Source organism: Sander vitreus, chromosome 2 (genome assembly GCF_031162955.1).
Source record: "Sander vitreus isolate 19-12246 chromosome 2, sanVit1, whole genome shotgun sequence".
Taxonomy (NCBI): Eukaryota; Metazoa; Chordata; class Actinopteri; order Perciformes; family Percidae; genus Sander; species Sander vitreus.
Window position 1 is genome coordinate 18,657,928 of NC_135856.1, and position 72,089 is coordinate 18,730,016.

The following is a 72,089-nucleotide window of genomic DNA, read 5'->3' on the forward strand; positions in this document are numbered from 1 at the left end:
CACTTACTGCAATGAATATGATATTTACCCATAAGAATAATCCTATTGACTAAATCTGATACAGATGAATCTATATTATCCATATAAAAGAGGATGTGTGGCAAGGTGAGATACGGATATTATCAATCTTAAGTGACAGCCAATTATGTAGCTCGGACCAGAAGTTTCATCAGCCACCTCAAAAAATACATCTACATCAAATTTGAATCTTTTTCCTCAAAAGTCAGTGACTGGATATATCTTTTTATATCTTTATTTTAAAGTGAGTCTCTTTGACTTTTGGGGAAATGGGCCATTTAATTAATTTAAAATGTGTTTTTTCTATGGACAATGCAACTATATTTAGAACCTGTACACACAATCCTCTGTTATAATTAAAAAACAATTTAGATTTCAAAGCATCATTAATATATGTATTATTACATTTATTGTCAACTAAAGTACAATCCTTAATAACTAACTTTGGTAAAGTTGGTAAAGGTCTTATTCTTGCATATAACAATGTGCTTTGAATTAACTGTAATAGTGGTAGGTATTGCTTTACAGACAACCTGATCTCTATATGTACAGTTTAAATTATATTTGTCTAAGAAAGCATCATATTCCAAAAAGTTACCATTATCATCTACAACATCATTCACAAACACAATGTCCTTTTCATACCAATCATACCTAAACAATGATTTCCCATTGATTACAATGACCCTATTGTTCCATAATGTGGATCCATGGGGAGAAAAGTTATGGGTGAATATCATTTTCCAATATTGGACAATTTGTTTAACAGGAATTTTGGTCACTTCAAAATCACATTGCAAAAGAAAATCAAGCCCTCCTACTTTTTTAAATACATGTCTAGGTATGTGAAACCACATAGAATCTGGTTGTGATAGATATGTTTTCAACCAGTTGATCTTAAAGGTCCCAAACATTGATTCAAAGTCCAAGGCTTTGATACCACCCATATCATACTCTTTAACCAGCTGTGATTTCTTAATAAAATGGGTTTTATTTTTCCACAGGAATTGGAAAATAATTGAGTTGGCTTTCTTAATATTACCGGAAGAAACATACAGGGAGTGACATGGATACATTACTTTAGAAATACCTTCTGTTTTAGATAGAGTAACTCTACCAAAGATAGTAAGGTCTCTGGTAAGCCAGCAATCTTCTTCATATCTATTAAACGGTTAGAAAAATTAACATCTTCCCTTCTGGTAGCATTTTTAGATAAAACTATTCCTAGAAATTTCACTTCAGATTTAACCTTGATTGAAGAGATGATGGAATCCGTTGAGTGAATGGGAAGTAGCTCACATTTTTTAATATTAAGGGTTAATCCTGAAGCTTTAGAGAAAATTGAGACTGAATCAAGGGCAACATCAACCATGAATTTATTCCTTAAAAGGATTGCTGTGTCATCTGCAAATTGACTAATTTTAAATTCTTCCTTATCAAAAATTGAGATCCCATTCAAATCGGTGTTGTGAATAGTGAGCATGATAAGTGATTGGGTGGCCATGATGATTATCCATGAGATGTGATTATTTAAAGATGGAAAGAGTATAGCTCATTTGAGAAAATTCCCTATAAAAAATGGTCACTTTTAAACACATATATGCCAGCTAGTTCATTTATGGGTTGAAATAATGTTACCATACACAGTAGTAGTAGTAGTAGTAATAATAATAATAATAATAATAATAATAATAATAATAATAGATAAAAAGAGACGACATCACATAAACCAAGTCTATAAAATGGGCTTTAGCATAGACTAAAAATAAAGATTTAAGAGGTCATTGGGGCCAAATTTACCATAGCAACAGAGTGTACAATGGTTTCCAAGATCTTATTATGTAGGATAAGTGCCTCAGTCAAAATAAACTGTCAATTTACAGCAAATGCAATCATTTGCTAAATGATATGATCACACACCAGCCTGTTATAGTAGCATAGTAGCTATAACGTTAAGGTATTTAGCAGCAAGTTGAGGTAGTGATCCATTGAGGGCGACAAACAGGTAACGTTAATGTACTTTGACCCTCATCGCTCCCACTACAATGTCAAAACAAGAAAGGGTCGGAAGTGGCATCAGCTATGGCAAAAAGGAAACTGAAGAAGTCAAAAGACACAGCTTCAGTTTTAGGGGTAAAACCGGCAAGCCAGAAAGACATGGCACAACGAGAGAAATATATGTTTTCCCTTGCTGCCCTTGCTTTGGTTGTAGCCGTTTGCGCAGTACCACTGACAGCTGAAACATCTTCCTGTAAGTATCCAGGACTGTTGACCAGTGAAAACCTAGTTTATATAGTTACAATGTATATGCTGAAACTAATAGCAGTATAGTGCTTTATAGCTAGGTGAGCTAAGCTAATAACTTAATGCCCAGTAAACTTTTACAACACGTTCTCCCTTTTATGTGTTTAAATCACCTTGCAGCAATGACGGTGGCTTTCACCAACCACTTGGAGATTTACTACGTTATGTTGTTTAGCTAAGTCATGCCATTAGCTCGGGGCTAACTGTCGATAAACTCAAAACAGCACCAACTCAATGAACAGTTGACTGGCCAATAATGAGCTCCAGTCGTTTAAACTTCCCTCCTGGAGGTAGTTTACAGCTTAATACAGCATGTGACCACGGGGCTCTGCAGCCAGAACTTCAGCCCTCTCACATGCTTTTCTCTACCAGGCAGCAACTAAACTGACTGGCTGTAGTTTGCAGTTCGATTTTTTTGTTCACTGTGGCTAACTAACCCCTTTGGTATGGAATAGGATTTTCTCGTCCATAACGATAGCAGTGAACCATAGGTTTGAGGTAAGTAACAGAAGGCAAGATTCGCCGCTGTTGCATTTACAAAGGCATTGCAAAGCAACGCCTGCACTGTATGATTTCTCTGACTTACAACATGTCGGTCAACATGGAGTCAGGAAAGCTCGGATTATTCGGCATGTGTGCCCTTGGTTCTATCCAGTGCAGTAGCAAACATAGGGCTTCTGATTATATGAATGTTGATCATAACGTCGCTTTAGTGAGCAGTGGCTTTCCAGTTGGGTGTGGCCAGCTACATTGTAGGCTGTAGCATCTTTTCTGCATGTGGAAATGATTTGCTAATCGGTTTCGACTGATCTGCACAATGTGCACTGCTATGTCTCAATCCAGCTGGCCTATCTCATCATAAGCATACAATCTTGAGGATGGATGAGGCCATTCTGACTGTCAACAATGAGCTGGACACTGAGGTGGTGGTGTCCTGGATGTCAGAGCGATGCTTTCAGGTACACACACACACACACACACACACACACACACACACACACACACACACACACACACACACACACAACAAATATTCTCCTCTAGTTGATTCTGTAGCTATATGACTTGTTTCAGAAGAAGATAATGATTGTGTTCAGATCTGGAACCTTGTTTCCTTGTGTGCTAGTGTTTGTACCAGCAGCTTGGGGTGGTACCCGCAGGGCCCAGTCCTGGTCAGCCCAGTTCAGTAGATTTTGTTGTGAGCACACAGCATGGAATTACACTACAGCTCAACAGCACCCCTGTCCAGCTGGAGCTCTGCACGTAAGTTAGAGAACACAGACATGTTTTAGCTATCTTGTTGATTTGCAATCTACATATATAAAATGAAAGATCCATAGAGTGACTATGAACACATATAGCGTGTTATTTTTAATACCAGGGTCCCATTCCACTTTGGGGAGCACGGGAACTACTCTCTGTGGGTAAAAAATCTGAATGACTCCGCAGTGGTCAACTGCTCCGTAGTGACTGATGCAGACCCTGTCAACAGCTACATACGTGAGTCTCATACACATACTGTAAATGCATTCATAAGCATGTATGACTTGGACATGTGTCAAGTGTTTTGACGCTATATTCCTCCCTGTTAAAAAATGTTCTGCTCTCTCAACACACAGCGATCTTAGTAGCTTTTCTTATCTTTGCTGGACTGGCCTTGGCGTCCGCCATTGGAACAATAATATTAGGGTAATGTTATTTATTATTTTGTTCTTCTCTTGTTACTCAGTAAATCAGAAAATCTACAAAGGCATGTGTGCATGTACAAACAAAATCAAATCTACATGTGATGTGTAAAATTATTATTTCATTAGATTTAAATCACTTTGTTGAGATATTTGTCGCAGTGCTGTGGCATAAACATATCTTGCTGAGATTACTGCCAAGTACAGAGAGCCCCTGCTGCTGTATTCTTGTGTCTCAAATGAATTATAGAATTCCTCCTAAACTGACTGACTGCTTCTTGTCTAGGCTTGATGTAGTGAAGGGTATCCTCTTCCGACTTGGCGGCTCCATGGAGACGGAGAGGCTCATCAACTCAGTGAGTGTTTGTGTAGAGGATATTCTTCCAACTACAAACTGTAGGACTTTATTTAGCCAGATGGTACTATAACTAAAATACAAACCAAATACCTTTTTATTTAATAAGGTTTGTATTTTAATTTTGCATTTTAAAAGCTATTTGGAAGTTTGTTATGAAAAATGTGACATAACTAAAAAGTATTTGTTATGATATGTCTTTCAGGCCCTGTTAACATGAACTTAGTGCAGAGTTTTACACGCTTTTTGAATGTATCTTATAATTAAAAAATATTGAATAGTAGCACAAAGTCCATTACAGGCTGCATGTGTCTAGAAATGTTTTCCAAAAGCGTGTAATGGTCAAATCTTCAAGGGAATTGTATTATTCATAACTTGTAACTGTGTGCAGAAGTGTGTATGATTCCAACGTTGTTGATATCTAACTTTCATCATTCAGGAACTGGGCTCCCCTGGCAGGACAGCGTCACTAGTTGCTGACAACATCCTCCCTCCCCCCCCCAGCCCCAGCAAGAGGCTGCGATCTCTGGACACATTCAGAGGGTAGACCCCTGCTGCTCAGCTTTCTCAAAGAATAATCTTAACTGAGTTTACCACTTGGCCTGATCTGTCATTCTACTGTGTCATGTGATTCTCACTGCAGTGTGACATTTGGCCAGATGACTCAGGAATTGTGACTCATTAATGAGCCACTACGTATAATATTAACATGGATCCTGTGACTTGAAGATGTAGCATTTGTTTCACAGGGGTTTTCTTCCGAAAGTCAACCATTTAGCTGTGTGTCTGGGATATTTTAACTTTGATGCATAATTTGAAACAAATGTATCCATGTTTCTTAGCTTGTCTTGTTTGGTATAATTTCAATGTCTGCTGCATTTCCTCTGTTTTCTGTCAGTATCGCCTTAGTCATTATGATCTTTGTGAACTATGGAGGGGGACGATACTGGTTCTTTAGACACGAAAGCTGGAATGGTAAGCCCCACCTGGTTCTACTTTTTATTTTATTTATTTTTAACCAAGTTACAAACTGTTCACAGATCTTTGTAACGTGCCGTGGTATTGTATTTGATTTTAAAGCCTGTGTTTTCAATTTGTCTCCTTACAGGCCTTACTGTTGCAGATCTGGTCTTTCCTTGGTAAGCTCAATTTAAATGTCCTTCCCTTCCATATATTTGTACTGCAGATTAGTTGACCCCACTCTTGAATTGGACAGTTAATAAAATAATAATTTCCATTTACACATTTAAGTAAATATAAAAAATGTTTTGTCATAATAATGTCTCCAGTCCAAATACATGTACTGAAAGAGCACCAGAATCATCAGTACCATTGTGGAATTTGTAGGTGTTCAAAAGGAGTTGATGGATTGGATCCATTACCTACCTTATTGCTTTAATCATTTAGTGTTTGACCATGTTGCCTTTTGTGCTGGTATCATGTATTTCGGAGTGTTTTTTTGTATTTTTATTATTAGCTAATTCTGTCTACCAAAACAAAATGTTGTTAAATACAGGTTTGAATTTTCTTCATGGCAGCTGGATTCGAAAAACGGGCTCAACACTAAAACTTCAACTATCTCTAAAGAGAAGATTATACTTGACTAAATGAACCAAATGTCATTTTCACCTTCCTCCTCTTGAGTGTCTCAATTTCTCACACTTAGTGTGTCCCTGCTTCACCAGGTTCGTGTTCATAATGGGGACATCCATCGCCTTGTCAATCAACTCCATGCTCCGCGCGGGCTCCACCCGCTGCTCTCTGCTGAGGAAAGTTGTGTGGAGGAGCCTGCAGCTCTTCATCATCGGTGTCTTCATCATCAACCCAAACTACTGCCAGGGACCATGTGAGTATATAAACACGCTTATTTGATGTTGATCATAATATTGCAAACCATTTAGATGATTAATGCCCCATCTTGTTTGATACCGCTCCAAACTTTGACTTATTTCTTCTTTTCTTTCTTTGTTTGCTTGTGTGTTTCTCCCTGCATGTGTGCTGCTCGCACTCAATCCTCATCCACTCCACAGTTTCTTGGGACAACATGCGGATCCCTGGTGTGTTGCAGCGCCTGGCCTGCTCATACTTAGTTGTAGCCTGCCTGGATCTGTTGGTGGCGAGAGGTCATCTTGACATCCTTACAACGGTCAGCCAACAGCCCCATTTTACCCTAATTTTTTAACTTTCTATTAACCTTTGTGTTGTCTTCCCATCAACCATGCAACTTTGTGTTTTTCTGGGTTGAAATTTCAACATTTTGTTGTTCTTTTTTCCACACTCTTCTCTACGTTTTTGTCGATTTTATTCCAATCTTTTTTTGTCACTTTTTTTCCAATATTTTTTTTCTTCACTTTTTTGGTGTCAATTTTTTGAGTTTTTTGTCGTTTTTTTTTCCATTTCTTTACAATTTTTTGTCACTTTTTTTAACAAGTTTTTTGTCGCCTTTGGCAATGTTTTTCCGATTATCAGCGTTTAAATGTTTTTGTCGATTTTTTTTATTTTTATACATTTTTTTGATTTTTTAATTTAATTTTTCCTGCGTTTATGTAGCTTATTCCAACATTTGTCACATTTTTCAACTTTTCGTTGTCATAGTACTGATATATAAAGTTTTTTTGTAAACGGGTCAAATTTGACCTGAGGACAACAGGAGGGTTTAAGTGTTTAACTGGCGCAAGAGTTACATAACATACAATTGCCATATCTACTGTCGACACACAGCATTCATATATTCTGAGGTGCTGGATGTGTTCCCTTGTTTACCTTTCTATGATGTATTTTGAAGAAGAGCAAGACATTGTTTGATTGAGGAGTATCTGTCTATGTTCTCCAGGATGCTTTGTGGGCCCCTGGCCTTGACATCTTACTGTACTGGCCAGCCTGGCTCTGTGTGCTTTTCTTAGAAATCATCTGGCTATGCCTAACTTTCCTGCTTCCTGTGCCAGATTGCCCAACGTGAGTAAAACGGGGCATCTTTGTCTTTTTGTATCCATGTAAAAAAAAAAAAGAAAAAAAAAGAGAGAAATGCTCAGCAAGCAACAAGGTTTTGTCCACTTCTTAAAAAAAAGTATTTGTGTATTTGGTCTTTTGTATGTGTTTGTATGTCTGAAATGCAACAGCAGTTCAGTCTGATTATCAGGCAATGCTTTACTAGTGTCTATATCACTATATTTTGTATTCAGACCCAAGTTTAAGATTTCTAAACATTTTCTGTCTTTATTTATATTTAGAGAATTGGATTAACAATGCATCATAAAGGAAATTATAAAATAATTAACAATTAGGAGAAAAAAGTAGAATCAAGATTTAAATCACAATATGCGCCTGGGTAGCTCACCTGGTAGCGCATGTGGCCCTTTGCTGTATGTAATTCCGCCTATCTCTCCCCTTTCATGTCTAAGCTGTCATGTCATAAAATAAAGGCCATAAATGCAACTTTTTTTTTATTTTTTTTTTTTTTTAAATCAATCACAATTGATAATATCCCTTAAAATGTCATCCTTAGTTTTGTGTTTGTTTTGAAACCTTAACCTTCCTCTCGATACCCTTTATCCTACATTGATAACACTGACTTCCCCCGACTCTTCTGAACAGAGGATATCTGGGTCCCGGTGGGATCGGGGACATGGGCCTGTATGCTAACTGCACCGGTGGCGCGGCTGGTTTCATTGACCGATGGCTGCTTGGAGAAAGCCACATCTACCAGACTCCCTCGTCACGGGTTAGTGCCCAGCAAGACAACCCAAACATACAGAGAGTAGTCACATTTAGTCTTTTTATGACTTGGGATTTTAAGCTTGAGCTTACATATCAGGTTTCTCTCTGAGAGGTCCGTGCACAGTTGCTAACCCCGAACATGCCGAAATTACAGGTGATGCAAGGGTAAACTGTATTGTATTTACATAAATCCACTTGTGTTTCCATGTTAATGAAGGTGATTTATGCAACTCGTATGCCATACGATCCAGAAGGTGTTCTTGGCAGCATCAACTCGATCCTCATGGCTTTTCTTGGATTACAGGTATGTAATGCATATTTTTCTGGTTCTCTCTTCCTTTTTGTCTCTTGCTTTTATTCATATTTTTTTTGCGGATGTCAAGATTCATACTAATATAGCTTTTAATTGTATTTTAATTGTCGCCCAGGCAGGAAAAATAATCTTACACTACAGAGATCTCCACACACGCATAATGTCAAGATTTCTTATATGGGGTCTCTTGTTGGTAAGTACAATAACTTGTTGTATCACATCTTATGCTTCTATAGCATGTGCACATTTGTATCAGTTTATTGGTACTTTCAAGTATATTAAATGAGTCTTTTTTTTTTTATTTCTTTTTTAAATAGGATCTCAGTGTCAATGTTTGAGTTCTACGCTACACATTTAATTCATTTTGCTTTTCCCTTGTAACATACAGGGAGTCATATCAGCAGCTCTGACCAAGTGTTCTACAGACCAGGGTTTCATTCCTGTTAACAAGAACCTGTGGTAAAATTGCTTTTAAATGCACTTTGTGAAAGTTTTGGTCAGCAATTTAGTTTGCTGACTGAATGTTTGAGGAAGTTGCTGCAAGGGTAAGCAGTGAAACAAATTATAGGAGACATCCCCAGCTTTTATTATAGTTGTGTACCACCTTATCTCTATCCTATCACTCTATCTGTGGTTCATAGGTCTTGTTTTTTTAATGCATTTCTTAGTACTTTAATGCTGTAGGACTTTATTGTAGTTCTGATACTATTACTTGTTCTGCTGTATGGTATGTTTTTTTTGTGCTTACGATTATTTATGTTTTGGTGGGCCAGTGACAATTTTCCAGCTTGGTGGATAATAAATGTTGTAGTCCCCGCTATGTGAGCGAGATCCCTCCCCAACCTCACACTTGTGTGTGTATAATTCACAAAATTCAAAAACTTTCCGGGTTTCCACATTTTTGTTTCATTCCCAGCCAGCTACCTCCCCCACCCTAAATATCAAACACACGCATATTCATCAGAAAATGGAGTCCAAGAGTGTGACTAGCTTTAATTCTGAACTTTAGGCCAAAGTGGTCACCCATCCATGCCAGTGCTTGGGAGCATCGGCACAGTCAGAAGTTGTTAACCTTCAGCACAAGCCAGTGCAAATTATTGCAGGGATTTTTTGTGGAGGCATTGTGTCTTGTATGAAAGTTAGACGAGAGAAATAATAGAATGTCTGCAAACAATTGAAATCTCCCCACAACTACAGGGATATCTTTGATACATATTTCCAGTAGACTGCCTTCAACAATGCTGTATGTGTCTGTTCATTTCTAGGTCTCTGTCCTATGTGACAACACTGGCCTGTTTTGCATATGTGCTGCTAGTGCTGGTCTACTACACAGTGGATGTGAAGAAGTGGTGGTCTGGAGCACCTTTCTACTACCCTGGTGAGCATTGCACTGTATTGTCAGATTTACACTCTCCGGGTTTTCCCTGCCGTTATAAGGTTTAGGTGCAGCACCCGAACCGTTTTAGGCAGCACCTAAGCTGAATGAACGAATGTAACTAAAAGACTTTCCACAGACGTATAGATTGTATTTGGTTCCCAGTGGACTTCTTTAGCTTTAAGTTTTGTCTTTACATTTTTTTTAGTGTTATTCATTTATTATCTGCTCTAGCTTTTCCAACGTTTTAGACACATACGGTGATGATAATGCTCCAAAATAATTATAATAAAATGTAAAGACGCAGAACTAACACAAAGGGACACAAACCGACTACAAAAAGACGCCAACTGACCACAGAGACCCAAAACGACCCGAAAGAAAACAAAAATGATTAAAAAGATACATTACACGACTACAAAGAGACCAAAACCCACAAAGAGACAAAATGTATGGGGAAATTGCATTTTTGTATTCAAAACGTCACATTTTCTTGAGGAATGTTGCCTAGCCCCCCCGCCACCGATGCCATATGCGCACCTAAGTCTTCCACAAAGCTAGGGAAAACACTGCACTCAGGATCAGTAGACAATTTTATATAGAAGTCAAGTGTTTGTGGAGATGTAGTTTAATATTAGAGCTTGTATGATTTATTAAGTCTACACAATCGCTGATATGTCTAACTTCTGTCTGTAAGGGAACAGAGAACTTAGATTTACCAAATTTACCACTTTTAAATTCACTCTTCACTCTTACTTTTGTGATTCCAGGTATGAACTCCATCCTGGTGTACGTGGGCCATGAAGTGTTTGAGGAGTACTTTCCCTTTCGTTGGCGAATGACCAACAGCCAATCCCACACCGAGCACCTCACCCAGAATCTCGTGGCTACTTCCTGTTGGGTCTTCATCTCCTACATGCTCTACAGAAAGAAGATTTTCTGGAAAATTTAGAAGTGGAACTCCTGAATGATGGCACATTCAGACAACAATACCAAAGGACATTGTTTACATCAGAATTGCTGGAGTTAAAATCTGAAAAAATTTGGAAAGCGGGAAACAGGAGACTGATTTATTTTGTCAAAACTATGGTGGTTCTCTGTTTCTGAACATATGTTGGTTTCTTCTTTTAAACGGCACATCTTTTTGTTTTATTTATTTCTTTTTCATTTTCAGTCACTACTTTATAGGACCATACACTTTTCTCAAAGATCACATACGAAGCAGCTCACCTATGCCAAATATCTTAACTGACTCAGGAACTACTTGTCCAAGAATAGTTTGAGAATTTGAGAACTATGAACACTGACATTGTTAATCTGTTTTTTGACACTGTATAGAAGTTGGTTTTCATTCCTCATCTTGTACCACAGACTACAGCAGCAGGGTGTTGAAGTAGATGTTTAACAAGCCCTTGTTAACTTCCCCTTGATAGAATCCCTGCTGCCAGCCGCCTTGTATAAGTACTGTTGCATTACTTTGAAAACTGAAGTGTTTTTTTGTTTTTTTAGATTGACTATCCAAGAGCAAAGGAAGACATTAAATGATGTAACCATCAAGCGAAAAGGCTACCAAGAATGCACTGTGGTCTTTTGCAATTTCCACTGCACACTGTAAGATGAAGGTGATATTTCAACAAGGAGGAAACACTATGTCGCTGTTGTTTTAAAATATGACAGTTAAACATCTGCAATATATCATTCCTTACTCAGTTCTCTGTTTTTCATTTGCAATCCTCTGCTCCCTCGCTCAGCGAGTCAAGTGATGTGTCATATGATGCAGCATGTCATCAAGTGCTGGTTGGGAAGTGAAGGAGAGCTTGTTGGATGAGAGGTTGCCTGATTTGCATTTTGGTCAATGCAGAAGCATGCATGTGTATGACTTTATCTTAAAAAACAGAAGTCACAGAACTGAACTTTTTTATTTTGTTACACATACCCCTTCTTACGTTAGAAATAGAAATAGTTTCCTTTCTCTTGCCAAAAGTTTGCTCTTTGTGATTGACTTTATTTTTTCCCCTCCATTTTGTTCAATGTTTCACGAGTTTATAGAAAGCAATTGGATTGTTGCCCATGTACAGTAGTTTAATTATGAGATTTATAAATACATATTTGATGACGTCTTATCTCATCATCAGACTGTGTTGTCATTACTCCCACACTGCTATATAAATATGCTCCCTTCTACAATTGGCAGTTGTAATAAATATTACTTTTATTACCACATTATTATTATTAACAACACATTTTGCTAAATCATGTTAAATATGTAGAACATCCGAAAGCTGTAAGAGATTTTGGAACACTTGTTTATCTAGTACTGTTTAAATTTATGAAATTAATTTTGCCAAACTTTTATACATTTATTTTTTATATTCACCATTTGAAAATATGTTAATGTAATAAAACATATTTTTAAAATATTATTGCTGTTTGAGGGTGAGTTTTGTTGTAATTGTTCTAATAACTTATTTCTGATCAGGCCTTTAAAGCAGGGGGACATTTTATTGATTTTCTAAGAAGAATAATAGTTATATAAAGACCATAAAAAGACTTTATATAAGAATATATTTCCGGTGTTACAGTTCATGGAAAACGTATATTCAAGCTCTGTTACCAGCTCTTCAACGTAGAGAGGTGTATGTCAGTTTGCTTTATTGCTCAATAAGGCGTGGGAATCGAGTTACAGTGTGGGTGACTTGTAAAAAAAAAAAAAGCAAGTTGTGATAGTGCCTCTTCATCTCGCGATAAAATTGGTCGATTGTTATTCATGTCTATTGTGAGAGTTTTTGCGTTCTCGCGCGGCTTTGTAACTTTCCCACGCCTGCTGTTTTGGCGTCTGCCCTCTGTCCGTCGCCACTCCCTCCCCCCTCTTCTCACCCCTCTGCACCTCCCCCTTTTCTCTCCCTGCTTTTCCTTCCAGTCTGGTTCTTCTGTTGGCTTTGGAGAGGGCTGGGGGAGGGATCTCGCGATTGTTGGACTTTTTTTTCGGGGGATGGTGGGCTGGGGGGGGGAGTTATTTGGAAGATGGCGCCCGTTGTTACGAGGTAAGTGCTAAAATTCAAAGCATAATGAAATTAAAAAAAGTTTTTCTTGTGGTGAACCGTTGCCAGTTTGTAGTGTTTTTGGGTGATGTATTTGGATGTTAGGAGTGTTGCTTGGTCTCAGTAAGCTTACCCCACACAGCGCTACTTTGTGGCTAGATGTGGGGTCAGTTGTGCTAAACTATTCTTCGTAGTTTCTCTGCAATTTGTCGAGTTTTCGTACGATATTGACTCTGTTTCAGACTATTTTAGAAACTTTTTGTCAGTCAAGTGAACTGTTGTGCTTTTTGACTGAAGTACGTTACTTATTCTGTTTCTATTTAATTTGTGTTTCAACTAGTTGAGCTCAGCAACAATGTCATATATTTACAAACTACTCCGACTGCAACATTGTTAACGTAACATTTCATTAAAGTCAGTGCTGCTAGATTATTTAAGCAGCATCCTCAGTACTAAGTTATTGGCTCAATTTAATTTTCGTCATTAAAATGTAGCTCAAAAATAAAATGGTCAGTTCATAGTGTTACCATTGTACTGTTAAACTTCCCATCTACATTATTACATTATGTACATTAGCAACATACCAAGTCTAAAAACAGCCTAGAAACAAGAGGCAAAACCTTACCATGTGTGGGTCTTACACCTTTTATCTGAGTTGTTAAACACAGTGTGACAGTATAAGTGCCCCTGCATTACAGATGTCACTGACATTCTGCACTCTCAGTTTTTCACCCACTTTCAGTCAAGCTTGTTTTTATCTCTGCTACATTACCCCAGCACCAATACCATGAGTAAGCACCTGACTTTGCACCCTAACGTTTTTTGTTTTTCAGGAAGTTTGGTGAGCGACCTCAGCGTTTGACAAGGTAGAGAGAAACATAGGCACCTCTGCACAGTGCAAACAACTCATAACATTTTAATCCGTGCAGAAAACTAAGTGAAAACATGTTTGATTAAAGTAGATGTTAGAACAATTTGTTCCGTCAGTGTTAACATGTTTTCCTGCTTTTCAGGGAAGCTATGAGGAATTACTTGAAGCACAAAGATGATCAAACAGTGCTCATACTACATGCAAAAGTTGCACAAAAGTCATATGGCAATGAAAAAAGGTTTGTGTGGGACTGTTAAATGCTGCGTAATTTGAGTTTGTGTCTGTCTGATGGAGAAGTCTCCACTGTTCAAAACAGAATTGTATGTTTTTTTAACCTCTGTTTGTGTCGATTAGGTTTTTCTGCCCTCCACCGTGTGTGTACCTGATGGGCAGTGGCTGGAAGAAGAAGTTAGAGAATATGGAGAAGGAGGGTTGTACAGAGCAGGAGGCCCAGCCATGTGCATTCATCGGGATAGGCAACAGTGAGCAGGAGATGCAGCAACTCAATCTGGAAGGGAAGGTGAGTAAGCATTTATAGTGACACGGTACTGCAGGGTTTTAATTAGAGATGTTCCTATACCAGTATCAGTATCGGCTCCAATACTGCCTAAACCGCTGATATCGGTATCAGGAAGTACTGGAGTTTATGCACCGATCCGATACCACGTAATAAAGCCCTAAAGAAAATCTAATTTTAAAGTAGTTTATGTATGTTCTTTTTCTGTTATAACTGACTGTCAAACTGGAGAATAAAAGAAAGTTCTGGGGCGTTCATTGTTTGTGTTTGTTCATGTTTCACAAAGAGTTTAACCTGAGCCAGACTGACAACAAAGAAAGAAATCATATCACATCCATACAGGGATAGTAGTATACACTTGTTAAAACATAATAAAATATATGACACACTGGTATCGGATCGGTACTCGGTATCGGCCGATATGCAAGTTCAGGTATCGGAATCTGTATTGGGAAGCAAAAAATGGTATCGGGCCATCTCTAGTTTTAATTATGTTTCACTGTGATGGTAATCTCATTCTAGCAATGAACAAGGTACTTCTTATTTGATCTGCTTCATTACTGATAAACCACATCATGAAAAGTGTAGCTGCTTTGCAGTTTGATCATATCCTCTGTTGTGTCCCTGCAACTATGCTATAACTATGTTATGTTCTTGCTTGTCTTTGTGTTTTCTTATTACACCAATTCCACTAATGAACCTTTTCTTAGAAGGTAACAAAGGGGACAAAGAACCCCCCCCCCCTAACCTGTACCTTGTCCTTGCATTAGCACTTCTGCACAGCTAAGACACTGTATATCAGTGACTCAGATAAAAGGAAACACTTCATGCTGACTGTGAAGATGTTGTATGGGAACAGCGCCAACATAGGAGTCTTCCTCAGCAAGAGGATCAAGGTCATCTCCAAGCCATCCAAGAAGAAACAGTCCTTGAAAAATGCAGATTGTGAGTTGCAGGATGTGTCTACACACACATACACAGTAACGCATGGAAAGGCAGCTGTATGGTTTCAGACACGCACTGACACTTATCTTTCTTCTTTTAACCTTTTTTCTTTCTCCCCAGTGTGCATCGCTTCAGGGACTAAGGTGGCATTGTTTAACCGTCTGCGTTCCCAGACGGTCAGTACCAGGTATCTTCATGTGGAGGGGGGGAACTTTCTTGCCAGCTCCCAACAGTGGGGAGCCTTCTACATCCACCTCTGTAAGTCTTTATCTGTGTTTCATTTTTTTTTCCTAATCTTTTGTTCCCATTTTTATTTCATCCTCTGTGGTCATTTCCATGGTTTCCATTTTTATTGATATTTATCTTGATTGTTATCTTTTTACATGACTCCCTTGACTATTCAGAGCCTATTTAAAGGTAGAGAGGAAGTTATAGACATTGACATTGTTTTTGTGCTCTGTGTCATTTTGTTTAGTGGATGATGAGGAGTCTGAAGGAGAAGAGTTTGCTGTGAGAGATGGCTATATTCACTATGGCCAGACGGTCAAATTGGTCTGTTCTGTTACTGGCATGGCCCTGCCCAGACTGGTATGCATTGGTCTACATCAAGTCATGTCAGTTGTCTATTGTTTGTGAGAAAGTGAGCAGTTATACCACTGGTGTACTAAACTGTACAAATGTGTTTGTGTTAGTTTGCACATATGTACGTTATTTGTTCCTGGGTATTTATGAATGGTGTGTTTGCCTCAACTCCTCAGGTCATTCGCAAAGTGGACAAGCAGGCTGCATCAATGGATGCAGATGACCCAGTGTCCCAGCTTCACAAGTGTGCCTTCTACCTGAAAGATACAGACAGAATGTATCTCTGTCTGTCACAGGAGAGGATCATCCAGTTCCAGGTTCGCACACACACACACACGTAACTAGTAACAAAGTGTCATGTTTTTATTCCAGCAATTCAGCTCCCAGTATAAAAATAGTGCGGCGGCTTTGAACTCTACCCTGAGGAGCTTTTTTTAGTTTTAAGGACAAAAAAATCACCTAATTTGCATATTTATTTGTTTTGGATCAAAATATTGAAATTGTGGATGACCTTTTGACCAACTCCCATAGGTTAACATGTAGCAAAACATTTGTTCAGAGCGAATGGGGTGAGGTCAGAAAGTGATTGATTTTTGACAGAATGACCCTCTTCCCACCGTGCAGCTCTATTAATCAAACTCTGTGTAAAGTCAGATGTTATGATCTAAAATGTGGCTCACTTTTCTTTTCTTTTTTTTTTAAATGTAGCTTATTTAGTTAAATAACAAAAAAGGTAAAATGTTAATATTACTGGTAAGTAAGAATGTATACCCTAGTGGTATGTTACTAGTGTTATTATGTTTCTGCCTGTAGACAGCGGAATATTAACTTATGTAGGTATGTCGTGTAAGGTATGTTTGGTCAAATTAGTACCCACATGAAAGGTCTACCCATTCATTTTAATGGGCAAGAGAAGAGAGTCTAAACTTTGCCTTTGTCATTGGAAAGCTCCTGCCGGACATTATGATAGCTTGCTCAAGCGTGTTTTTCCCCTTAATATAAAATTAGGAAGTGAAATGTATTTCTATGTCTGTTTTTCTTACTCCAGGCCACACAGTGCTCCAAAGAGTCTAACAAGGAGATTGTTAACGATGGCGCTTCCTGGACTATCATTAGCACTGACAAGGCGGAGTACACCTTTTATGAGGGTATGGGCCCCGTCCCCACACCGGTCACACCTGTCCCTGTGGTGGAGACTCTTCAGGTATGCATGCAACCTTTCCTGTTGAATATTAGCTTGTTATGCGTTTGATCAGTAAACAGTGTGCAATTCTGGTTCCTCCAACTACTTCCTCTTTTAGTTTTTACTCAGAATGTAGGCGCCTTTTTTTTTTTTAAAGCTATAAAACCTTTTTTTGTATGTCTGTGTCAAGTTAAACGGTGGAGGAGATGTGGCAATGTTGGAGCTTACAGGACAGAACTTCACCCCTACCCTCCGAGTGTGGTTCGGAGATGTAGAGGCTGATACCATGTACAGGTGAGTGTTTACATCTGTGTGTGACCACTAGTGTGTGTGATTGCTCAAATACTCGAACCTCGTCTAATCCGTCTGTCCCCTTTAGATGTGGAGAGAGCGTCCTGTGTGTGGTGCCGGACATTTCCGCCTTCAGGGAGGGCTGGCGTTGGGTGAGACAGCCGGTTCAGGTCCCTGTCACGCTGGTCCGCAATGATGGGGTCATCTACGCCACCGCTCTCACCTTCACCTACACCCCTGAACCAGGGCCCCGGCCCCACTGCAGTGCTGCTGGGGCCATTCTGCGGACACATAGCATCTCTTCGTCATCACCAGCATCTTCATCCTCGCCATCATCGTCGTTGGGCGGGCTCGGGGATGGCCATGGGGCTTACAACAGTAGTGACTCAGGCTTGTCGGTGCTGTCATAGTAACACTTATTCTCTTATTGATGTTTTTGTATGTGTGCATCGAATGACTGAGTGTAAAAAAGTGTGCATGTACTTGTGAGCCAAAGAGGCTCATGGACCTGTGAAGAATTGCACACAGACTCGGAAACTCTTCATCAAAGAGAAACTGTGATCGTCAAAGCTAAAGAGAGTTGGGAAAAAAGAGAATGCTTGGGATATCTGAATACTCTCTGTAGCTCCCTCTCCTGGTTTGTCGTGGACATGTCAAAAGCCCCACTCAAAAGACCTTGATATTCAAGATCTTCACCTAAGAAGACGAATCTGCCATGTAACTCTCACAACAATCTGATTTGTACAAGAACCATTTAGTTTTTTATATGCCTGTGGGTTTGGAAGCTATTTTCACTACGCTCTCTTTTTACCGAGCTCATGTTTTTACTGAAAAGCTTGTTGATGGTTATGTGCAAGGGGGGGAAAAAAAACAAAAAACATATATAGATAGTTTTTACGGACCAAGGAATATTATATTATTTTATTCATATTATATTTTATATGCTTTTGCCGAGGTACATTTTGACATTTTTTGTATGATACTGCATAGTAAGTTCTCTTTTTGTTACCAAATTGAATTGCTCATGAGTTTTCTAAGGTTTTCTTTTAGGTCACTGGGCTCAACCGATCAGTCCCAAAACTTTCCCCAACTTTCGACGTTTTTAATGAGTGTAGTGATTGTGTGTGGTAACTTGTGATACACTATCAATGTATTCATGGAGACCAAGGCCTGTGTTTTCTAATCAGTGTGCTGTTTTTGTATGAGAGTGATTTAACTCGAATCTAAACATAATCAGTGGCTCTTTTACCATGGCTACGTGCACAGCAGGGCTTCTTATTACACAGTGGTGAAGCTGAATTGCAGTACTCTTATAAGTTGATGTAAATTACTACTATGTCAAGGAACAAAGAAGGAAGGTTAGAACTAATGTCTGTCTAATCATGTTAAATAATTCATTCTGTGCACATGACAGCCATTTTTTTGGGGGGGGCCTTAAATTTCCTTTTTAGTGTGTGCTTATTAGTTGGAAGAATAGCTTTAACATTGTCACCTTGTAGCTCGTATCGCTGTCCTCACAGTCCACCTATGTCACGTTGGGATTAAGCCTTGTTGAATCTGGTTTTGTCAAATATGGCATATGACTGCAAATGCAGTAGTCAAACTCATTTTAATGCAATCAGCTGTGGTTGTGCTTTGGGGCTTATGCGATGACGTGATGCCTTGTATAAATTCAAACTCCTCGTTTGTTCCGCCTCTCTCTACCTACCTTGTTCAGCAGGTTTAACATAAAAATGTAACTTTGAACTGAATTACTAAACTAGTCAGGAATGATGACATGTCGTCGCCTTAAAATCCAGTACCCACAGTATTTCTTACTTAAAATACCTTACAAATGATTCTGATTTCCATCAGGCTTTTTGTATCATACTGTATATCATGTTCAAAAATTGAGTTTCAAGTAAATGTGGTAGGTTGGCCAGCTTACTGCCTGTTTTCATGACAATGATATGAATCACTTCATTTCTTGCATATGTGTTTTAAGCGTGCCTGCAAGCAAGACGTAAATTTTAGTTTGTGCCGCTTAGTATTGACACCATAACAATCCAGAGACAGCTCTTTGTGCCACCGTCGATTCCCATCAAAACAACATTCTCCATCATTTTCTTTTCATTCTCTCCATATACAATAGTCAGATTGATAGATTATCTGATTCAGGGTTTTATACCAATTTAGTTTCTGCAGCTTGCTAAAGAAGTATTTCAACAACATTGGAAGTTGTCTGGTTCTGCAGATGTGTAGGGATGTGGCATTTCAGGTCACACCTGATCAAATCTTTGCTCGTTCCAAATTATTGAAGTGTTTACCACTGCAATGCCCAGACGTTTGATTCTTAATCTACCCTTTTAGTTTCTTCTTTGTGTCTGTGTGTGTTCAGTCAAGTCACCATGTACTACACAATATCTACAAGGCCAGGTGTGATGTAAGTTAGTACACTCATAAAGTCAACTGTGAGCTAACTGCAACATGAGCATTTCCATGGCTCTTGTGTTTATGGAACAGGTTTTACTCTCGTATCCCTCTTTTTGTTTTTCAGTGCTCTTTCCCTATATGATGACATCCCTCCATCTCTTTAGTCTGGTGTATTACTCTTTCAATATTAAATCAATCTGCCAAGGTCCTCCAGTAAAAGGTCATGAATAAAAACAAGCTGAAGCTGAATGGCACTCATATAAATGTTTTAGTGACTGAGTATTTTGATCATTTAAAAAAAAAAATTTTAATCGTTTTTGTCTTCCTTTCTGTCATCGTTAATGAGCAGAGTAGGAGTTAACTGATTAACGTTAGATGCAATCATGTAACACATACACTCTACTCAGTCAGATCCTGCAGAGGCTTTATTGGACATGTGCCACTTGGGCATGCTGCACAGGGTAGAGGTCAGAGCCGCCTCACTATTTTTATACTGGGAGCTGAATTGCTGGAATGAAACCTGACACGTGTGTGTGTGTGTGTGTGTGTGTGTGTGTTTGTGCGTGCGTGCGTATGTCTAGTCCTGTCGTCTGTGTCCCTCACACTCGACGTTTCTAGTAATACTTTTAGTATAGTTTAGGAGATATACCGAGTGTGTTGGAAGAAATCGCAAGCCACATATAGACATCGTTCGAAACGTAATGAACAGGTCTACAATCGTGTACTTAGTCCATCCACGTAGCTTGCCGATCTGTGAACAAGGACAGGCATAGGGGTGTCAGACCGAGACAGCCTGGCCATAACGTGACATATGTCATGCTATTCCTGGCATGATCGTCTTGATATCACTTCGCATAGTGAGGTCTAAGGGGGCTTAAATTGATCCTCCACCCAAACCAGGATCAGTAAAGGTATAAAACCAGAAAGGATAATACAAATCATCTAGCGGGAGTGACTGGTTTGTTGGTTTTACACATCAATATGATGGTTTATAAGCAGTTCCTCAGTTCTGTTACAATGATCGCCTATCCCAAAACTGCATCGCAGGATCAACGCTGCAGCTCCGTGTGCTGGGTGGGTTAGCAACCATAATAAAGTGTCAAGGCCCCTGTTGCTAGAGAGAGGGAGAGAGAGAGAAAGAGTGGGGGCGGTCAGTTCTGAGTAAAAGCGTCAAATCTCGACGTCTCTTTTGAGAAAGGGGTGATAGAAGAGAGAACAGAGAACTGGACAAAGACCAAAACAGACTCCGACTGGACACGAGGAACATAGAAGCAGTCGGCATCCTGAGCAGGACTATACGCTTATTTTGCTACATAAAGAAAAGAAAAAGAAAAGGTTGTTTTCATGCGCCCTTAAAATCAGTTCCTGAGATCTGTTTTGACACTGGATTTTATTAATGATGGATGAGCCTCAAGACATTTTTATCCTAACTTTTGATTAGGCTGGATTCAAAATAGCATCTGTCATTTTGCTGGAATGCCATCGCCCACATTTGGAGTCTTTTTACGCACAGCCCTATTTGGTTTGGATGATTGCAAATCATTACTGCAAACGTTTTTGACGTGTGTTGGAACTTTTTGTGCGCTATCATTCATTTCGAGTTGCACTATCATCCAGCTCGCTTGATTTCCTAAGTGAATCACTAGTAGCCTATCACATCTCGTTTGTGGCTGGACCTGTAATAGCAACACAGATCGCTTTTCGCAGACTGACACGGGTGCCTCCTAAACGGGAGTTGGCACCGTGTATGTTCTTTCTCAATCTGTTTTGAAAATTTTTATAACTCTGAACGACAACATTATCTACCCTCTGAAATGCTGCCTGTGTCGCTTCTCTTGCTCCTCGTTTTCCCCGCTGCGTTCTTTGTGGCCGCGCACGGCGCCGGGGACCTCCAGGGTTTCACCTTCCCCGGTGGGAGCGCAAGTTTCGACCCAACAGGTAGCTATTACACAAGAGAGACTGAAGAATTAAATAGGAGAGCTGGACATCAGTTCTCACCCTTGTACTTGACAAAGTATTTGCATCGTATTCAACTCTGCCCTGTCATCGCCAATAACGCGCCAGTTGTTAGCCTATGGTGAAGGACATCAATCTTGTTTGCACATTGGTAACTTACTGCATAGAATAGAATAGAATTGTCATACGTCTTCAGTGCTGACATTTGCTAACTCTAAGTCATTATAATTTTGTATTCTAATTATAAAAACTATATTTTTTTTTACCTTGGGGACTACCATTCAATACCATTTGAACCATTTCTGAAAGTGTTATTTATTTATTTATTGGTTTGTTTTGAATTCCATTAAGTCAATTCTGCTGACACTGAAAGATAGAGTCAGCTGTCTCATTTTAATGCACCATTATACTTTTATTATAAAAGTGTAATCTCATGACTCACTAGTTAATCTAGCTGCTTTGTGCTCCAGTCCTGTGCCCAGGACTCCAACAGTTTCAGCTCACCTGTGGAAAGAGTTAAACTCAGGTCACACACACACACACACACACACACACACACACACACACACACACTCACACTCACACTCACACTCATACTCACACTTTTCACAGGGCATTTGGATACACCATTGATATTTGATAGCCCACCCAGCTAAGAGGTCTCCTCAGTGTTGAGAAATGCAAGTTTCATCAACAACCAGGGGATCAATGTCTTTGCTCTGTAAATTGGTATACATATCCTGGCTCTGGGAATGAGCTGAAGCACACAAATCATTTCATGGATCATAGGTAATTACACATTTTAACTATTACCATATCAAAGAAGAATCCCGAAAAGAGCCACTGACTCATGAAACGAATACATATGAAACAATGAAACATTTTGAGCCATTCTGTCTGTTTATGTTTTTCTATGCCTGATGCTTATCTACAGTAGTAGTCTAGTGGTCCATTATGTCACAGCAAAATTATGCACTAGCATATTCCTCAGTCCTGTGCTGACCTTTGTTGAACATGGGCTAATTGCAAAATAATTTGTGCCAAATAAAAAATATGCTGCTACTTCTGAGATTAATGCCAGTATTCTTTTGCAGAAATGTTCTAAGATTAACGTCAGAACTTATGTGTAATAAGAATTCACTTTTTTCCCAGACGTCACTTTTTCCCATAGCTTTATTTTTTCTTACAGCGTGGACAGAGAGCAGCTAATGTTACTGGAGCTGGCTTTGATAGTGGCTTTAAGACCTTTGACCCTCCCCTCAGCTCCTTGGAGCACCAAAACACACAGTCACAGAGACAAAAATGGTCTCTGACTCAGTATGGCGGTGATGACGGAAAGCTGTGTGTCATCTTCTCCTGTATTGGTGTTCCCGTATTCTACTTAAGCCTGGAACACATAGTACGATTTAAAGTATAACTACAACAGTTGATTTGGTCTTTTATGACCGATTTTCTAGAAAGTCCTTGCTGGCATCTGACCAAGAACATTAGGCACACATTGTCTTGTAGTGTTCTGGAGTTAAGGCTTAAGCCTCAAACTCATTGGGCTAACACCTGGAAGCTGTTCCATTGTAGCAAACGTGTTTATTTGTTGTGTTGTCATTGGCAATATGTGTTGCCAGTTCACAGTTGGTTAAAACTGTAACTATAAAAGCCTATTCTAGTAACCATGATCTATAGACACTCTATAGGCGCTTTTTACAAACAGCAGCTTGCCATAACTCGTGAGTCTCTAGTGTCCACCTCCTATTATTAATTCTTCAATTAAATAACATGGAAAGTACATGAAAGCCCAGGTGTAGACTGACATTGGGTCATTGGACTCTGATATGATGCTAATCTCAAGCTGATCTAAGAGGAGACTTCTCTGATGTACAGTAGCATGAATTAATGAATAATTAAATGTGCACACTCCATCTCTGTGGCTACTACAAATTGGAATGATTGATAGTGCATTCTCTGTATAACCGAAAAAATCACAATCACTTAGTACTGAGTGAAAATGAGTTGATCTTTCCTTGTGTCTGTTCTAAAAAGAGCAGTGAACATACAAAACCAAGTCCTCAATCGACGGTATAGATCAGCTGAACTTAACAATGAAGCTGCATTAATGAATAAATGAAAGGTACTCCATGGATAAGTTGAGTAAAATAATAATTAATATAATGTAATTGCCTCCCTGACCCGCGTAGATCCCTGCATGGCGGTGTATCCACCATGTATGAGCGAGGCGGATCGCTACAGCCTGGAGGCCCTGCGGAGCATCCATCAGATGATGGACAATGACCAAGACGGAGGGATTGAGGTGGAGGAGAGTGTGGAGGTACAAAACTCACTCTTCATTAAATGTTTACCCCATTTACTCAGCTGTTGTAAAGCCTTGTGCATGTATGTTCTTGCAAGAGACATGGTAAAGCAGTACAACAACAGGTGTTCCTGGCTGGTGGAAGAGCCAAATGCTACTTCAAGGATAGCAACAGTATAACTTTGCTTTTGGCTCAGCGACAAAATTGGTTTGCACTAATAGAATACGGCAACACTGGTGACCTTTATGGTCATACTTAACAGTATAACTCCTTTTAATGTTTCCATGGCACCAACTTCCCTTATTCTTCAGCCAGTTTGTTATAGTTGTCAGAAACTACTTGTAAAGATACACTGCTTGCTTCAGTGGTGTAATACAAAATAATTGTATTCAAGTTTATCAATTCAACATTGATTCAGTTATTGTGTTTGTTAATCGCATGAAATTACATGAAAAACAACAACCAAACAACCAAATACATGTAAATGGTGAAATAAATGATAATAAAATGATATTGCAACGCAAGGTTTGATACATTTGCCTGTTGCTTTTTGTAGACCTATAATGCATTGCACCGCCCAAGCATAGTTTGTTTCTATAAAAATATTTTGTGAATGAGCCAAAAGCAAAACACATTTTTCATTCAGTCTTGTAAGCAAATGAATCAGTGGTTCATCTCTATCATGATTCATATGACTTGGTACGTGTGTGTGTGTGTGTGTGTGTGTGTGTGTGTGTGTGCGCACATTTCCATGTGCACCTTTGTGATTTCATTTTTTGTGTTGAGTTTGAGTTTTCAGAGTAAATGATATCCAGCGAGTAAGTATTTTGTGAGTGTGTGCGTTTCTAGAGTTGTATGTGACTTTGGTTGTAAATCCGGAAATCTAGAATGCCTTTACCTTCTAGAATGCAGTTCAGGGATACAGTATCCAGGGGCTCGGGTTGCGGTTGCCATAGAGACTTTAGGAGGGGGGGCTGGGCTCCAAAATTCCTCAAGCCATCATATGAAGCCTCCGTTTACAGCCAAGGACACATTCCAAGACAGCACGAACACACACACACACGCACACACACATGCTTCTGCATGCATTCTAAATAAATACAAACTCAAAACACCTACTCCTTTTTCCAAGATTGAAATATGAGTGCACACTGCAAAACAAATTTATTCTGACTGTATGTGCTTTGTGATCCCAAACTATGCTCCTTACATTACATGTCATTTTAGCTGATGCTTTCATCCAAAGTGACATACAATTGTTACATATGTCAGAGGTCACACACCTCTGGAGCAACTAGGGGTTAAGTGTCTTGCTCAGAGACACATTGGTTGATGTATCACAGTGGGATTTGAACCCAGGTCTCCCACCCCAAAGGGATGTGTCATATCCACTGCACCATCACCACCCTTTACTGTAAAGTTGCATCTAAAAAGGTCTTTATTTTCACTTCTTTCTTTTGTCCCTCTCTGTTTTTTGCAGTTCATCATTGAGGACATGAAACAGCAGCAAACCAACAAACACAGCCACCTGCACAGAGAAGACCAACATATCACAATTGAGGAGCTCTGGAGGGGCTGGAAGTCGTCTGAAGGTGTGTGTGTGTGTGTGTGTGTGTGTGTGTGTGTGTGTGTGTGTGTGTGTGTTTCCCAAGGTGTCCAGCTCTTCTTTGTTTCACTTTGTCTTCTTTTCTTATCAGTACATAATTGGACTCAAGATAATGTGCTTCGCTGGCTGAAGGATTTTGTTGAGTTGCCCCAGTATGAGAGGAACTTTAAGGACTTTAAGGTCAATGGAAACACACTCCCCAGGTGAGGAAATTGAATGATGATGCCAATATGAAATTACTTAAGTTCAGGTGTATCATCTCTAATTTGGCCTCTCCCATCGATTTCATATGTGGGAGACCTATACTAAGAGAATATAAAAAACATTGTTGTCCATTGTTCTTCCTCCAGTAGGAGTATCTCAAAAACTAAAGCAATTTTAGGGTTCTTCCCTCTAGCCTATAAGTCTCTTGAGTGCTGTAGTCCAACCGAGTAACTGTTAAAACAAGTGTGTTGTAATGAAGAGTCATATCAACACGCTGAACTCTGACACCTGTGTGCAGGATTGCAGCCAATGAGCCTTCATTCCTGAGTGGCCATCTGAGGGTTCAGGACCAGAGAGACAAACAGAAGCTCAACATCAAAGCTCTGGATGTTGTTCTGTTTGGACCGCCTACACGTAAGGACAAGTCCTCACCCTATCCCCTCTCCCTATGTCTCTTAAGTGTATGTGTTCCTGTTCTGCCTACTTGCCTATTTAGCTTATACCTATAACTCTCCCAGCTTCCTTGGATTTTTCCAGTATATAAAGGACAACTACTAACATGCTCCCATTGCATATATGAAGCATTTATGATCCATCAACCATTAATAATCATGACCTTCCATTCCACCACAGGTCCCCCTCATAACTACATGAAGGACCTGCTGCTCATTGTATCTGTGGTGATGGGAGTTGGAGGCTGCTGGTTTGCCCAGGCCCAGAACAAAGTCAGTAAAGTCCACATATCCAGGATGATGAAAGATTTGGAAAGTCTGCAGAGGGCTGAACAGAGCCTCTTAGATCTGCAGGAACAGTGAGTAATCATTTTTTCTTTTATTGCATTGACTGTATTAGTTTGATTCCACTAAAAACATTTTACTTTTTCAGACTGGAGCGAGCACAGGAAGAAAAACGTAATGTCGCAGAGGAGAAACAGAACCTGGAGGAGAAGATGAGGGATGAGATCATAGGGGCACAGGAGGAGGCTTACCGCCTTCACGAGCTGAGGCAGGGAGCTGTCAGTGAGCTCAGCCGCCTCCGATATGCAGAGGAAGAGCTGGTGCAGGTAGACACACAACTAGAGCAATGCTGCACTAGACACTTGTCATCCCTGCTATAGTTTTGGAAATTGTAAAGGTTTTAAAGGAAATAATTTAAGGTTTAATAGCAGTTTTTAACTATTATTCTACATGCTGATCTCTAACATTTGACTGATGCCATTCCCTCAGGTCCGTGGAGCACTGAAGCAGGCAGAGAAGGACATGCAGGCTAGCTGGAATGCCTCAGAGGCCCTCCAGCTGTGGTTACAGCTGACACATGAGGTAGAGGTCCAGTTCTACAATGTCAAGAGGCACAGAGCAGAACTACAGCTTGGCATCGCCAAGGAAGAGGTAATGCATGAAAAAGGGGGACACACATAAAAACACACACTAGTTATATTTATGTGTGACAGCACTGGATACATAGTAATTGCAAAAAATGTATGAGCATTTATATTTTCATATATTTTTTTTTTTTACAACTTACCTACATACCTATCAACTGACCTGCATCTATACTTCCTTGCAGGCAGAGAAGATTAAGAAGAAGAGGAGTTCTCTGTTCGGGACTCTCCATGTCGCACATAGCTCCTCTCTGGACCAAGTTGATCACAAGATCCTGGAGGCAAAGTGAGTCAGACAATTACCTCTGAAAGTTTTGTTTGTGTCTTTCACAGTAAATATGTAACATACGTCACATAGCTCTTTGTATATCCCAAAGGAATTCCTTGTCTGAAGTAACAGCCTGCCTACGGGAACGCCTCCATCGCTGGCAGCAGATTGAGCGCCTCTGTTGCTTCCCCGTCATTAGGAATCCTGGCCTAGCTAACCTCACTGCTCAGCTCTACTCAGAGCCAATTGCCCTGGGGTTTCCCAGAGTTCCCCAGCCATCGTGGTCATGTCACAGCTCTGTTCATGGATCTATAGAGGATCTGTTAGAAGAGTCTGCTTCTCCAATCTTACCACAGATGACAGGTAAGTACATAGCAGTGATGACTTTTTGATTTTTTAGTTGGATCCCCATTAGTTTTCACAAACAAAGTCTTCAGATCTTGGACTGGCTATGGCATGTGATTTGCATAATTTTCACACTCATCAAACCATTCAGAGACCACTTATGTTCTGTATGGAAACATTTGCAATTGTTGTTTCTCCACTTATCACAGTTCTTTTTTAAAAAAATGTATCACCCACCAGTCCTGTATGTATCTTGTGTCATGTATGGATTAATCAGCTCTGCTAATTGATTCATCTTTGGCCTTCCTCCAGTTCCAGTTCCACCACTGAAGCGCTCTCCACGACCACGGGGATCCACCATATGTCGATCACGTCGTCCTGGCACGATCAGTCAGCCACCGGCCGCCATGATCTCCCCGGACCCTGACCTTCTTATCCCCATCAGAGAACCGTACACATGCGAGGAAGAGGGGCTCCTCGTGAAAACTCTAAAGAAACAGTATGTCTTCCTGCCCACAACTTTTAGAGGCCAATTTGCTTTTACACACTACTCAAGCTAAACCACTGTCCATCAGTGAATATTTTTTCATTCCTTGATTCCTTCCTTCTTCCCTTCCTTGTCCTTTCCTTCCTCTATTCTTCCTTTCATTTCTCTTACTAATAGAGACTCCCAAGAGATGTTCTCAGACACAGAATATATGACTTCACCTCCTCTCAGCAAACTGTTCCCTAGTCCTACTGTTGACACTTCATCTCAAAGGCTCTATTATGATGAAACTGAGCTGTTTTCAGACAGCTCCATTACACAGAATTTGAGTAAAGAAGAAGAAGCTGTTGTTGAACCTCCAGTTCGCAAAACTTCTGTAGAAGAGCTTGAAGCTTGTGTAGATATTTCCTTGGGAAAGATGGCAAAAGACAAAGTGTTGGATACTTCTTTGGAAACCCCCTCATTGAAGATGTCCAAAGAAGAGTCTTTGATTGAGGCTACATCAAGGAAGATATCCAGAGACAGGAGTGAAGTTCATATGGATTTTGCTGTTAGAAAGGTGCTTTCCAATGAGTTGGATGCAGATTTCCCAGCCAGGAAAGTAGAGAGAGATACAAAAGGGGGTTTGATGGACACTGCTTCAAGGAATGTATACAGAGAAATAAGTGATTTACCTCTGGATGTGAGAAAGATTCTTTGGAAAGAATTAGAAGCAACAACAGATTTTGCACCCATGAAGCTATCCAGAGACATGATGGGGACTTCAATGGACAGTGCCTCAAGAAAGATGATACAAGATGATGTTGAGTGTCCGTTTGACTCAGTATCCAGAAGGATTACAAGAGATTCAATGGGCTCGTCTCTAGACACAGGTACTAGAAAGAGTCAATGGAATAAAGGAGACTTCCAGCTGGATTTCTCTGTAAGGGCATTAGCAATGGACAAAATGGTTGAGGCTACTAGAACACCACCAAGAAAGATATCTAGCGATGAGCTGGAGTATTGTAAAGATACCGCTTCTATAAAAATGCTACCCAAAGAGAGATTTGAAGCACTTATGGATACCCCGTCCTCTACAGAGAAGCAAGAGTTCAATATAGAACCATCAACAAGTAGAAAGATACTGAGAGACGAACTTGAGATGTCTGCTGGTTCTCTCAGAAGGAGAATACTCAGAATGCCAAGCGATGACACTGACACTTCCATAGACACTCCCACAGGAAAGATCTCATGGGATAGAGTTGATGTTCCAATGGAAATACCTGAACAAGCAATACTGACGGAGGAGTTGGGAGCATCCAAATCAAGTTCATCTCCAGGTCGATTTGGACAGCCAGACCTTATGATAACCTCCCAGGTACCATGGGAGTCGCCATCAGACCTTTTCACTGGCCCATTGAGCAAGCTTGTGTATGATGGAATCCTTGAGAAGTCCTGCCACTCTGTGGCTACGACATCAACCAGCCTCTCTGCCTCAACACCCAACCTGCCCCAGAGCAGGCTGCAAGCAGAGGTGGAGCCACCATTGCCACCACCAAGGATGGCTTTCCCATCTCCTGCATCGGCTGCTGAGACTGGACATGAAAGAAACAAGCATAAGGAAAAGAGCAGGAAATCCTTAAAGCTCAAAAATCCTTTTAAAAAGAAAACCGAATCAACTCCAGAGAAGCCTCAAAGTGGTCTTCAAAAACTCTGATGATCAGCTTAGAATTTTATACTTCTTTTTCCTTTTTGTTATCATTTTATTGAACCAGAAAATGAGAGTTTTAGAACTTCATTGACAATATCTTGTATGGAAAGCTGAAGTACATTTATTTTCTCTTATAAAGTCTTATGTAGACATATGGTTGGTACCATATTATTTTAGATGCAGATTCTTTGAGGCTTTGCCTATGGTTGAAGGATTGAATGATGTTTAACTGATGCCGCTTCTGTATAACAGAGGCAATGCTTGAATTTTGTTTAAACCTCAATTGAAGACATGTATTGCAGTAGAAAATGAATGCATTCTATTCTAAGAGATTTTTGTTTTTAATTTAGTTATGTCCCAATCACATTTTTTTCCATTTGAGTCATGAATCAGAGTCTGGTCTGACATTTTTATGAATTTCTTCCATACAGCTACATGTTGCACACATCAAAATTAGTAAGACACTTTAAAGGCCCTAGGTAATGACGGCTTCTTAGTTCTTACAATGAATAATTGGGTCTTACATGAACACACAATTCTCTGCCAGAGTTAGAAGTTAGTTTTCATTATTTCACATGACAAATTTCTGTATTTGTGTTCTTCCCATTGGTTTGAGGTGGGTGGGGCTCAGTTGGGAAAAATACGTGATTTAACATATATAACATATATATGTTTATGCACCATTCAGGATTTAGCAACATTTGAATCAGAATCTGATAACGGTTGTGGGTTTGTTTGATTGTCCAATTATCAAACCACACCAACACCGTCCAGATTAAGGAGATTAGCAGATTTCTTTTAAGGTTTAGACTATAAATAAATAATATATATGGTAGTTTTTCTCTTAACTTTACATTTGATTGTTGCTTATTTAGTCTTGACTATATATTGTCACTCAGGATTTACTTAGGATTTTGCACTATATAGCCTGCAGCAAAGAATAATTCATTTTATAACAAAGTAAAGAAAAAGAAATCATCTTAATGCTTTCATATCATATTTTGTATAGCTTCCAATAATGTTTTGTATATTTATGGAAAAAGATGTGTCAGTGTTGATATCTTGTTTCAGGAAGCATTGGACACGGTTTTCTTTTATCTCCAGTTAAATTCAAATGCTATTTTCAATCAACATCACTATGTTTAGTGTTAACCTGGAAAATGTTGTTGAAATATACACAAAATAATTATATTTTTGATTCATTGTTCTCTGATGCACAATGTTTGTTGACAATATATTGACCCCAAAAGCATCTGTCCTGATCCTGTGGATTGGCGTGGGAAAACCCACATTTTATTGAAAATGTTCTGCTTTGATTTGAAAGGCTCACAGTTTTCTTGCTCGCTGTTTTCTTTTTTCAAAACTAATGCATTCAAATGCATATTTTACTTTACTTGTTGATTTGATGTATGTTTATTTTATTATTTACAGGCAAGTCAGTGCCTTTAGTAGTGTATTTGAAATCAAATAATTCAGAATACATGTTTTTTCAGGTCATCAATTGATTTGTTTCAAAGTGTAAGGAATATATGAGTAACTTGTTTCCCCTTCACTGAATTGAATGTAAGACGTCATTTGCTGTTGTTATCTGATGATTTATTAACACATGATGATAGAGGAAATAAACAAGAAGGTGAAATTAGTAAATATTTTGCATTTCTCTACAATAAAGAAACTAAACATTTATTAAAAATTAAAAGTTTAATTATTATTGTCAGCATAATACATACAATACATTAAAATGACCACAAAACACTTTGGACAGCCTGAGTCCAAACATCTTCTGCCTTTTTTAATTTTAATTTTTTACTCATCATCTCCACTAGAGGTCAGGAGAGTGTCCCCCCCCCACCCATTTTTTTAAATTAGCATTTACATTTATGTAATGACATGTCACATGCATAAATAAATGGAAATATGCTAAATATATACGACGGAGCCTTTTACTACCTTTGATAATATTCTGGTTTTATTAGCACAAAGCTTATAAACAAAAATTCAGCAAGTGCATGGTTTTGAAATGTAATAGTAATGACAGATAAAGAGGCAATTATAATTAGAAATCTTCATAAAATATTTCATCCATTACATATTCTACATGTTAAACTAATAATGAATTGTTATAGCCTACTTGATGTTAATTAATCAAAAATAAAACTAAGATGTAAATCAGTGTAACGCTAGCTCAATATGGTGACAATGTTTCGAAATTCGAAATGTACATTTTAAGGTTGTGAAAATGTAAATTTTGAGGACGCCCTCGAAAACGAGATGCTTCATCTCAAGGGGTTATCCTCTTAACAATTTCAATAAACAATAATAAATATGTTAGATAGGAAAAAAAGAGATTATTGCTGTCTGATTGATTCTAAACCTGATAACAGATTGGCCACAAATCACCACTTGCTTGAGCAGTGTCTTCAACCACAGGACAACAACAAGAGGAGATGACAACTAAAACCATTTATCTGAATTTGAACCTTTTGAATTTGAACTAATTTCATTCTATTTGGTTTCTGCTTGAATAAAACAAATGTGCTTGTGCCGTCCATCCTCTGCCTATTGGCGTGTTTATCCATCCGTAGCCCGGAACATAACTTTTGTCAAAAACACATCTTCATCCTGAGAGACAATTTGATATGTGTTATTTAAAATAATTATGTTCAACTGTTGTGCTGTTATATCTAAAGATTTGTGACTGTGACACTTTAAAACAACTGCAAAGATGAAGAGATAGCTGCTAAGAATATAAAATGCTGATTAAGACTCATGTTGACTCAATATGTTTTCCAAATTCCTACTGTTCATTACCTGATCCCGTCTTGTTTGTCCCCTGGTGTCAGGTCTTTTCTGAAGAATTTGAGGTTCTGCGAAAAAAGATACATCATTATTATAAAGTAGCGCCCAACTGCACCTTTGCAAATATAGTTATCTAATGACAGCTACCCTAGATGTTTAAATAATTAACTTTACATAATTTGCTTAAAAAAACATAGTAGGAAAAACAACTGTAAGACAGCAGTACCTGTTTTTTGACAGAACTGATAAACCAAAATAAAGGAGATGAAGGAGGAGAGAATAGTGAAGGCTAGAGCGAACTCCATCATCCAGGACACAGCAATCATATGGTTTGAAATGCACCAGTCAGAATCTGGAACAAATACATAATATGTGGATTACTCCTTTACATGTTTTTTTCTGTTTTTGTCTTTCTTTGGATTATTTTACTGCAAGCAGTAAAACGTGTGTGCATCTGCATCACCATTGTGATGTTTGATTTGTAAAATGCTAGACATTTATCGTGTTTCTCGCTGATTGACCCTTCCAGCTCAGACCCATCTTATAATTTAATTCCAAATATAGTCAGTATTTTTTTATTTAAACATGGCTCATTGGTGATTAATTTAATGCCAGGTGAAATCTGGAACATCTTTATTCCATATGCAAAGCTGTTTTCTGGTTTCTCAAATGCATTTTCTTTTCTTCAAAAAACTAAGGACACATCTGAGATCAATGTGGAAATATTGGCACTCACAATCCATCCAACAATCCAACGACTCACAATCCATTCAAACCCAAGAGGTATCTTTGGAATTGGAATGAATCATGTATTTAATTTGAGATTAGTGGCTGTATACTTCCGAATTCAACTTCACAACATGTTAATCATAATATGGGCATTTTCCTCAAACAGTATAGACACATTTTATATGTTGGACTTAAAATTATCATCACCCACAAACTTTAAAATTAACTGCACACTGCAGATTCAAATAAAAACAGAAGTCAGGTGGCCAGCATACTTACCCAATATGATCTTTGTTGTGATGTTGCCATATCTGTAAACAGATGTCTGAGTAATGTATTCTTTATCCTCCACTCTTGACTGCTTAGTTCCACAGTAGTAGAGGCCCTCATCAGAATCAGTGATGTTCGTGATCAGCAGGTCATAGGAGTTAGAAGAAAAGTTTCTCACAAATTGGAAACGAGGGGGAAGCTTCTGAGGACCATGTTGTACTTGAAGGATAAGAGAAGGATGATTCTCCTGAGAGCAGTTCCTGTACCACACTATATATACTCCTGATGATAATTTGCAGTCACAGTAGAGAGTGATGTTGTCTCCTGGTCTGACTCTCACCTTCAACATGGATCCAGAAACTAAATCATAACTGCAAGAAACAACTCCTGAAATAAAAACAATTGTAAAAACAGTTGGACATGTGCCCAGTGTTACAGGAGTTCACACAAAAGCAATGAGAATGTTGGTATAAATGATTCTCAAAATGGAACCTAACAATTGTAATTAAATTATCCACACACTTTAATCAAAAGAGTTACCTGAGAGAAGGACCAGAAAAATGTGCAGCCCGTCCATGTGCGATGATGATCGAGAGTTAAAAGACAGCAAAACAGATCTCACTTACAGATATCATGCCCTGCGCAGACTTTTCCATTAAAGGAAGAATAAGCGGTGATTGGCCAGTCAAGTGGAACATTTTCTTCTGTGGTTGTTTTCTATTGGTCTAAAGATATGTGGTTATTCTGAGCATTTTCCTCTGTGAACTTCTGAGGTGTTAACATTAACATGGTAGATTTCAGCCTAGCAACACTTATTTTTTATAGCCATGGAGATTGAGATAGCTATGGAAGAATTTAAGCAGTCTTAGCTTTTGTGTGTGTGGAACACCCTCGTGACTTTAAAGCTAGATCTACAGTATGTCAGCTTCAACACGTCTGATACATAAAATGGTATAAAAATATGAGATGAAAGTTTAAATCAACAACAGGAAATTGCATCAAAACAGCTTAACACATTTAATGGTGGTAATGGCGCAGTGGATAAGACACATGCCTTTGGTGTGGGAGACCTGGTTTTGATTCTCACTGCAATGCAATGTGTCCCTGAGCAAGACACTTAACCCCTAGTTTCTCCAGAGGTGGGTTATAGCAATTGTAAGTCGCTTTGGATAAAAGCATCAGGTAAATGACGTGTAATGTAATGTAATAACAACCATGACAAAATAATTAATAAGAATCTGCAACAAATTGTAAACAACAACAGCAAACACATTACTAAAGTTCTGTGAAGCAGTTAAAATGATTTTTTTTTGCAGTGTAATTTGTGGTTGACAAAGCATGGACAATCAATTCATAAAAACGTACAATGGCATGATATTTAATGCCGGCTGTATTTCTTCTTTTGATTCAGCAGTGAGTAAGATATTCCCCTGCATCATCATTGGTGGCTCTGATGGAAAGCTTCGATTTAATGCTAATGTTCAATAAAGGCATGCTATTTTTTTTTCTGATGCCAGAATCACCTCATAAATGATATTTAAATCTACCACAGAGCAGGACGTTCTCTGTGTCAGAGGAGAGTATCTGACACAATATCAGCGTCAGTTTTAACGGTACGTCTTAAATGTATAGAAAGTAATAAGTGCTAATAGGTTACTTATGAATGGAAATTGTGGACAGTATTTAATTTTGCAGTATCTGTGCCTCACGTCTCAGAGCTTCCCCTTCAACTGTCCCGTGTCCCCATTGAGAGCACAAGTCACAGTTTGAAAACCTTTGTTCCAGATTGACATAAATTCTCTCCTTCACTTCTCTTTCTAACCACCCGTATTCACCGTCCAATAGTATGAATACTTTGATGTCCTCAAAGGAATGACAGCATGATAGCATTAAAATGAATGACGTCATTATGTGTTATGGTTAAGATTAGCATTAATTATCTTGGCGTAGGTAATAAAAGAAAAAAGGTTTCATACTCACTGATTTAATGCACCACCCGCCTAGCAGGCTAAGTGAACCAAATCAAACACACCTTAAATGTTGCGAACAACAGGTGCATTCTGGGTTTGGCCATGGTAGCAATACCAACATATTTGTGGTGGATCATCCTGACTTTTACATTTGTTTGGGAACTTTTACCTTCAGCGAGGTGTGTGAGACCTTACTGCTGTTTATGACAGTGATCCCTGCCATTATAAGCTGCATTTTAAGCATTCGCTCAAAACATTTTTAAATATGAGTTGTGTGGAGACTAACATTAGTTATAACTATGCTTTGAGAATGAACAAGCAGAGAAATTAAACCTCGAGCAGATTGAGGAGGACTTTGCGTTGCACAGAAAGGCGAGTAGGCCTACAACACACTTATTTAACGTTAGCTATAGCTAATTGTTGTAACTCACTGTGCAGATTAAGACTTAAACAATCACCGCTTGCCTAGAAACTTACGTTAGCTGTGTGTGTGTGTAAAAACTGTGCGAATCTCTTAAGGGACCGTTCGGTATTTATGGAATGGACCACCGGAGGAAAATAGGGGAGGGTCATGTCTTTTTATTCTTTGTTGAGGGGAGGGTCACCCAACCTTTTTTAGTCTAGGAGGGGGGGGGGGTCACCCAACTTTTGCATTCATGAAAAAAGCAACATTTCAAAGTAGCTTGTTTGGTGCATATTTTTTCATGTAGCTCTTAGTCTCCGCCCTCCTTCGCTACCAGATGGGTCTGACCCATGAGTTTGCTGTGGGGCAGGGGGAGCACTGCCCCCTGGTGGCTGAAATGGGTAATTGCATTGTTTAAAAAATTTGTGGAATAATTAATTATATCTGGCATGACCAGATATTTTATAAATATCTTAAATAACACAAAACAACTAAATGGTGGTAGGTAATACATCAGATTTCATATACTGCTTTAGTAAAAAAAATATTACCTGGCTGACGATGGGAGCAGCAGGACATATTAAGTACATATTAACAATCGAAAGCAATTCTTACCAGTGTATCTTGATTGGGAATCAAATGAATGCAAAGAAAGTTATTTTATGAACATGATTTTAAGATTTGTAATTATTTATTTACTGTAAAAGAAAAATGTGTGAATCTGTCATTATTGCACAATTCCTCCAAGTACCTAACTAAAAAACTAAAAATCCCTATCCTTACTAGAGTCAAGTAAGGTTCCACTGTGGCTGCTTTCTCCGTGTGGTACGTCAACGAGACAGGTCAGAACATGCCAACCATAGCACGTCTTTAAGACCCGAGTCCTCTACGATGCTGACAGGTCTGCAGTTAGTTGCCACCCGTTTCGCAAGAGCTGTAGTAATTTTTTGGGATTTGGTTTCAGCCACAGGTCGGCAAGTAGCACTCTCCAAAATAGTAGCATGCTAGCGGGTAGCATCACGTTAACTGTACTACTATGCTTAGCTCCGTACGTGGTAGCTCAAGCTTGACGTGCTTCGGTGATATTTTAATTCGGCTTTACACAATGTGCATATTGCTTTCGACTTGTCTACGAGCCGTCCGGGAGTTTTGGAAAATAAAAAGCGCCATTCAGGATTTCATTGCTGCTGTCTTTCTCCATCATGCCTGCAGCCTGCAGCAGCAGGATGTGTTACGAGGAAGTGGCAGCTTGATGATAAGTAACGGTGCTGCAAAGGGTCAAAATAGTAGCCTGTTAGGCACGACACAAAGCCGAGTGAAGTGTAAAATAAATTAATAAATGCCGGCATGCGATTAATGCACTTAAAAAAAAGAATCGCATCACGTCGGCCCTTCATTGCATTGCGATTAACGCGTAAATGCTGACAGCCCTAAAAAACATACTTCAAACTGCTTTGGGCATTGGCAACACACGGCTCAAGATGTCGATAGCCTATATGTAGGCTAATTCCCTCCCATTAAAATCTATATATTTCATAAAAATACCCATCAGGGAATGTTTACGGGGTTGTCGGTCTCTAAATGTTATCTTTTATGAGCGCATCCCTCTCTCCCCCTCTCTCCCTCTCTCTCCCCCTCTCTCCCCCTCTCTCCCTCTCTCTCCCCCTCTCTGCGCACCGAGCTCCGCCTGATCTTACCGTCCTAATTTTCACTGGTTGCGGTGACGCCGTTATCAATCGAGTGTTGATTGGTCAGTAGGCGGTGCTTTTACACCAGTTGATCTCTAATCTCCAACTTAACCTGCTCCCGACCAGGTTAGGTGTTCAGCATAAGTTACCACGGCGATTGAACCCGATAACAAGTGATCCACCATCGTGGTACAGAAAACCCTGGGTTGAACCTGAAGTTACCTCGTTAACGACAAATATTGCTTCGTAGTACAGGCCTCAGCTGTCAAGTTGATATGATCTAAAGTACACATATCTGTATTTGCTTCCATGGTGATGCTTTATTCAGCTGTTAAGGTGGCGCGTTGTTTAATCACTTTTGTGTAACTGAGTGTTGTCCTCTTTTCGGTTTAATTATAGTAAGACTGAGGAAGGTTGTTTATTTAACTTATAACCAGTTCAGTCAGACAACTCACATTTACAATGTTTATTACAACAGTAGAACAGTGTTTGGCGGGCCAGACACCGACCTCATTACTCCCCGCATATATGTTTTCATGAGATATTGGGCAGTGAAACAGCTCCCTTGTCTCTTGTCTGTTGTGGCACAAATTTGATTGTTTTGTTGCTACTTATACAAGGAATGTGGGCTTTGTGATTTATCTGTTTAGAAATGCAAAATGCAGTAGGCTAATCATAATTATTGTGGATTTGCGAATACAGCCAAAAGCAGCACTACAGTAAAATACCCTGTATGTGTCCTTCCAGGGTTTTGCATTTTCTTACTCTGGATTTGACTGGGCTGCTGTTTCCAATATTCCAATCCTCATTGCAAGTTATTGTCAATTGTATAGCCGTATGTGCAGGCCTATACATACATATTAGAATAAGTCAAAATAAATATTAATTTTGTTTAACAAAAATAACAAATAATAAAAAATCACAAAACATCCAAAAATATCTTCAGGATGCAGATGAACATCATATATTGAATATAACTCCACTGACCATATCTGAGTATGAAACCCCACTCTGCATCTGTCTGCAAACTAAGATCCCACAAAGTAAGGATGTGGTCACTTATATGACATAGATTCAGAAATAAACTTAAGCTTGACTGTAGTTAGACATAAATAACAACATCTAACTTAACAACTGACCACTGTTTTCAATGAGTTAGTGGAGATTCCTAACAATTTGTAGCATTTTTGTTTTTACAATAAACTAAAACATTTTCTTCAACACCTTCAGCAGGCCACTAGTCTGCAGCTGCTGTCTGTCTGCATGTTAAGCTTTGCAGTTATCTGAAGGGCTGTTTGTCACTGTGGGTTTCCTGTAAAGCTTACCTGGAATTGTATCGGATAACTCGTGAAGGGTATGTGGTGGCTGATGGCTAACTTGAAATACAAACAGGAAATTGTCTGAAAAAAACACTTTTGCATCTTGTTACAGAGACACAATCATCACCACTATTCTGAAATGTTACAATGTTACATATCGATTTCAATCACAAATGTGAACCTGAAGCTAAATTGTAATCAACAACAACAAAGAGGTTGTGTGGCCTTGACCAAATGCCATGCTTCGCTCATTTGCAAGCCATGATGTCTCTCTCTTTCTCATGGGCGGGCCAAATTCTCTAGGCATCAAAGCAGAGAAAGGGGAGGTAACCTTTCTCCTTATGATGTCATAAGGGGCAGATTCCAGATCGGCCCATCTGAGCTTTCATTTTCTCAAAGGCAGAGCAGGATACCCAGGGCTCGGTTTACACCTATCGCAATTTATCGCCACTGGGGGACCATAGGCAGGCTGGGGGAACGAATATTAATGTTAAAAAACCTCATGAAGTGAAATGTTCATTTCATGGGACCATTAACATTTTTTTAAGTTGTGGAAGGAAATAAAACGCACGTTTACTCTGCGAAGAATGAAATAATGAACCAGGAAATTCAGTCAGTGTGAATATTTTTTTCATGAATGAATTTCTATACACTGTGGTAAATGCCCTAACAGTACGGATAATCCAATGTGAAACAATCAAAAACAGTGAGTGTGAAATTGTTGGAATTGAATAAGTTGTCAATGTACAGTCACTGTTATGTCAATGGAGACATGGTCTGCTAAACAGTCACTCCAGAAAAACGCAATTATGCGATTGCATAATTCAATGCATAATCAGCCAAAGTCCGCATATTTATGCGGGGGCCGCATTTTTTCAAATACGCCGCACTTTCGCCACATAAATTGCTGATTTCTGCGCAAAATATGCGGGGCTTGCATGATTTCATAATCCCCGCATTTTTTAAGAGAACGTGCCGCATAATCAAGGATTCCGGCAACAATCACAAAAAAACTCGCATTTTTCTGGAAGGACTGGCTAAAGGGTGTGCATTTGATTGATACTTACAATAGTATAAAACTGACAAACTACAATATCAGTAGAGGATAATGTTTGGGGTTTTGTCACATTACAGTAGGTGTAAAATAATACTGCTTTTATGGTCTTAATTTCATTTGCAGAATTGCACCCTCCACTGTTGAGAAATGTGTTCTTATGATGATGTAAAGTTGCAGCAGTTATAGTGATTCAATGTAGAATCAAGATGGCACATTGATCTCGAGGCTGTTCAGGACAGCTTGGGGTCAAACCTCACCCAGTCGTCTTATTGGTTTATTACTTAACATCTCCACTAGAGGTCACCAGAGTTTCACCTGGAGCTGGTGTGGCTAACAGAGATTACAAAATCAGCATTTTACCCTTCCCTGGTTTTAAATGCTCCCAAATATACAAACGTTAAGTCTCTGAAATAAACTGTTGTCAAAACTCCATAGCCATTTATACAGTTAATGAATCAATAATGTAAAAAACAAACACTATATGAGACCAAGAGCTTTTCTGTTGTAGTTGGTTTGTGCGTGCTTGTATCTTTTTGAAGAATTATCTGTATTCTCAACATGCACAGTCAAGTGTGGACAGTGAAGCTGTACACTAATCTGCAGCGTCAGTCTGTCGGCACGTTGAGCTCTGCAGCCGTATGAGGGGCTGTTTGTTACTGTGAGTTTCCTGTGAGCTTCACTGACTACAAGGTGCCACACGATGTGGTTGAGGTTGGCTTTACTGACACCTCTGTGTTGTCTTGTAACTTCTTGTAAACTGCGACCGGGCCATCCTTTAAACAAATAAGCAAAGTAAGAAAATTAAACTATAGCCATCTTGGCTTTTGTATGATATGTCCTTAAATATATATTTTATTCTCTCTATTAAATGTTACAGACATTAAATGTTATCGATTTTAATCACAAAAGTGATGTTGAATTGTAATCACCAACAACAACAAGTAGGTTTTCTGTAGAGTTTAGTATCAAGTCAGGGTGTGATTTGTGAAAAAAGCAGAGGGGGGGGGGGGATGTTTTCTGATCTCAAAATAAAATACCACAACGTGGTGTCAACATAAAACGGTGCTTTCAAGCCAGAGAGCAGAGTTCACTTCTTGGCGAAAACAAACTACTTTCACCGAGGAAACGCTTGTTTGTTCTTTGGGAATGTCTTATTCCAAATCTGATCTTTTTCCTAAACTTTGCTAGTTGTTTTTGAGCCTAAACTTCACTGTCATTTTTTGTTACATTTTGTCCTAATCGGGGATAAAAAATAATTCAGCAGAAGCAGGGATATAGACCAGAAAGGGGGAAATCCCACGCATCCCCTCGGAAAATCGCACCCTGCTGATAAGAAACAGAATGGTTTATACTCATCCCGAATTATTTATACCATTCATCATTAATCATCATTTTACAATGTATTATGTTTGTTCTTTTCTGTTCTTTAGGCTCTCTACATCCTAGATGTATTGATGGCAGAATATGTGCAGAAGTCAGAACTCTGGGTTTTCTTCTTCTTTGATCTCTGTGATGCTTGACGGATTTCCACTGCAGCATAACACACATCTTCATCCTAAAATTTGACATTTGGTGTTTAGAATCATGATCGTGTACTGACTTAATGTCGTCATTCATTATATTCTACTATTACACCTACCTGATTCAGTCTTGTTTGAGGTCTTTGCTGATCAGCTTCAGGTTCTTTAGCTGCAGAAATCAATACAGCTTCACTAAAGCATGGTACACCCAAACTCAAACACAGATCCAAAGAGGACACCTTAATCCAGGTTTCTTTGTGGTTGAAATTAATTTTGTATCATGTATCATGGATATTTGTGAGATATACAGTATTACCTTTTTTCTGACAGAGGAGATAAACCAGAAAACCGGAGAGGAGAGAGGAGAGAACAGCGAAAGCTGGACACAAAGAGAACAGCAGCGTCCAGCACACACCACAGTGCTGAGGCACACAGGAGTCTGAATCTAAAACAAAGTTGTGTCGATTAGCTTCATTAAACTCTGATCTCACCAAAATTGTTTATTTTCCTGATCAAAGTTGTATGTGGACATAAGTGAAATAGTTGTTCCATGAAGACAGGAACTAGGAGCCTCAGATACTTCCTACAATAAAAATACTGTTAGATTTAAATAGAATTCAGTGGAGTTTGTGGGGAACTCAAAGTTTTTTTTTATACTGTATTGACGTTACTATTTGTTCTGCCAAGACCCATGTGCAGTGCTGACCCTGCCTGGTTGGTAGACTTTTTTTAACTTTAGCCCCAAATCAGAACTGCCTTTTAAAGAAATATCCATTCTCATTTGCATAATGTCTATTTGTATCAGACTTTGAGCTCATTCCAACATTAAGTGCAATGTGCAACCTTTAACCTTGTTTGAGCCTCAGATTTTAAATGTAAAATTATCCCCAAACTCACTATGCATGACAATACCTATGGGGAAACTTGGGTGCACTTACAACAGTTCAGATATATAAATAAGAATAATCTGTAAAAAACATGCACTATTTAGGTCAGATTGGAGGTTGTTGACGGATATAATCTTCACATACAGTAAATGTTGTATAAGTGCTATTATATGGTGCTCTAGACTTCATGATGGTTCACCTTTTTAAAAAGTGTTGGGCAAGTTACTTCCAAAATGTAATGCATTATAGATTACTAGTTACTGTCATTTGAGAGTAATTAGTTATATTACAATATTAATATCTCTGAATTGTAATGCTTTACAATACTATTGAGTTACTTTCACCAAAATAACCGCGGAAGTATGACTTGGCAGGAAGCTTGTGAATTTCACCACAGGATCAACAAATTCTCATCTTTATCCAATTAATTACATCATAATGTATTTATTCATAAGATTTTGTATTATTAATCTGAATCTGCAAAGTAAAACGTATAATACTTGACTCTGAATTGTAGTGGAGTAGAAGTATAAAGTAACAGAAAATGGATATACTTAATTAATTATTATTATTTGTTTTTATCAACAACAAAAAAACGAAGTCATTTAAAAATTAAAATCCCGAACAGGGGTGAATCGAGATTGCGATTTTATAACGATTAATCGTGCAGGCCTAGGTACTGTACAGTCATTTCCACCGCTGATAAAATGTAATGGTAATATTTACGTGTAGGAAGCCTAAACATTATTCCCAACATGTTTAAAGCTGTCAGTTGCTCGGACACACTGCTGTCCGCGCTGACGTACCGTTACCTGTTGGGACACAGATGTTGTCCGTACCGTCTCTGGTTCTGGCTCTGACCACAGGAACAGTGACGGGACAGCACCTCTCTTCAACGCAGCTTTACTCTTTTACTAACGGATTATTCTCTGGTGGCGAAATGTTTTTCGCACCGTTGGTGAATTCTTAACAAAACACCACTAAATTTCGGGTTAAATTGCATTTTTACTCGCGTTACTGAGATTGTAATATATAGATTGATACATATATATATATAATATCACCGAAATTGTGCTACTTTTGTATCTTTTTCTTACTCCCAACACTGATGATGATCATTTAGTCAAATAATTACATTCACTGCAGTCACACAAAGACAAGTCAGGCCAGCATACTTACCCAATATGATCTTTGTTGTGATGTTGCCATATCTGTAAACAGATGTATGAGTAATGTATTCTTTATCCTCCACTCTTGACTGCTTAGTTCCACAGTAGTAGAGGCCCTCATCAGAATCAGTGATGTTCGTGATCAGCAGGTCATAGGAGTTAGAAGAAAAGTTTCTCACAAATTGGAAACGAGGGGGGAATCTTCTGAGGACCATGTTGTACTTGAAGGATAAGAGAAGGCTGATTCTCATGAGAGCAGTTCCTGTACCACACTATGTATACTCCTGATGATAATTTGCAGTCACAGTAGAGAGTGATGTTGTCTCCTGGTCTGACTCTCACCTTCAACATGGATCCAGAAACTAAATCATAACTGCAAGAAACAACTCCTGAAATAAAAACAATTGTAAAAACAGTTGGACATGTGCCCAGTGTTACAGGAGTTCACACAAAAGCAATGAGAATGTTGGTATAAATGATTCTCAAAATGGAACCTATCAATTGTAATTAAATCATCCAAAATTTGTATTAAAAGAATTACCTAAGTAAATGAACAGGAAAATATGCAGACCGTCCATATGTGATGATGCTCGAAAGTTAAAAGACAGCGAAACAGATCTCACTTACAGATATCATGCCCTGCGCAGACTTTTCCATTAAAGGAAGAATAAGCGGTGATTGGCCAGTCAAGTGGAACATTTTCTTCTGTGGTTGTTTTCTATTGGTCTAAAGATATGTGGTATTCTGGGCTTTGATGTTTCCTCCGTGATCACATACAATAACATCAACCCCACTACACCCCAGCATCTAACTGAGGTGTTATCATTTACATGGTAGATTTCAGCCTAGCGATACTTGAGTTAGTGCCTTTGTGGGACGCATAGTATAGTTCCTCAGAGTTGTTAGAGAATGCATAAGTACCAGAAGGAGACAATCCTCCAATAAGGCAACCGTATGGGATGAACTGCGTTTGTAGAGTCTTTAGTGGGCAAACTCAACCTCAACCACAAGCTCTTTCCCAGAGACTTTCCTCCCAAGTATAACAACATCATCGGTTGTTTCAGAAAATGCCCCAAAATGACAAAAGTTGTTATTTCAGAAATTTTATGTTTTGTCCAACCCCAACAATATTAAAAAGTTTGTCTACACTTCCACAGTTTCTAATAGTACATATCACCTCAGAGAATATCTGCCTGATGAGGTGAGATTGAAACAATGAAGTGTCAAAGCTTTATGGAGGTATCCACCGAGCACACGTCCTGTCACTGGTGTGACTCAGAGGTGTGGTGTCTGAATGAGAACAAAACCTGACCTTGATGAAGGTAGATATATGTATTTCTGTGTCTGCTGTGGTAAGAAAATACATAATTCATTATTGATTTTTAACTCCACTTCTGAAATTAATTGGGGATGTAATAATCCCTGTTTTGGAAGGGCCAAATCAGATTTTTTTCATTTGAGATCTACAATGAGAAAATGTCACTTGAGGCTTTTACCTCCATTCCAAAGTTTGAGTGGACAATATCCAGGTTAAAGCAGGGGCGTGTCCAGGGAGTAGCCTGGGCCAAACCTGAAATCTAATTGGTGCTACCCCATTTTTCCAAACTATGATTGGCTATCAGCAGTCATAGGCCGGCCTTAGTATACTCAACTGTTGTTCTAAAGGTCCAATTCAGTCTTAAATCTGAGACGCAGCAATGCTCTGGAGTAACCTAGCCTGCCAAAAACCCAGAACAAGCTTTTGGTTTGATTTGGAACTGAGTGGATAAAGTATGAAGCTTTATATTACATTTATATGGTGTTTACTGAAAATTGTAAACACAGCGATGCTGTGCACATGTACTTGTAATCATAAAATAACTCTGATACTACCACACCCGATACCACCTTATGGTGACATTAACATCGAGCAGGTAGGTGGCGGAAGAGAAGCAATGCTAACTGTTTGGACATTTTTAGCTGTAAAAATAACAGAGGCTCTTACCCAATACATTGCACTTGACGACCAGCCATTGTCAGTCATTGATAATACTGGGTTTCCATGTCTTCTCAGTGTACTGGAGCCGAGGTATGAGGTTCCCAGCTGTCACCACATCACAGAAACCTTGTAGCAAAGCTGCATGACTTCGTGAAAAAGCACGTCCGCAGCCTGTTGTAAGACATTTCTGCCGTAAGCTTCACCACTGATATTTGATTAGCAGTGTCAGTCCAATTTCTCTCAACAGCTTAACCGGTGTAAACATGAAGAAAGCAATATTTCAATCTGCTCTGTCTGAATGCAGCCTTTCCACCGCGCTGTTACAACCACAGCCTACTCTGCAAATAGCGAATTTTTACAAACAAGCTAAAACGAAAGCTGTCTTTTTGTAGTCTAACTTAAATATAGTTTGACACGAGTCTTTAAATTTGGACGAGATCTTATGAACTTAGCTGCTGGGTAAACAAACCATACTCTCAGCTGGAGCAGTAAATCCACATGGCTAATTAATATACACGCGAATGACTTCATCATACTTTGCATTCTTTATTCTTTCTAAACTTCCCTCAGTATTTTGATATCAGGAATTATATTATTCATTTTATTGCCACTAGCTCAGGGAAATGTCCAGCCTACAGGCACTGAGTTTTGAATAGCAAAAAGGCATGGTAATTAAATACAGCTTAGATTTGTTCTAATTGACAACAATATCAGAGCAGGCCAAAATCATCTGTGTCTGAAAACACCCTCAGACCCCAGAAGGATTATTACGTTCTCGAATCAGTACTCGGTATCGGCGAGTATCCAATTATAAGCAGTGTTGGGCAAGTTACTTTAAAAAAATAATTAGTTACAGTTACTAGTTACTTCTTCCAAAAAGTAACTAAATTAGTTATTCAGTTACAAATTATGAAAGTAACTAGTTACTTCAGAAAGTAACTATTGCGTTACTTTCAAGTACATTTTTAAATGCTCAAATGTGACCCCACCTCCACCTACCCCTCTTTAATGTAACTTAAAATATATGTGCATGTTCAATTATTTATGATAAATCTGAATATTATAATGAAATGGAACCTTAATACAATACATTATTAACAGAAACAATGTACACAAATCTAAACTATTTTAATGTTGCTGTGGGACAAAGTGAGACTAGCCTTCAATCAAATGCCATGTATGTAGATATTATGTTTATATAGTGGATCGATACAAATAACACAACACCTCAACAGGCCACAACTGGGGAAAATTAAATTATGCTTGTTAAGCACTATACCAAAAATAAATAACAAATATATACACTCTTTGTAGTGCAAATAACGTATGTTTATACTTGTGCGCTGGTGTGTGCGTCAAGCCGGCGTGTGTGTGTGTGTGGGGAGTAGGTGATAGAGCGAGGGAGAAGTGAGAGAGTGACGGCGATTAGCTTTCGAGCGAGTAGCGACTCTAGAGTCATATAGTGAGAGAAACAAAGTGTCTCCCCTGTTATTTCTGACCACGGTGGAAAATCTGTAGCAGGAAAAGTTAACCCTCTCCTTGATTTCAAAACGCCATACCATACTATGCGTGCTTTCGAACACCCGCCCAACTCTGCCTCTGATTGGCTTACCATGACATTTTACTCAACCTCAGCCAATCGTCAGCATGTATGCACTTGCGTCGTGCACTGCCCACTAACCAAGGAAGAACAGTAAAAAAAAGTATTTGCCTCTCAGATCAGACTCAGAGATCTAGTTGGTCTGATGAAAAAAACAGCTCCAAATATAGTAACACGTTGGCAGTAACGGTAACGGCGTTATTCCCTAACAGCAATGTAAGAAACCATAAGGCAAGATGAAAAGTGGAGACAGAAATGGTACTTTAATTTTATTCTTTTTCAATATTTAACCAAAACCACAATGTTTTTATAGTCTAAACCAAAATCTAACCAAACCTGGGACCTACGCCGCAAGAACTGGTCCTGTGTTTTGTATGCTCATCTATCCACCCTGACCAAGAACTTCCTGGAGATTTGGCAAAATCATTTAGTAGTATAAAAACAGCCAATAAAGGTGCAACATGTACAATATGTGTTGTGCTGTGATTATGGATTCTGCCTTGCAGGCAGAGGTTACCCTAACGCTCTTTGCCTTCACAAAAATTAGTTTTGATTGACTTAATTCTAAATCAACAACCCCACCATCGCATCATTTATAGAGTCTACTCTGATCTAGTGATCTACATTAGTGGCTTTGATTCAAATACGTCCGCTGACCAAACATTGAGGCCTCACAAAACTAGGACACACAGATGACACTATTGGCCACACTCCAGACACAAATGAATGAGGCTCTGTGTTAACATAATAGACAACTGGGTATATGGATTCTCACTGTCAAAGTGTTGCAGTTCTATCAAAAGTCTGTATGGAAACATACCAAAATAAAACCAAAGCTGCCAAGTCCAAAGCAGTGGATTTGGCAGCTTACTTCCTGACTTGGCAGTTGACTTTTGCTTACAGCTGGTCTCCCTGCAATAAAGAATGGCGAAAAAAATAAATGGATCAGTTCAAACCTGAGAATGTCTCTTCCCATTTCCACTCTAAAACACAATGCCCAAATTATTTGTCTTGTTTTGTACATCTTTTACAGTTTTTTACAATCACTTTGGTACTAATTTCAGAACCTTGACGTCATTTTTCAAAACTCTAGACACAAAACTCACAACCAATGATCAAAATACACAATTTTCAAAACTCAACTTTTTCAGTTGCTTGGATACAATACACATAAACCAAAGATCATTTGTTAATTTAATCACCTGTTCAATATGACACAACTTAACATCAAAGTACTACTATTTCAAAAAGCAATTCACACATTACATTTCAGATGACTGTCTATTCATTTCATTACAATGATCTAACTATTAATCGATACAACTACTCAAAATGATAAGTAAGTGTTGCATTACTCTTAATGCATAGTTGTATGGAAACAGACAAACGATATTCCATGTTTAGATTACGAAAGTTTCAAGATAACAAGATTCATTGTCACCAATTAGTGTGGAGCATGAACCAATTAGACTACATTGTCTATGGATGTAATATTTCATCATCATTCTTTACTGTAATGTACTGCTGTTTATCAGACACTGTTTCTGTTGTCCCATGTACCACCTTTGAGACTATTTACTGTATTGACAGTACTGCACTGTATGGATGCAGGCCCTTGGAATTGCTTGTCCAATTCTGCCAACTCGTTACTGATGATTGAGGTATATAATTTATATATACTTTATATATAAAGTACTGTATATATATATATATATATATATATATATATATACTGCTCAGTGGCCAGCAGATCAGACTGTGGTTGTACTGGGCAGCTTCCAGGTATGAATGTGGAACTGTGTGAATGTGACAGGTCGTCGTTGCAAATGAGAATTTGTTCTAAATCGACTTACCTGGATACTGTAAATAAAGGTTAAATACAGTAAATATATAAATATATATACTTGTACCACATTGGTCTGTAGTATTCTCTCTACTACTGCAGTACTTTTACAGGGATATATTTATATGTAGTACCATAATGAAACATGTATCACCTATTTTGTACTACAATATTTAATGATTGTACGAACGATGACCCAGTGAAACTATAGGTAGCTTGTGTGTGAGTGATCTAAAGTAACGTTTCAATGGTATTTCACAATAAATTTGTTTTTTGAACCAATGATTGTGCAAGTGCAATATTTCTTTAAAGATATAAATGCACAATGCAATGTTTTGAACATTGGACAGCCTGTGTTACAAGTGATGACCGTTTTGAGTTTTGTGTCTAGAGTTTTGAAAAATGACATCAAGGTTCTGAAATTAGTAGCAAAGGGATAGACCTTTCAAGGTAGTTGTAGCTGTTCAGTCCTAGAAACTGGATCAAACCTTTTACCATAACTTCACCTCTGCCCCAATATGATCACACTGTTGGCATAATGCTCGCAGCATTATTTACAGTTTTTTACAATCCCTTTGCTACTAATTTCAGAACCTTGATGTCATTTTTCAAAACTCTAGACACAAAACTCAAGAAATATTGCACTTGCACAATCATTGGTTCAAATTTATTATGAAAGACCATTGAAACGTTACTTTAGATCACCCACACGCAAGCTACCGATAGTTTCACTGTGTTATTGTTCATACAATCATTAAATATTGTAGTACAAAATAGGTGATACATGTTTCATTATGGTACCACATATAAATATATCCCTGTAAAAGTACTGCAGTAGTAGAGAGAATACAGACCAATATGGTACGAGTATATATATATATATATATATATATATATATATATATATATATATATATATATATATATATATATATATATATATTTACATTGTTAGTTAATTTCCTATCCTGGGCTGGGACACACATTAATATGGTTTAATAAAGTACTTATTGGACTTTAACTTATCATTGCACTTACAATAACGAGTCCTCAATTTAGGTCATCCTGTACGTCTCATCTGCGTTTTTTCCTGCATCCACCGTGTGTGATTGTGTGTGCGCGCGTCAGTTGCGGGGGAAACGGAGCAACAGCCCCGCCTGCTGCAGAAAGCCGGCAGGATTGAAACAGCTTTCAGCTTTCATTCAGCTTTTTTGTTACAGCGTACATCAATGTTAAAATGTATACAGGTTGGCAGGACGGTCTGAAATGTTTTGCATGGTCTTTCGCTGTGCGTTTTGTTGGTAAATGTGAGATGTTCGAGTCACACACGTCTCGTCTTCATAACAGAAACAAGGAAATGAATTTGACCCGTTCTCACTCCCGCTTGGTCAGTGGCTGCACGTGGGACTGCTGGGATTGTGTGAGTAATGAAAATGCGATAGGGGGCCCCGGCTGTCAATGTCTTCCAGTGATGCGGGCCACTGATTGTACCAGGCCCGTAAGCAACCACGTACCCTGCTTACCGATAGTTACGCGTCTGAATCACTCAATTCTCATTGGCTACCTGCCAATGTGTTAGAGTTTTGAAAAAATGACGTCAAGGTTCTGAAATTAGTGCCAAAGTCATTGTAAAAAACTGTAAGGCTAAAGTAAAATGGAGATATCTAATTGATATATGAAATGTTGTGTTTTCCTTGACTTAGTCATTTTAAAGTAATCATACAGACTACATTTTTCCCAAAAAATTAGACTTGAACTCTAAGGAGACTGTTTAACAGAAATACTGTGTGACAGAGCAGCGCCTGAAGACTTATTAGATGATGCTGATTAAATTGAACTAAACTGGGCTGAAAAATTACCACAACTAAAATGCAAGGCCGGCTGGAAAGGAAGCTTATCAAAACTGCTTATATTTCTCAGTATCTGTTTGTGTGCGTTGGGTCTGGTTGTGTGTTTCTGCAAGTGTGTGTGCATTTATTTTCACAATACTGTTGCCATGCGAGTTGGTGCAGATTGGATGCAGAATTTTCAGCTCAAGCCTCTCTGCAGCATCAAGGCAGGGGCTTGGCCGGGGCCTGCAGAAACCACAACTGTTTCCTACTAGGGGGCCAGGGCCCCCTATCTACTTGTCAAACAACAACCGCTTGGTCAACGTGTGTGTGTGTGTGTGTGTGTGTGTGTGTGTGTGTGTGTGTGTGTGTGTGTGGGTGTGTGTGAGAGAGACTACAACACAGGAAACCGTTTATTCAGGCCTCCAGGGCAGTGTAAACATTTAGACATTTCATTACCGACTGAATGACTGTCTTGTCAGTGTGAGGATGTTGGCTTTATTATTGTGCCCTTTATTATTTGATTTGACCTTTATTTAACCAGGAAGGTCTCTTGAGACTGCAGTTACTTATTCAAGGGAGTCTTGGACGAAATGGCAGCACAATCATGTTATTAACATTTTTGCAGTTCACTCAAAGACAATGGAGCCTTCACATGATGGCTCTTATACCAGCCTCGATACATAGTTTTGGTACAGACAAGAGCAGGGAGTCCTGAGAGCACAAGTTGTAGTCTGACACTGGTGGTGTACGTACATACAGTATGGCGAGAGATATTATGGAAGAGATATGTTTATAAATAAAGAATGTAGAACAACGCAAAGCACTTGGTTTTTTTATATGTTGTATATGCTTGCCCTCATGTGCAGAGCATTAGTTAATATGCTACATAAGTCTGCAGATATTATTTGAGTCCTTGTCTTTAAGTATGACTTTATGGACAATAGCTGCATTCCTTCTTTTGTGCACTGATTCTCTTGTGTGTGTGTGTGTGTGTGTGTGTGTGTGTGTGTGTGTGTGTGTGTGTGTGATTTGTTAGTACACCTTGTGTAGAATACCTCAATGGATGTTTATATATATATCCCCAATGACATACACAAGGTCAGCACTATCCTGCACTACAGCAGCAGCTAATGTAACTTCAACTGCCAGCTTTCAAGCTTCTGTTTCATTTCAGTTTCACTAGATGGCGATGTGGCTGTTTATTGAGGCCATTAGAGACAAACTGCCTGTTTAGTACATCTATTATGTAGACTTACTGTGCTCATCTCCATTTTGCACTGTACAGTATTATTTGCAGCCCTATAGCCATTGGTGTGTATTAATTTCATTTGAGTGATAATTTGTTTTGTGCAAGAAGGAAAATAGTATTTCAGGGTGTTTATGAAAATAACAATCAGTAATTTTCACTGCATTATGGCAAAAAAGGGCAGACTTGATTGCAGCCTTTACTTTGTATTTCCTAATTTGTGACTGCACTCTGTCTATGCCTCTCTTGTTTTGTGAATACGCTGACAATTCAGAAAGCGGAAAATATGGTACTTACAGTAATATTATGAACACAAACGCATATCTAAATGTAAATGTTCACCTCTTTAATTATAGTAGACTGGAAAACCAATATCCCATTATCTGTGATAAAGAGACATTCCTTTAGGATTTTTTTTAGCAGTGGGGGCAGGTCTGTCCGAACAACCATGCTCCCTTCTCTCTGCACTTCACCCCTAACATCTAACACAACACAACGCAGAGTATCGCAGCAGTGCAGAGGGGTACCTCCAGGTGGCAGAGGGAGTGGGTTACAACTACATCTATAGACTATTTCCAATTTATGTTATAATACACTGACTCACTTACCGTTTTAATGTTTCCAGATGTTTGATATCAGGACGATAAGCTGACAGAGCTGACAAGTTGAATGTTGTCCAATTAGAACGGACCCACAGTGGTGACGTTTTTGGTGGAGCTGTTCATTTAATAGTCGACTCGGAAGAAAGCGAACGTTTTGACAATAAACACATCAACACAACAGCATGTGGAGTCAAACTGGACAGGCCCAATAACCTCTGAATAGTTCTACTTGTTGTTACATTGTAGAACTGCAACGATTAATCGATTAATTGATTAATTGTCAACTTTTAAATGAATCGCCAACTATTTCGATAATCGATTAGTCGGTTTGAGTAATTTTTTTAAGATAAAAGTAAAAATTCTTTGATTCCAGCTTGTTAAATGTGAATATTTTCTACTTTCTTCACTCCTCTGTGACAGTAAACTGAATATCTTTGAGTTGTGAACAAAACAAGACATTGGAGGACGTCATCTTGGGCGTTTGGGCTGATCCACATTTTTCACCATTTTCGGACATTTTATAGACCAAACAACTAATTGATTAATCGAGAAAATAATCAACAGATTAATCGACTGAAAATAATCGTTAGTTGCAGCCCTATTTAATTGCAATCTGAGCAGCAGCCAACGGGGGGTGCATTATGTCGGCAGGATAATTTAAAAAGCAACCACGACTACATTGTGTGTCTGCCCTATTTCTGATACCGTGGCGGCAGAAATTTTGCCACGGCGGGCTGCCACAACAAAATCAACATAGAGGAAACGCTGTAATGACATCCAAACTTGCCTGAATGTCAGTGCAGCATGAAGTGTGTCAAATGTTTGGGAAACTGTCCCTACATGTATACTGTATATGGTAATGCATCTCAAAACAAGGAAAAGTAATATAACTTGGGCAAGAATGGTATATTAAATACCAGGGGTAGACATAATAACATGCACACCTGTACAATGCAGAGCAATGCAATACAACATCCCTGCATTTCCTGAAGCTTTAATCCAATTTGTATAGATTATTTCAGGTTGACTCCAAGGGCTTTGAGGGAAACAAAAGAACTAGAACTCCTTACAATTACAAGCTTTGGAAATAGCGGCGATCAATGTACGTCCTCTAAAAGTGCTTGTGTTTAGCACTGACAAGCACAGATTATTACAAGTGTCAGTAACAGTGTCACTTGTAACAGTACAAGTGTTACACTGATGCACAGTGAACTGAACACAGCTAATAACAACCTCCGCTCTATCTGCAGAGCTCTACTCTTCACTCATTTTTATTTTGGAATAGGTGCTTTGTTATCATCTTTGGCTGGCCGTAGTCATCCCTGTCAAAATGGTCACTGCAGACCCAATGGTAGCTTTAATCATAAAGTTTTGGTTGATGTTTTTCAAGTGTTAAACCAAAACCCCTTACAATATAATAACATCACAAGCTTTGGCCTTAGAAACTAGCATAGATTTAATTGTCTCTGACACAGTCAACACAAAAAAATTATAATTAAGCCTCAAAAAGGTAGTCCAGGTCAGACATGGGGGACTGGAGTCACATGACTTGACTCGAGTTAGACTCGAGTCGCAAATTTTAGGACTTGAGACTTGCTTGATAAACATTCATAAAAGACTCGACTTGACTTTGACTTGATATTCATGACTTGAGACTTGACTTAGACTTGAGTCAAATGACTTGAAATGACTTGACTTTCTGTTTAATAAATATATATTTTTTTCCCCTCTGATATTGAGGAGGAGTTAACTTTACAATTTTAGTGCTGTTGCATGCGCGGGAACCCGTTGATATGATGACGCGGCATGCGGCGGCAGACCTGCAGTAAACGAGACTGGCTACGGCAAGTAACTTAACGTCATGGATCCCTCTGCACTGAAAATAATACATTTTGGCTATAAGGATTACGTATCTGACCAGGCAAAGAAGAAACAAACGGCAGTTTGCAAGGTCTGCACTACAAAAATTTCCGACGTCAACCACCACCACGTCAAATTTCATCAGACACTTCAAATCAGGAGAGATTCGGGTTCCAGTCCCCATATTCAGCTGAACCACTATTTGTACGTTTGTGATGGACATAACTCCCTTCAGTTTTGGACCACAAATAAGCACACCCTCCCCTCTTTGTTCAAGGTGGTGGTAAGAGTGAATAAAACTAGGCACACACATACATACACACACAACACAAACTGCACTCTTTCTCTCTCTCTCTCTCACACACACACACACACACACACACACACACACACACACACACACACACACACACACACACACACACACACACACACACACACACACGCAGACGTAAGTATGTGAATAAAGCTAGGCACAGATACACACACAACACACTGCACTCTCACAAACATGCACATGTACATATTCACTCACCAATATTAATAACTTTTCACTCACTCTCTCTCTCTCAAACACCCACACATTCACTCACAAATACACTGACAAATATTAACATATACTATTCATTCCATGTGATAAATACACTCAGTCAATCTCTCCAAATTACGCAAAGGTGGTGGGATTCAGCTAGCCTACTCTTAAAGAATGTTTTTTTTTTTCTTTAAAAGTAGGAAAAGTTAAAGGATGTGTTTATGTCCCATAAAAGAGGCATGTTTGAAGAATATTATTTGACTTGACCATTATACTTGAATTGTTTGAATTAATTTCATGATTTGATGTCATGTTTGAGGCATATTGAACAAATATGTATGTTGATATATTGTTGGCCTAATATCAGTTTTAGGCTGTGCTTTTTTATCTGTATAAATTTAAACTGTTCAGATGTATGTGGCTTGGATGCAATATCTTTTGAATATTGAGTAGGAAAAAATGCAAATAAAACTCCAGCAGTTCATAATAATGTCTTTAGCTTGTTTAAAAATGGAAACTTTTGTATGACTTGACTTGTGACTTGCTTGACCAAAGCTATGACTTGACTTGACTTGCTTGATTGTCACAAAAAATGACTTGGACTTGCTTGAGACTTGAAGGTTAAGACTTGAGACTTGTGACCCATGTGAGTGTAAAGGAATGATCTGCGGTTGTTTTAAAGCTATAGTGCGTAGTTTCTGTCGCCCCCATGAGGAATTCTAAGTTATGACAAAAACACTGTCGGAGCATCCACATGACGCAAGCCTTTGGTGATCAGACTCTTTTGGTTTTATGACGTCCTATGAGTTCTTGTAGCCTGAAAGTCCCTCCTTTTTCCCCTGCATGTTAGAGAAGCCATCTGTGCCACAGTTGCACGACTTGACCCAACAATTTTTTTCTCATTAAAAAGGTGTATTCAGAATAACCTCACCTCTCGGTTTTTAAAAGAAATGGCAGCATGCAAAACACATTTTCTCCAAGCACAGCTGGGCGTCATCAGTCACATTTGTGCTTTCATTTACTGTGATTCTGCGGCAAGTCTTTATGGACAACTCTACTCCTTTTATTTGCCTTACAATGTCACTTTTGTTATGAAGGTCTGCATACAATATGTCTGTTATACAGACTTCTATTTCCGTTGCTTCAGAAAAGGGTTCTTTGTCCTTGTATCCATGCAATCTTAATAGACGCTTCATTTAAATGCTTTGAGGTGGAGATTGTTCCGTGGATGAATTTTGCTGCTCACAAAGAAAAGCAGAATGCTGCTTGATTTTGATGCACCTGAGGTTACTCTCAAGTGGATAAGTATCATTGAATGTTGTGTGCATGGTTTGGCAATGGCATTCCAAATTACTACGCTTGAAACTGTGCCAATTTATTTTTCATACCAAACACAAAGGGTTGAATCAATAACAATAACAAATCATCAGTCCAACAGTCCTGTTGACATTTTCTATGTTCATCTTGTGTGGACAATACTGGGAGTGGGAAAAAAGTTGATTCTCAGATGCATCACAATTGTCTCTTGACAGATTATGTCTGGATGCAAAAAAGTCAATTGGAAATTTAAAACCCAATTCTCAACATTATTCTTTAGTTATGTAAGACCGGGCTGTACGTTTCTTACAGCTGAACGAATTGGATGGGGAAATGTAACAGACGTGTGTTGTGATTACATTCTACGATAGGCTACTTCTTGAGTTCTGGTGAGGCTGGCTGAGCGTAAGCACCGCAGATGCATCAAAATTGGCAACTTGTGAGTTTATGTGGCCTGAAGTGTCCAAAGTTTGCAAGTAAAGGTGCCACCTAACAGATGAAAAAGGAGCTGCTTTAAATATATGGCTTCACTGTACAAGCTGCACTATTATCCAATATTTACATTTTAATGCAGCAACTGTCTGATCCCAACCTGCAGACTGCCTGACTCACCCTCTCGTCCAAACTAGTGCCGCTGGTGACAGAGCCTTGCAGGTGTACCTTTATACACAATGTTACCCAGTTAGTTAATTCAGTGTCAGTTAATAATAACCATTCATTTATTAGCTCTTATTTCAAATACAGAGTGACTGGAGTATTTAATTAAAACTCGAGACTGGACTTGTTATGTTTGCTATACAATTTCCTGGCTGCTTATTTTACTTGCTTTTAATTATGTAGATTTTACACATTGAATGTATTGTATGTTATGCCACCTCAAACCAATCAAGTGAAATCAAATACCAATTCAGTCAGATTACAGGCTAGGATTTATGATTCATACATTGTTTAAATTAGAGCAAATAGTTTTTGACAGTTAACTGTGTGTTGGAAGTAATGATAATAATAATTGTTTATTTTAGGGCTGTCAATTGCTTAAAAAATTTAATCTAATTAATTACATACTCTGTGATTAATTAATCGAAATTAATCGTATACATAATTAACGGTGCCTGAACCGATACTTTTTAAGAAAGTAAAAAAAGAAAAGAAAAAAAAAGGGTACTAAACAACAGTTGGTGACATTAAAGAACGGCTTGTTTATTGCTAAGGCCATATGGTCAAAATTAAATGATTTAATAATAATGTATAACAATAACAATAACTTATTTCACTAGTAAATGGCTGTTGAACGACAAAAACAACAACCAGATAGGAAAAGGACATTTACAATAACTTCAAATGCACCACGAGGCTGTAGTTTACCAGTTTCATTGTACGCGCCGTCTGTGTTGTTTCTCCGACGGCAGCTGCAGATTGTTACATACTGGTGTTGAATCCCCTACAGTAAAACACAGTCAAACTTTACACCGTTTATGTTTAGCTGTCAGCATTTTAACCGTGTTTAATCCAGCTACTAGTTAGCGGTAGGCTAACGTTAGCTGCTGTTGAGTATTGTGTTAACTAGCGTCACATGCAGCGGGGTTTGTGTTTCCTGTAACGTCTGTTTCAGAGCATCAGAGAGAAGCGCAGACATATCAGTGGCACCAGATTTTCGTCTGTATGCAAACGTCAATATGGAATGGATTAATCTGCGTTAATTTTTTTAACGCGTTATTTTTTCTCAGATTAATTAATCGAAATTAACGCGTTATTTTGACAGCCCTAGTTTATTTATATAGCACTTGATATTGTAATATTTATCGATCGATGTGTGGCCCCAGAGTCATTCAAAGATTTTAGCGTCTCTACTGACCCTGGTTAAGGCAACAAAGAACTTTGGTAAAGGATAGGGAATGTGTACAGGGTTGCTATAGAAATTCTTACAGAAAATAAACTACAGCTAAAAGCTGTAGAACAGATCATTACAATATCCACTAGCAGGAGTGAATGCAACATTAAGAATGAAAGGTATACCAGCGCCAAGCACTACTCCAGGGGGAAAGATAAAGAAAACGGCTAAAAGCCACTACTCTCCCCACGACATCCCATCAAGGTCAATTTGTGACGCTTTCTCATCTCGCCTCAAGTGCACTGCACGCCTCATCTTGTGAATACACATTTTAACAACAGGGAATCGGTCTGTCAGTAAGACACAATCAGCCCTCATGGCCCGCCCGCACGGCAGTCCGGAGAAGAGGACAGAACAGCTCTGCAGCAACTACGTCACTGTGTAGCTGCAGACACATTAGACAAATTGCCCAAAAATCATTCCCACTTAGTTCCTTTCACACAGAGCCAATTTGAACAAACCCACACATACACACACACACACACACACACACACACACACACACACACACACACACACACACACACACACACAAAGAGCCATAGAGCCATGGCGTTATGATGCACGCAAGCATCTACACAAACACTTACTCACTCATACAGCTTACTCTTGCGGCATGCCAAAACTGGGGTCACAGCCACTCGTGGCGAATGAGTGCCAAACAGACTTGAGCAGATGAAGAGATGAGGGGAGCCCAAACACACTCTCCCTATCTCGCTCTCTCTATCAGTGCCTCCCTTTGTGTGTGCCCCCTCTGTTTGTCTCAGTGCTTCAGCCTAAACTGATGCTGTTTTTTACCCATTAGCCTTATTAATCTTTTTAATCAGCGGAGTGTTCACACCCGTGAGCATCGGGGTTGGCCGCATGCCGACCCAGTGGGGATTAACATTCAGCAGGTTATTCATGATGTCAACCACAGCCTCAGAAGCTAAACACTTCCCATTAAATACCAATAGGTGACTTGTTATCAATTACTGACCAGTACAAGGTGATAGCTACATTTCAGAAAGAAGCTCGGGCACACACAGATGCTCAAATGCTTTGCACGAGCACGCACACAGACAGACACACACACAATGTTAAGTGGAGCAGGTTAAATGAAGCGAGGGAGACGAGGAGGGACGAGTTAAATGAAGAAGAGAAGAAGAACTTTCCCCTTCACTCATTCTAATCTGTTGTGATCGTGGCCATAGTCAGGTCTGTCCGTGGCCAGATGGCCCAAAACACACACACACACACACACACACACACACACACACACACACACACACACACACACACACACACACACACACACACACACACACACACAGAGAATCCCAAATTATCACAGGAAAGCAATCTGAAATGCAGTAAATTTGCTTAACCTTACGCACCATATTACTGTTACACTAACAGCAAATTGGTGGAAATAGAAAATAAATAAAATACTAGAAACGGCTAAAAGATATTCAAGAAGAGGGAAAATGAAAGAGGAGGAAAAAACTGAGAAAGGGCAGTATAAAGACAGAGTAGAGAGAAAATAAAGGACAAAATAAGACTTCTCCTTTTTTATCTCGTCTTGTGTTGTTGCAGCGTGTGACTGTTTCGACCCGCTGGCGAAAGGGTTTGTGTTCAATCACACTTCCCTCTGAGACGGAAATTAGAGTGCTCTCTTTGGAGCCTCACGGCACACACATTTGCACGTGGACTTGCATGCATCCACACACACTGTGCTTGTCTTTCTGTGAATAACCATTGAATGCCTGCCTGCCTGCCTGGCTGGCTGGATGGCTAGCTGGATGCTCAGGGGCAAGTCTGACATGAATCCTGTCTGATGCCTGTTTTTGCACTCCGATGATTCAATTAGGAGAGAGGATGGCCCGTGCACTGCAGGACTCACTGGTCAGAAGTTGTGCCAAAACCCCAGGCCATGGGGCAATAGTGAGAGGAGGGATACATTACATGATGTTACCTGCATGCGCTGACAGGAAGAGACAAGGCGTGACTTATGGGGCATCTTAGCCGGCTCAATGGCAATATGACCAGACCGACTCCACAGGAAGGTGGCTTAGATCCACTAAATCATGGACTCTCGCACACATACACACTGAACACATTTTGTATGCAAAAAAGTGTGGGTGTGGTGGTTATAACAGTTTGCATACGTACAGTAGTTACAGTGCACATTCAAATGCCTACAGCCTGCACCTATAGCTACAGACTCCCATTTTAGGGAAACCTGAATACATGAGTGGAGAAAAATAACAAATGCAGATGTGAATCATATGCTACGGCCCTGCAGTCACCACATCTCATCTCAATTAAACACCTGTGGAGGATTTTAAACTGACATTTAGACAGCACTCTCCACCACAATCAAAATGAGGGAATATCTTGCCAAGGAGCACTGAAGTTGTTTTGGCAGCTTGCAGCTGCCCAACAATTTAGTGAATTATGTTATTTCTTCCTTTAATTTGACACCCAGAGATATCCGTATAAGGCAAAGCAAGTTTGTTGGTATAGCACCTTTCAACAAGGCAATTCAAAGTGATGAACATTAGACATAAAATGACAAGATATAAAATAAACACAAGACTATGAATTTGAAGTAAACGGACACATAGCACATCACTATTTAAAATGCTGCAGTATACCATTGTTTTGTTGTTTTTCTTTCTTCATTGATAGAGAAAGAAGAGATAAAGACAGAAAACAGACTCCATTTATATACCGGCCTGTTTTTCAAGGCGTCATTGAGGGACACCAAACCCCTTTTCCCCCATCCTCCCACCCCCTCCATCTCATCCTTTACTGAACTACACTCCACATACACATGTGCACACTATTCCTATCAAGTGAAAGAGATGGGGATAATGTGCAACAAAGCTGTGAATTGGTCTTGGATGTTGCGATGTGGTAAGTGTCCACTATGCTACCATTTTACTATTGTTTTTATACATATTCATTCTCAACAAAACTAATAATGTCATTTGTTTATATTTATATGCTCAAATAAGCTAAGTCAGCCAAACAGTTCATTATAAATTGCAATTAAATGCAGCTTGTATGTTGTCCACTCACACAAAAGGAAAGCACACAGCTCACACAATGAAAAACAAGCACACACACAAGCAGATCACATATGGTCATCTCCATTGAAAGAAAGAAACGGAGAAAACTCATTCACCCATAAAAGATCTCGCCCCCCCACCCCCAGACACACACACATGCAATGCCTTGCGTTTCTTGCCCTCCTTCTACTCCACTGCTCCCCTAATGCCATTCTTGACATGACACCAATGTTTTTTCCTCCTCATACACATTGAGGAGCAGTGAACATCATGTCCTCTTAACTAGGGCAATCATAAGGTGGATGTTTTATGTTATGAGGATTTCATGTGTGTGTGTGCATGTGTGTTGTTCTTGGTATCTTTTAAAAGGGAGCACTATTGTTGGGGGGGAGATTGTTCCTCTGAAAGCAAAATTCACTCAGGAAGAATTTGTTCCGGGAGGAGATCAGTAAGGAGATGAGTTGTTTTTCATACCTAGACACAAGCGTACAAACACTCTCAACACACAAATACACACACACAAAGATGCACGGACTTGACGTCACAACACACACTCGCACACTTACAATCACCCCTCCTGAGGCAGAGAGAGGGGAGATGACTTGATGGAGGGTTGCAGGTAGTGGATGATATTAGGTATGTCTTATATTTTCAGGGGGAGAAGAGAAGCAGAAAGCTTAGAGTGAACCCTTTTCACAGTTGAAAACTACACAAGAGGCATGAAAAATGGATGAATGGGAAGCCTTCCTTCCTAATTCATGGGGAGATCAGTATAGAGAAAGACAACAGAGGGGTAATGACTGAAGATAGAGGTTAGCTATCCTTCTGAGTGGAAGGCAAAGTGCCCCCCTCAGGGCACTTTGCCCCCAAGCATGACTTAAGCCACACACACACACACACACACACACACTCACACACACACACACACACACACACACACACACACACACACACACACACACACACACACACACACACACACACACACACACACACTCACACTTTGAAATACAGCGATGCACACAGGCATTGTTAGAAAGCATTCATACTTACAGTTCACAAGTTCAACATGACCCCTTTAACATGTGAACTGATCACATATGGTGCTCTTTACAAGGTCAGACACACACAGTGTATACATGTAGCCTTTATTTTAGCACGGTATTCCCACTGAGGCAGGAAGAAAGCCAAGCTGAGAACACAGAAGAACATAATGCAAAGCCATACAATACGTCTAGAAAAGAGATGCAGCGATGATTAAAGCAAGGAAGAGCGAGCATGTGAAAGACATAGAGAGAGCGAGAAGGAGATGGGGGGTATTACAATCTAAATGCCATACAGACAGAAACAAATTCAAAGCCTTAACAACTCCCAATAGAATAATCTTTCATAGTTGTACCAAGTGCTTTGAACTCAGCGAGAAGAGCTCATTCTTTAAATCTGAAATCTTCCCGCAGGCTGTTCCTCACAGCGAGGGCAGACATCGAGATAGATTCCCAGTCCATATTTGTTGACAAAGCTTTTGGGACAGTCAGCAGAAGGGAATCTTGGGAACTCCTGCTGTAGCCACCTCTACAGTTCTCTGTAATCTAAACACATAAATAAGGGGAGAACAGACAGAATGGATTCATGAATAAATATAAGATACCACAGTGACTGAGCATTCACACTTTTCTTTTGTATTTTTGTTTAACAAATCTCAACACACTATATAATGAGTAGTATGCAGAGACACTGAGCAAAACTTTGACCTCAACTTTATGAAATGAGGATTAGCCATATGGTTTTCTCTTTTACTTTTTAATGACAGATGACATGACCTTTTTGACTGAATGTTTCGTATATCTTCTAAACAACTTGCAATTTAAAAGGGAAAACAAAGTTCTCAATGACTATGACTAAACTCTGGAGTCATAGACAAGCACTCAAACAACTTGCAGCACAACACTGCTGCCCTTCTCTAATTCCATTTTTCAAAACAATGAAAAACTGCAGTATCGACATATCGATGACTTTGCCTTCTCACAAAACCCAAACATGAGTTTAAAAGCAGCCCTGACAAACGACTTTGGTTAGATTAGGCAAAGATCGTGTTTTGGGTTAAAGTAAGTTCTTTGTTAAGGTTAGGGAAACATTGTGGTTTCGGTTATAATTACTATTTCATTGAGGTTGGGGGACCTTCATTGTTGGTTACAATAATAACCACGTGGTCAAAGTCATGGTCACGCTTTGAAAAAAACGTTGACTTTTGGTTGTAAACAGTAAACGAACAGCAGTCTCCTGTGTTAAAGTCTAATGGTTTGTACATCAAATTCAATCCTTTTCACACCTGCATCTCATTTGTGTCATGCCTTGTGCTACTCGAGTGTCTGTGTTTGAATTTCACTTCAACACCGTGATAAAAGCTTTCTGCCGAAACACATTGATGTAGGTCATGTAATATTAAAGGCTTTTTATTATACTCAGGACTCAGAGTGCTTTGGATCTTTTCCTCTTTTTTGCAATTGGTGTGGCTCTTGACTCCAAATACCTTTATTCATTAGGTGTGATTTTAAAAAAAATTAAGCGAGGATGCAGTCAAGCCTTTTCCTTCTTTTGAAAACTGTACTACATACTGTATATGTCTATATTAATGTATCTCTTTTATTTGCAGGCACCCTTTATGTAGTCTATTGCAGGCACATATGAATGCTTTCTCACAATGCCTGTGTGCATCACTGTATTTCAAAGTGTGTGTGTGTGTGTGTGTGTGTGTGTGTGTGTGTGTGTGTGTGTGGGGGAGTAGGTGATAGAGCGAGGGAGAAGTGAGAGAGTGTGTACGCTGTCTGCGTTTGCAGAGGTAAGTGTGTGCGTGTCATCTGGCCTGTGTTAGCACTTTGATGTGATCTGATCACTTGTGATCTGTGCTTTTGGGTCCTCAGTGGCCTGTGGGATAAAAACACCATGGTGTCATCATGTTTTAAATCTCTCTCTTCGGCTCTGCTAATTGGTAAGAGCCACAGGCCCGACTACAAGACAAATGCAGCGCCATCAGGCCAACAGGGACTCTGGTGTGTGCTTGCAAATGTGTGCGTGATTGTAAGTGGGTGGCTGATTAGGTATTCAGGAGTGAATGTGTATGGGCGGATGTGTTCGCTATGAGAATGATGATGACTTTTTCTAATATGAGACATATGCACAATTATTTTGTACGTACCCGTAAGCCTTGTCATGTCTCTGGTTGTGGGCTATTATCTGTCATATCCTTTTACTGAGTATAATTTGTGATTTTTCTTTCTGGTCTGTTTGTATATAAGCGAGCATGTTAGTACAACTGAATCTAGGGCTTGTGCTTTTGTCACTGCCCAAGACTTTCTCTGTCTGCCCCCTGCTCAACCTTATCCACTCTACAACTGTTGACAGCATGCTCGAGGTGGACAAGGTCAAACCTCTCCGGTGTGTCTAAACAACAATTCATACTTTAAACGGTCCCCTCTGCGAGTCGTGCATTGTCCGCCAGCAGCCATCTTGTGCCCTGAGCCGCCAGTTTTTCTCTGACAAGTTCAATGGCTGCCTGGCTGTGGGTCACGCCTGAACACGTGGGGCTGTATCTTGTCAGGAACCTGATGGCTCTACACTAGGGCTGCTTATCTCATAGACAGCCTCACTGGTGACACAGCGGCAGGTGAAAGAGAGGGAGCAAGGGGAGGGATAAACAGGAAGGAATGGAGAGTGGAGAGGAGGGCATGAGAGCGGGCAATGAGAAAAGTGGAGAGGTAGGGTATGAGCGAGTGAAGATAAAGGGAGGGGGGACGACTAAAGAAAGAAGAGAGGAAAAGCAGGGCAAAGTTTGGAAGGGATAGTGGAGCCGAGGGAGAGATGAAGCAGGGGCAGAAAAGGGAGGATTTGAGCAGGACTAAATGAGTGATGAAAGGAGAGATTCAAGAAGGAAATGGGGGATTTAAGAGGATGGGATGAGGTGAAGTGGATAGATAGAATGAAAGATGTGAGAGGGGAGAAGAGTGAATATGTTGGAAAAGGAGCAGGATAGTGGGGAGGAAATAAGGCCAATGAGAGACGCAAAAGGTTGATGAAAGCAAAGAGTGATGCCAATTCTTTAAGCTAAACTAGAAAAGGGTAACATGAAGGTGATGGACAAATGTTGATGACTCTGAACAAAAAAAAAAAGCATAGTAAAATGGGAGATCTTAACAGGAAGCGCAGAGCGAAGGCAGATAAGAAAATGGAGAACAGACATGCCGATAAATCTCCTTTGGGTCTTGTGAGTGAAAGGATGGGTGTGAGAGGAGAGGGAAGGCAACTGAACAAGCAAGACAGAGTTGAAGAAAGGTTAGCTACTTATGCATTTGGGCATCAGAGATACAAGCCCGATAGAGTGGAGAGATACAGATAGGTCAGAGGCAACTGTTACCACCACGGCTGATGCTCATTTCACTTTTGTTCTCTCCATTTAAAGAGAAAATTGCATTTTTTTTCCAGGGTACAAGGGCAGTAACACCATGCTCACATTTGACAAAAACAGACTGTGTGTGGGTAAAACTATGTGAACACTGTATATATAGCGAATACACTATAATAGAACACTGGTGGACGAAACCACTGAAGCAAGCAAAGAACTTTCAGATTGGTGTGTGCAGTACAGCAGTGTGTTCATAATAGACACATCTGCATGAACATCACAGGTGACCTTTTAAAGCCGGATGGTGTGACTTTTATATCTCGCACCCCCCCCCCATCCACACACACACACACACACACACACACACACACACACACACACACACACACACACACACACACACACACTCCCCTCTTCATCTTTTCACTCTTTTCTATAATAGAGGCAATTACCGCTCATCTTCTCATCCTATCTAGACCCCCTCCCATTCTCTCTCTTTTCCCTTTCTTCTTTTCTCTATCACTTTATTTCTTAGCAGTCTCCTTGTTCTTCCCCGACACCCCTAAACTGTCAAATGCCCTCTTTTTTTTTTTAAAAGGATAAAAAGTCTTATTTAAAAACTGACAGGGAGGTTCTGATGATGATTTGGCAGCGTGTCATTGCTGGTAATGGCGTTGGAGTTCCCAGCTTCATTGGGCTACATTATAAAGTGTTTGATCTATACGCATCCTTCTTAGCACTCTTCTCCTTTTTTTCACCGTAGAGATCTTTGACAGGCGTAAAAATGAGACGGAAGACTCTAAGAGACTTTTCAATCTCTTCTGAAAGAAAATTGGAGCACAGGGACTGGGCTGGTGGGAATGGACAAAATCTCATATATTTCAGGAATTTTCATAAGTTTTTTTTATGGCGGAATTTTTAATATTTCAACTCCCCGATTGAGGTATTATGGTTCTGGACTGCATTAGGGATTCTACATAGCTTCCAATGTGCAAGGGATATCCCTCTCCAAAGCAGTGAATACATTTATAACTGAAACCTATTTCTGTGTTAAAGTGGGGTTTGTGTGGAATGTGTGCCATACCAGAGTATCTGATTATGGTGCTTTCTTCCAGTAAAAGAGAAAATGATACAAGGCCAGTACAGCTGTTGTGGGTCTTGTGTCTCAGCTGAATGCATTGATTGTTAAGGCTTTTTGTCAGTGTGCAACGGAGTGCAGGGTGAGAAAACAAAGGCTGGAGAAAGTTTGATTGAGAGGGATAGACAGATAGGAAGAGGAGCTTTTCAGATGTGTTAACCTATCATGCTATAATGAATGCGTGCCATCTGTCTCCGCACCTCCTATTAAAAACTCCTTCAGAGAATCCACGATCACATTACATACAGTATATTCACACTCACACCCTCTCCCAGCACTTCTAATTTCTGCGTGGGCAGCCACCTTTGACATCCTCCGTCAAAGGACCTTCACACTTACGCATGCAGACGCACAAGCCCATGTGTCTGCATGCTGCTCACAGAGACACACATAAACATACACGAAGATGCACATGTACAAAATGTCAAGTAACATAATCAGAATAACATACATTTTATACATTTCCGAATTGTTGTGTAAAGTGCACAGACACAGGGCTGGTGAGAAACCAATCATCTACTGTGTGTGTGTGTGTGTGTGTGTGTGTGTGTGTGTGTGTGTGTGTGTGTGTGTGTGTGTGTGTGTGTGTGTGTGTGTGTGTGTGTATGTGTGTGTGTGTGTAGAGCTTTGTGTTGGATCAAGCTAATGAAGTTAAGAAGGACGTTTGAGAAAGTGTGGGTGGATGTCTTGCCAGCAATCTTAATAAAAATCACGTTTTTTTGTGGTGACAAGGTACTAACAAGACCAACGACACTCAATAATGCCTCAGGAATTGTGTTTGCATGTTATGTGTCAGTATCAATGTGTGTGCGTGCGTGGGTGTCTCTGAATGTGTGTGTGTGTGTGTGTGTGTGTGTTTCACCATGTTGATGAACAGCATCTCCCCCTCTTCATGCTCAGTGCCCTGTGTGTCAAGAATTAGTGGATACTCATAATTGCATGAAAACTAATTTCATCTCTGAAAACCCTGTTTAATGGCTGTGATTTTATTGCCTCATCCTCTGTGGCTATAAATTATGTGAATTACTGTTCTTTATGCTTATAAGTACATGCAAAGAATTAAGCTTCTCAGTGGATAATAGATCCAGTTTGAATAACAGTGTCTTGTAATACATTATAGCCTATCACCCTTACAACAATAGGAGCTGCAAAACAACTTTTAAAACAGGACTTGGTTCATATCTGTAAGGCTGATTTAATGTCAGTGTGAGGCTGTTATTCCTGTCCAGGTCCTTCTCCGAGTGTTTGGTGGAGAACTATCATGTGATTATCCCTATACAGTATGTATTTTCTTATGAAGGACATGCAATTTAAACTTCAATCTATGATTAGACTACTGGATGGGGAAGTAGGACTGGACTTCAAATTCCTAACCCCATGCATAATTGACACAGATGTATTTTCTTTCTAACCTCTAGTGGTATCTGGCCATGAGATAGTTTTGATTTTATGTGCCCATGGTTTGAGAGCTTTCTGTGAGTTTTCTGCTTCCACCCCAGTACAGTTGGAGGTAAATTGAATTTGGTTTCAGAGCATTAAAAAAATGACATTAAGATTTTTTTTAAATGTAATCTCTTTTCAGTATCGGTGCCACGGTTACTCTAATCCTCACTGTGAACAGCTTTTAAACTTTGTACTGAAGTTATTCAGTGTAATGGAAACATTGTTTTTGGTAAGAGATGTTGGTTTCTAATCTTCAAAATGTAGTTTTTCAGTGGTGTGAGCACCTCCAAACCAAATGCCATGTCCTGCCGTTTTATTGAGGTGGAGACTCAAATCTCTGAACAAATTAAATTTTGGGGTAAATTGTAGAACTTAAAATTGAAATGTAAATTGAAACTTTAAGGTGGTACTTCAACCTTTCACAGTGGGAACACGTTTCTAGTGTAAATGTCCAATGTAAACCACACAACCTCAGAAGCATTATGTATCAGTGTGCATCATAGAGCTCTCAGTTAACTTAAAAAGTGTCAGCAAGAAGCCACAAATCCACAATGTGTTTAATTGATAACATTGACTATATAATATTGTCATATGGATGGTAATGCAAGTATATGAATGTTCAGCAGACCTCAGCATCACTTTGCAAACTGAGGGATGCAGAGGCGTGGAGAGGTGCCCAGTGTGACTGGTGTGTGGTGGGAGGGCGTGGGGGACACATGAGTAAGAGTTGTTTCAGAGGAAAAGAACTTAACCCTCTGAGGTCTGAGGGCATTTTCACATATCTTCTTAAATTTACTTTTTTTTAGGGTATTTGCATATAAGTGATCCCCATTTGTTTCACATCAAAATGTATATAACAAACTCAGCTTTCCGTATAGTGACGCTCACATTTCTTCTAGAGTAATGTGTAAAGAGATAATTTGGTGCTAAAGCTGAGTTAAAGTTGGCTTTTTGAAAGTCCTCAAATCTCTTTTGAAAACCAACCTTAACTTATGATGTGTTGTACAAATTGTTTCAGTGCTTGAAATGAATTTACCAAAGTCTTAGGTTATATATGATTTAAATAGTAAATAAATGTCTGAAAGGAAATTTTGTAATATCGCTTTTTGTCAAACATTGTTTGGACGCGCCGGTGCATCTTTCGTCCTCAGAGGTTTAAGTAACCAGGACATTACTTGATCATATCCCAACTGTCAGTACATAAACCTGTAAGCGATATATTGTTGATTAATCTCGATTAAATGTCATTTCTGAATGTTTTTTATGTATTCTGTCATGATTTTGTTCAAATACTAGCATGTTCTAATTACAATTACAGTCTCAGTCGATTGCTGACACGCAGTGGACAAAACAGTTTTTTGTAATTATTATTGCCGCCCTGGAACTTTAGATATTCTGTTTTTTGGTTTCAACGTTTTAATTTTCACAAGTAAATGACTGCACATATAAATAAAGGATACAGTAATGAAGCAAATGTTTAATTACAGTAATGCTTCAGATCTGATATCTCGCCTTCATGCAGCCCTTCTGTCTATATGGTTATTACTATGTGAATACCCACAGCCAGTTATTTTAGTCTATACTCAACATTCATTTCATTACAATAATGTATTGATAATGGGATATTAGAGATTCCCCCTTTCACCAGAAGTCCAGCTCCACATTTCCTACACACAGGGGTTTCCATGATAACTCTGTCCCTGTTACAACATCCAAACATCCAATGTCCCTTCCCTTCCCTTCCCTTCTCTTCCCTTCCCTCTCATAAAAGTTTTGTTCAAGTGACATGTGTTTGGAATAGATACTGAGCCACATTTGAGTTGTTGTAACTTAATGTCTTGCCCCCTGCTGAGTGCGTGTGTTTGTGTGTGTGTGTGTGTGTGTGTGTGTGTGTGTGTGTGTGTGTGTGTGTGTGTGTGTGTGTGTGTGTGTGGACATGGTAAAGAAAACAGGGAAGAAGAATTTTGGAGAGAGAGAAAGAGTTGATATTTGTTGTCTATAAGCTCTGATATCATCATATCCTGCAAGAATGCATTAAGCTCAGCACAGTCAATAATTAGTTCCGGATATGCATATTAAAATCACATATTTGCTTGGAGAAGAAGTCTCTTATCAAATGTTATGTAGCGTGACAATATGATGCTGACCATTAGTACATGAATATAAGCTCATAAGTGTGGCAGAGTGTAAAACTGGGGCTCAGCAGTTTGAATGGAATTCATATGAAGATTAAAACACTTTAATATTTCTGTACTTTATAGGTGGTATGTCTATCTATCTTGAGTGAAAAAAACCACAGTACATTTCCTATAAAGCCAGTATTACAAATAAATAACTACATACAGTAAATGGGCTGTGAACAAGTTAAGCGGATATCCCTATGCATCTCAGCAGAGGATAGACTCTTGAAGACAAGTAAGTCCCAAGCCATTTAGTTTGCTTGCAGCTCTCAATAATCACAGACTTGGTTGTTGGCGACAGCATCTGATGTGGCGCTACACACCATATTCTCTTTTTGCAAACTGAAGCTACCTTATGTAAATAACAAAAGCAGAAGCATAAACCTCAACAAAGAAACTAAATGTAACACTGCTATTATCTCTACAAAGTGAGGAAACATAGGGAATAGGGTGTTTGTGAAGAGCTGGGGGACCAGACTACATACAGATAAACTCCCTATGTGTTGGTATTCAGCCATGATACCCACAACCCAACTCAACAGCACTTGCCTTCTGAAAACTTGAATATTGCATTATCTGTTCTCTGGTTGAGGCATGGTGATTTGCTTGATATGTACCACTAAAATGACTAAAATAAATACAAATTCTGTTGTGGCGGAGTTAGTAGTGCACTATAAAAATGTTTAAAAACGTACATTCTTTGGTATAAATTGTGCCAGAAAATCAAGATAGTCTCTAGTTGAGAGTTTTGATAACTTCAAAAACGTAATTTGTGATTCATTAGAAAGTGGGAAAGTTCTTTAGTTATGGAATGCAGTGTTACATGCCAGACAAAGCACCTGTCTGTATGTGTTCTCTTTCTTGTTGTTGTTCCTCTTGCTCACTCTGTTTTCTCTCCAGGTGATTGAGATGATTGCTTTCCACCTGTGTTTGGAGTTGGCCAATCAGCATTCAAGGTGGCAGTCAATAAAAGGAGGACTCCTGAGATGTGGCATTCTTTCTTGCTCTGCACTGCTGGCTGGTCTGTTAAACTGTGGCTGTTTGATAACTAAACTGTATGTAAGGTGGAGGTTGAAGACCTTAGGTGAGTTGGGGTACCCTGTACATTTTGCATGTAGTTAACCTTTGTATAGACACACCAGGTTCAGTGGTTGCTGTGTGAGGTTTTCTTTATCTTTTTTTTTAGAGAAGCAGGCTAGGTATTTTGTTTGATCCGTTTTGTTTGTAGAGTTCGTGGTGAGCTAGGCCTAGTTTTGTTATATTCATTTCATTTGTTTGGCAAAACCTCCAGTACCCATCTTCAACCATTTTTCTCCATCCTGTTGTAAGCTATTTTCATGTTTCGAATAAAAAAAACCATTCACTTTTACGTTGACTCCCTGTTCCCTGTGGGTTTTTTTTCCCCCAGGGCTTGAGTAATAGTCGGGTATTTTGGAAGCGAGGAACAAAAGGGGAGATTGTGACCGTATTTCATTTATTGTGGCGCATATTTACTGCATAAAAACTTGTTTG

The 72,089-nt window shown here is 39.2% G+C and overlaps 4 protein-coding genes and 1 long non-coding RNA gene across 6 annotated transcripts; 3 read left to right on the forward strand and 2 right to left on the reverse strand.

The window, feature by feature from the left end:
• Positions 1-2,070: 2,070 nt before the first annotated feature.
• hgsnat (heparan-alpha-glucosaminide N-acetyltransferase) lies at positions 2,071-12,190 on the forward strand. Of its 2 annotated transcripts, XM_078259592.1 has the most exons (18): positions 2,071-2,269; positions 3,166-3,281; positions 3,449-3,585; positions 3,704-3,822; positions 3,942-4,011; positions 4,294-4,363; positions 4,802-4,905; positions 5,261-5,337; positions 5,471-5,501; positions 6,048-6,208; positions 6,393-6,508; positions 7,196-7,317; positions 7,957-8,083; positions 8,297-8,383; positions 8,508-8,585; positions 8,781-8,851; positions 9,658-9,770; positions 10,538-12,190. In XM_078259592.1, exons 1-18 carry the CDS (start codon positions 2,101-2,103, stop codon positions 10,717-10,719), a joined length of 1,950 nt encoding a protein of 649 aa, XP_078115718.1. In that variant the 5' UTR covers positions 2,071-2,100; the 3' UTR covers positions 10,720-12,190. The 2 variants fall into 2 exon arrangements, with proteins under 2 accessions (XP_078115718.1, XP_078115710.1); XM_078259584.1 differs by lacking the exon at positions 2,071-2,269 and having other exon boundaries at positions 3,138-3,281.
• Positions 12,191-12,735: 545 nt separating this feature from the next.
• rbpja (recombination signal binding protein for immunoglobulin kappa J region a) lies at positions 12,736-17,668 on the forward strand. The gene is made up of 11 exons (XM_078259603.1): positions 12,736-12,811; positions 13,642-13,674; positions 13,822-13,917; positions 14,034-14,199; positions 14,967-15,141; positions 15,262-15,399; positions 15,617-15,729; positions 15,900-16,040; positions 16,772-16,927; positions 17,097-17,200; positions 17,286-17,668. Exons 1-11 carry the CDS (start codon positions 12,792-12,794, stop codon positions 17,605-17,607), a joined length of 1,464 nt encoding a protein of 487 aa, XP_078115729.1. The 5' UTR covers positions 12,736-12,791; the 3' UTR covers positions 17,608-17,668.
• A 3,755-nt stretch (positions 17,669-21,423) lies between these two features.
• On the forward strand, positions 21,424-30,285 carry stim2a (tromal interaction molecule 2a). The gene is made up of 12 exons (XM_078269134.1): positions 21,424-21,520; positions 23,758-23,888; positions 25,352-25,463; positions 25,569-25,680; positions 25,980-26,095; positions 26,315-26,492; positions 26,567-26,744; positions 26,908-27,069; positions 27,248-27,348; positions 27,440-27,693; positions 27,988-28,174; positions 28,340-30,285. Exons 1-12 carry the CDS (start codon positions 21,424-21,426, stop codon positions 29,856-29,858), a joined length of 3,147 nt encoding a protein of 1,048 aa, XP_078125260.1. The 3' UTR covers positions 29,859-30,285.
• Positions 30,286-31,534: 1,249 nt separating this feature from the next.
• LOC144529824 (uncharacterized) lies at positions 31,535-34,297 on the reverse strand. The gene is made up of 5 exons (XM_078269148.1): positions 34,191-34,297; positions 33,660-34,037; positions 32,878-33,003; positions 32,664-32,719; positions 31,535-32,474 (listed from the first exon to the last, which is right to left on the reverse strand). The coding sequence occupies exons 1-5, from the start codon at positions 34,225-34,227 to the stop codon at positions 32,424-32,426; spliced, it is 648 nt and encodes a 215-aa protein (XP_078125274.1). The 5' UTR covers positions 34,228-34,297; the 3' UTR covers positions 31,535-32,423.
• A 6,732-nt stretch (positions 34,298-41,029) lies between these two features.
• On the reverse strand, positions 41,030-44,292 carry LOC144529830 (uncharacterized). Its single transcript, XR_013503055.1, has 5 exons — positions 44,205-44,292; positions 43,674-44,052; positions 41,924-42,052; positions 41,727-41,776; positions 41,030-41,642 (listed from the first exon to the last, which is right to left on the reverse strand). It is a non-coding gene; the product is annotated as an uncharacterized LOC144529830 (long non-coding RNA).
• Positions 44,293-72,089: the final 27,797 nt, after the last annotated feature.

Bases quoted from the DNA above. Each gene is read 5' to 3' on its own strand.
- rbpja (XM_078259603.1), top strand. From the start codon at position 12,792: ATGGCGCCCGTTGTTACGAG. The intron at 13,918-14,033 runs GTTTGTGTGGGA...TGTGTCGATTAG, and splicing joins TCATATGGCAATGAAAAAAG to GTTTTTCTGCCCTCCACCGT. The intron at 17,201-17,285 runs GTGAGTGTTTAC...TGTCCCCTTTAG, and splicing joins GAGGCTGATACCATGTACAG to ATGTGGAGAGAGCGTCCTGT.
- hgsnat (XM_078259592.1), top strand. From the start codon at position 2,101: ATGGCAAAAAGGAAACTGAAGAAGTCAAAAGACACAGCTTCAGTTTTA. The intron at 3,586-3,703 runs GTAAGTTAGAGA...TTTTAATACCAG, and splicing joins GTCCAGCTGGAGCTCTGCAC to GGTCCCATTCCACTTTGGGG. The intron at 8,586-8,780 runs GTAAGTACAATA...TGTAACATACAG, and splicing joins TTATATGGGGTCTCTTGTTG to GGAGTCATATCAGCAGCTCT.
- LOC144529824 (XM_078269148.1), bottom strand. From the start codon at position 34,227: ATGGACGGGCTGCACATTTTTCTGGTCCTTCTCTCAG. The intron at 34,038-34,190 runs GTAACTCTTTTG...TTTTTATTTCAG, and splicing joins TTTTCTGGTCCTTCTCTCAG to GAGTTGTTTCTTGCAGTTAT. The intron at 32,475-32,663 runs GTAATGAACAGT...ATTGTCTCTCAG, and splicing joins GACAAACAAGACGGGATCAG to GATGAAGATGTGTTTTTGAC.
- stim2a (XM_078269134.1), top strand. From the start codon at position 21,424: ATGCTGCCTGTGTCGCTTCTCTTGCTCCTCGTTTTCCCCGCTGCGTTC. The intron at 26,096-26,314 runs GTAAGGACAAGT...ATTCCACCACAG, and splicing joins TCTGTTTGGACCGCCTACAC to GTCCCCCTCATAACTACATG. The intron at 26,745-26,907 runs GTAGACACACAA...CCATTCCCTCAG, and splicing joins CAGAGGAAGAGCTGGTGCAG to GTCCGTGGAGCACTGAAGCA.